The 57,595-nt window shown below is 36.0% G+C and overlaps 5 protein-coding genes across 5 annotated transcripts; all 5 read left to right on the plus strand.

Annotated features, from left to right (window-relative positions):
- The first annotated feature begins 1,875 nt into the window (after positions 1–1,875).
- On the plus strand, positions 1,876–3,359 carry LOC131003945 (putative F-box/LRR-repeat protein At5g02930). Its single transcript, XM_057930514.1, has one exon. It carries the CDS (start codon positions 1,955–1,957, stop codon positions 3,245–3,247), a length of 1,293 nt encoding a protein of 430 aa, XP_057786497.1. The 5' UTR covers positions 1,876–1,954; the 3' UTR covers positions 3,248–3,359.
- A 3,654-nt stretch (positions 3,360–7,013) lies between these two features.
- Positions 7,014–12,025, plus strand: LOC131003946 (chitin elicitor receptor kinase 1-like). The gene is made up of 12 exons (XM_057930515.1): positions 7,014–7,765; positions 8,661–8,694; positions 8,810–8,817; positions 8,931–9,065; positions 9,980–10,179; positions 10,276–10,365; positions 10,482–10,575; positions 10,649–10,800; positions 10,885–10,979; positions 11,198–11,336; positions 11,407–11,505; positions 11,583–12,025. Exons 1-12 carry the CDS (start codon positions 7,147–7,149, stop codon positions 11,745–11,747), a joined length of 1,830 nt encoding a protein of 609 aa, XP_057786498.1. The 5' UTR covers positions 7,014–7,146; the 3' UTR covers positions 11,748–12,025.
- Positions 12,026–12,443: 418 nt separating this feature from the next.
- On the plus strand, positions 12,444–15,670 carry LOC131003947 (ribonuclease 3-like protein 3). Its single transcript, XM_057930516.1, has 5 exons — positions 12,444–12,763; positions 13,065–13,456; positions 14,565–14,711; positions 14,788–15,058; positions 15,136–15,670. The coding sequence occupies exons 1-5, from the start codon at positions 12,709–12,711 to the stop codon at positions 15,282–15,284; spliced, it is 1,014 nt and encodes a 337-aa protein (XP_057786499.1). The 5' UTR covers positions 12,444–12,708; the 3' UTR covers positions 15,285–15,670.
- A 131-nt stretch (positions 15,671–15,801) lies between these two features.
- On the plus strand, positions 15,802–19,442 carry LOC131003949 (ribonuclease 3-like protein 3). The gene is made up of 3 exons (XM_057930517.1): positions 15,802–17,291; positions 17,821–17,967; positions 19,141–19,442. The coding sequence occupies exons 1-3, from the start codon at positions 16,884–16,886 to the stop codon at positions 19,381–19,383; spliced, it is 798 nt and encodes a 265-aa protein (XP_057786500.1). The 5' UTR covers positions 15,802–16,883; the 3' UTR covers positions 19,384–19,442.
- Positions 19,443–21,141: 1,699 nt separating this feature from the next.
- On the plus strand, positions 21,142–24,499 carry LOC131003950 (uncharacterized). The gene is made up of 3 exons (XM_057930518.1): positions 21,142–21,623; positions 22,178–23,476; positions 24,046–24,499. Exons 1-3 carry the CDS (start codon positions 21,441–21,443, stop codon positions 24,271–24,273), a joined length of 1,710 nt encoding a protein of 569 aa, XP_057786501.1. The 5' UTR covers positions 21,142–21,440; the 3' UTR covers positions 24,274–24,499.
- Positions 24,500–57,595: the final 33,096 nt, after the last annotated feature.

The raw sequence follows: 57,595 nt of genomic DNA on the forward strand, positions 1-57,595 counted from the left end.
TAGAATATACATGCAGAATATATATGTGTATTTATCATTTTCCTTTTTCTTTTTAAAATTTACACGAAAAGTTTTTTTTTTTTTAATGTATGCAATTTTAAGTCATGGTTTTCATAAAATATTAGTACATCCAGTCCTTTTTTATTTATTTATAAAGACAGTACGTGGAGTTGTATTAATTTAACTCGAACCTAATGTTTTTATCTAGAATGAAAATATAAATTAGTACTCCCTCCGTCCCACGAATCTTGACACGTTTTCCTTTTTGGGTCGTCCCACGAATCTTGACACATTTCCAAATAAGGAAGTAATTATTACATTATCTTTCCTACTTTATCACTTTTATACTTTATTAACTATACACTTAAAACACTAATCTACAATTCATTAATTCTCGTGTCGAAATCAAACGTGTCAAGATTCGTGGGACGGAGAGAGTATTATTTAAGCTTCTTTATTTTTTGTTATAATTATTTATTTTTGTGTTGGAGCATTTACGAATTAGAACTCGTCTGACGAATTTGGGCTTTATATTGGGCCTATTTCTTTGAAATATTCGAAGATCATTGGGCTTTATTTGTAGACCTTTGAAATGGGTGGTGAATGGTGATATCATTCATGCCCCTCATTTTACCTTTATAGTCACCGTCTAAAATAATAATTAAAAATTTGTCTTATATTTTATCTTATATTTAAATATAAGATTATAAAGAGTAAAATAAGGACTATCAATAGATATGTACTTTTCCACTATATAAAGGGTTGATTTTGTAAGGAAGATAGATTTTCTAACCTGGCTTATCCGATATTATATTATTCCAATTTCCTCCATCAATGCATTATATTTATATTTAGGTCCACAAATAAGATGAATCATGAATATATACATAGAAAAATAGAATAAGCTTTTTATAAAAAAATAATATCGAATTTGTTTGATTACCAATAAAATACCATATATTTTTAGTGAGATCTTACACACGATTTCGTGTGTTTATTTTATGAATCATATGGCTGATATTGTACCTGGAGGACGATTTTTTTCTCAGTGTTCGAATCCTAGAGGGAGCGAAATATTTTAAATTTCGTTATTCATCAGTATATACTGCATTGTTCATCTGTATAAATGTCTTATTTATTGTACCAAGTATCTCACGAAAAATAGGGGGTCGCACTAAAGTGCACCCCTATATATATATAATTAATTTTGACATTTTAAATGTACGTAATTTAATTATTTTAAATATATATTTTGCATATCATACGAAATTTAATAAGATAGAGTGAATTTTGAAAATAGCCGCTCTAGAATAGTAAATTTAAAATTTGCCTACTAAGATAAAAAAAAATAAAAAATTAGCCGCACCTATCATTTTACCCTTGCATACAAAAATTTAAAAATTACCCGCGCATTCACACTCAGTCAAATTTACAACCCCATCATTTATTTTGGTTTTGAATTCAAGCTTTAAAACTCGAATTCACAATTGAATAACTAGTATTAGTTGTGAATTTAATTTTTAAAATTTGAATTCACAACTAAAAATAGTGTTAGTCGTGAATTCAAGTTTTAAATCGTGAAATCACAACTATAAATAGTATTAGTCGTGTATTAACAACTAGAAATATTGTTAATCTTGAATTCGAGTGAATTCACAACTATAAATAGTATTAGTCGTGAATTCAAGTTTTAAATGAATTCACAACTATAAATAGTGTTAGTTGTGAATTCAAGATTTAAAACTCGGAATTCAATAACGATTATACACGGGATTATAGCGAGTAAAATAACCAATAATACATTAATAACTTAAGTCCGATCCGAATTCAAATATCGAAGTCCGATCCGAATTCAATTATTCGATAGATATATATATACGAGGCAGAAACAGAAACAGAAGCCGTCCAAAATTTTGAAACCCTAAAAAACCATTCAAAATTTGGAGTTCTTCCCATGGAGAATGCGCAGAAAAGAATCGCGGCAGATGTCGAATCCGAATTTCCAGAAGAAATCATTCAACACATACAATCTCTTTTAAGCGAAAGAGATGCTGCTCGATCCACTTTCCTATCCAAATCCTGGCACCGCGCGTGGTCCACGCGCCCCCACCTCTGCTTCGATCAATTCGCGTTTCGGCATTCCATGGATGACTTCCCCAGATTCACGAGGAACTTTATGCAGAGGTATGAAGATTTGAACCCAAAGATGAAGAGTTTCAAGCTGTGGATGGTAGTTCACGACGATTCTCTCGCTACCGAATTGATTTTGAAAGCGATCAAATTGGGGGCTATTGATCTCACCGTTGAATTTTCAGTCTGGGATACGAGTAGGTGCTTTGTTATACCAGATGAGGTGCTTGAATCCCAAACCCTAGCTAGATTATCTGTTTCTAGGGCTATGGTTGATTTCAAAAACACGAATAAATCCCCCAATCTTAAATCCCTTAGTCTATCCAATGTGACTGTGAATAGTGATTTAATTAGGGATCTGATTTCGAGATGCCCATCCCTTGAGGAATTAACATTGACAAAACTCACGAGTTCCCATCCCTTTTGTGTTGATGAGATGATCAAACTGCATAAGCTCAAGTATTTGCGATTGGAGGGTTTGGATATTAGAGATAGCTTATCAAAATCCTCTAATTTCAATTTGTGGCATCAATTTCCTTGTCTCAAAGAATTGGCTATTGTGGATTGCAACTCAAAATATGAGTGGGACGATGTGAGAATTTGCAGCCCATCGCTTGAGCGCATAGCCATAGTCCTACCTCAACCTAGTAGCGTGAATGCGGAGTTTGATGTTCCAAATCTTCGATACTTCAAATTTGAGGGTCGTGATGTTCCGCGCCTCGAGTTCAATACAACGGGTGGTAGGGGATGGGAGTCGGATATACACGTACATTGCTCGCCCGACAGGGCCACTGCTTCGTCGTTGAACCAACTTGTGAAAATGTTGAGCCCGTCACGAGTTCATCTCACTGTATTCGTCTGCGAGTTGCCACATGGTGGATGTGGATACATGGGAGATGGTTTAGCTATACCTGTGGTGGAGAGTTTGACGATACGGGGTGTTGCAGCGCCCCGGGCTTTCCTGGATGCATTACTATGGAGCTGTTGCCCCAACTTCATAAACATTCAAAGATGTTATGCAGAGATGGTGGATGTGGAAGTATTCAGACAGTTGAAGATGAAGATGAAGACGAAGACGAGGAATCCTCGAGAGCTTCTTCGCTTCCAACGGAAATAGCTGCACACTAATCACTTCCTGTTTAATGAAGTTAGAATCAACTCTATAGGTTAAAATAAATGATGAAGATCTTGATGAATTAAAACATTGAATAATATCGAGTTTTTCAATAGCTTGCAGGCGAATGGCAACCTTTATCAATGGTGTCTTGCATTTTGTCAATTAATTTAAAACATATAATTAATCTTTTCATTCTTTCTCTAAGAAGACTAAAAGGTTGTTCAATATATACTTTGATGGATAACACTACAAAAAAATGCATGTTTATCGGCCAGAATTATCGGCGGCCCACATACAGCGGAGCGATCCTTTCCGAAATTCAATAAATCTTCTTCCTCCTTGGATGGGAAAGAGTATACCACGAAGTGTTATTGTCTTTTATTGTGTACGTATTATTTAAAATGTCGGCTAAAATACCGGCGGCAATAGCAGCCGATGATTAACGGCGGGACATGACGCCACCGGTAAATTTGATGCGGGCGGCAATTACCGGCGGCCCATGCGGCCGGTAATTTTTAAAGCCCAAAATCGGGCAGAATGCTGTAGCAGCAGCACACACCCACCGCTCTCCACTCTCTATCTGGTCCCCCCCTCTCTCCAGTCCTCTTGCCTCCGCCGTTGCCGCCGTTGTCGCTGGTGTCGCCGTCCGCCTCCGTCCAGGTAAGCCCCCACCTTTTTCTTTTGTGTGTGTGTCTCTCTCTCACCTGGACCGACTCAGGTTGACTATCCCATTTCAAGTCCAACTTGTCTAAACGGTCAGGCTGAATAATTCACACTCAGCCTAAGTCCATCAAGCTAGCTCGCCAATCTGGCACGACCCTAAAAATCCCAATTAGTCAAACAGATTGGTCCGTGTAGCCCGAAAAGCTATAGATCGACTTGAATCCACAACCAAACTGGATACATCCCATGCGGCTCAAGGGTTATTGTCAACCTAGATTGACAAAGTTACAAGACCCAGTCGTCAAACTCTAAAAAATGCCTCACAGCCGTCAAACCCTAAAATACGTCTCCCACCAAGCTGACGGAGTCAGAGGGTAAATCTTTATGATCCCATCCGAATCGCAACAACCTGAGAGATAAGGGTTTTGACAAGGCCAGACCGTAGAAACCCTACCGGCTGGATATCCTCTATATAAACATCCAGACTAGGTCATAAAAGGATACGAAATCCTACTTTCTCTCTACTTCTTGAATTCTCTCTACTCTGCCACCACGTTGATTGCTATTCCAAGTCGGAAATAGCCAACTTGGCCTATCTCCGCCTCTCATCTTCCATTATCACAACCCGCTGTCACCGTTTCCACCCTCTGACGCCTCTGACTGCTTGGAATAACCACGCATTCCTACCTGTCTTTCTGTCTTATTTCATTTTATTTGTCATTCTGCTCTGTTATTCCGTTACTGACTTGAGCGTCGGAGGCTCTACGGTGGACACCCCCTCCCGATGCTCAACCTAGGGCTTTTACGTGTTCTTGTGTTGACAGGTTGCTAGTGCCCAATCGATCCGGACGTGCTGACGTCATCCTTAATCGTAGATTTAGCATCTAGTTAAGAATAATTACTTCACGATAATTGTTACTTTTATTTATGAGAATTTGTATTTTCAGCTATTTGCTCAAATAATTATATTTTTGTAAGTAAAAGTAGTTATTGATGTGAAGAAAGTAATGTTATTTTCACTCGTTAATACTTTTATTCTTAACTATTTGGTTAAATAATTATTGTTGCAATGAAATGTAATGTTTCTAAATTATTACATTTGTTCACGATAATTGTTACTTTTATTCATGAGAATTTATACTTTTAGTTATTTGATCAAATAATTATTATTGTAAAAAAAAATTTTATTGATATGTATAAAAGTAATATTATTTTTACTCGTTAGAACTTGTAATTTTGTATATTTGGTCAAGTAATCATTGTCAAAAGGAAAAGTAATTATTGATATGCTGAAATGTAATATTTCTAAATTATTACATTTGTTCATGGTAATTGTCATTTTTATTCATAAGAACAAATGTATATCTTATGTTTATTAAAAGTAAATATTCTTATAAGGGTTCAAGATTTAGTGTTTAGGGTTTAGGGTTTAGTTTTCAGGGTTTAGAAAATATAATACTTTGTATTGAATGAAGGTAAATACTTATATTAACATAAGTATACATTTGTGCTTACAAACGTATATTTTATTAAAAGTAACTATTGCCTTAATAAAAAGTAATTATGCATATGAAGAAATGTGATATTTCAAAATTATTATTTTTCTTCACGAAAATTGTTATTTTTACTCACAAAAACTTGTAATGTTAATAACTTAGTTATTTAATTAAGTAATTATAATTGTAAGAAAAAATAACCATTGATGTGAATAAAGATAATACTACAAAAAAAGAAATAGATGAAAAAAATAGAAAAAGTGTTGAAAATAAAAAATTAATGAGAAAAATAGAAAAAAATAAATGAGCTAAAAAAAGAAAAAAAAACATAAGGAAAAAAAAGTTGGTAGAAGAGGGATTTGAACCCACTATCTCTCACACCAATGAAGCACTTAAGGTACAAGGAGCTACCATTGCACCCTAGCTATCTTATTGCTTTTAATTGTCAAAAGTATATACTCCCTCCGTTCACGAAATGAGTATCCATTTGTGGACGACATGGGTTTTAAGAAATGTTTTAAGTGTAGTGTGAATAGAATATGAGTCCCATCTTTTTGAATGTATTAATTAAAGAGTTTTGTGGGGTACACTTGCCAAAAAGGGAAATGAGTACTCATTTCGTGGATGGACGAAAAAGGAAATATGAGTACTCATTTCGTGGACGGAGTGATAATATTAGTTATTTAACCTACTGCAACCGCATGGGATGCGACCAATACCAACTCTATTTTTTATTGTATTGCTTGAACAATTGTGGGGCAGATAGATCTAGTAAATTAGAACTACTATGGTTAACATAACTGCTAGTAGAGTCGAGAACTTGGTAGTTAGAATAGTGGAGTTATGCTGCTGAAATTTCGTTTGATTCAAGTAATTTATGATATTTTATTTGTTTTTTTTAATTAGAATTTACAAGAATGAGTGATAATCGTATGTGGATGTACGCGAGATACAATTATCGTAAAAAATAAATTATTCAAAAAAGAGGAGAGATGAGAGAGAATTTTTAAAATTTCAATCTTTAAATAAATATAACTTATAAATTTTAAATCAAATATTTACATAAAATATATAAAACTAAAACTTTTATCGTGATCTTTAATTAGGTTTGCATATTAAATATTTTATAATTAATAGAATTTCACAATTTTAAAAAGAAATAAAACTAAAAAATAAGAAGATAAAGAAAAAAGAATAAAAAGTTACTTCATCCGTCCACCAATTCGTGTCTTATGAGAAGATGACACGACTTTTAAGAAAAAATAATTTATTTGTTAAGGAAATACTACTAGTTACTCAAAATAAATAGGACACGAATTGGTGTACGAACCAAAATAGCAAATTATGACACAAATTAGTGGGCGGAGAGAGTATAATTTACAAATAAATTTTCAATTTTATTATATCTATAAAATTATCATTTAATTTAAAAATTAATTTCAAATTAAATATTACTTAAATTTTTAAATATATTTATTACTGATTACTTTCAACAAAAAGACCAATAATAAAATACAGCGTGAAGCTACGTAAGATCATTAAATGGAACTAAAAGGCTATAAAAAAATGGTAAGATAATATAAATAAATTCTGTATGTAGAATTTAAAAAATGAAGAAAGTTATGTTCTGCAGCCATTGAAGTCAACTCTGACCGCCGTCGACTTGATTCGTTTGATTTTTTCATCATCTGAATTTTCCTCTTTCAAACCTCCAGCTATGCTCGCAACCCATTCGACGAAATGCCGATGAAGCTCCTCGCCGGAATTCTCCTGATCGCGATCCTCTCCGCCGCCGCCGATGCCATCTGCCGCCGCGGCTGCAACACGGCGCTGGCCTCCTACTACCTGTGGCAGGATTCGAACTTGACCTTCGTTTCTGGGGTGACTCAAACCCCAATTTCTTCAATCGTTGCTTACACCCGCACGATCTCCAATCCAGACAGCGTGCAGGCCGGCCAGCGCGTGAACGTGCCCTTCACGTGCGACTGCATCGGCGGCGAGTTCCTCGGCCACGTGTTCAATTTCGCGACCTTCCCCGGCGTCACTTACCTGACGATTGCCCAAACCTACTACGCGAATCTGACGACGGTGGAATCGCTGCAGAGGGATAATACCTACCCGCCGGAGAATATTCCGGACACCGGCGTCACGGTGAATGTGACGGTGAATTGCAGCTGCGGGGATGAGAACGTGTCCAAGGAATACGGATTGTTCCTCACGTGGCCTGTGAGGGAGGAGGACACGTTGGAGTCGGTGGCGGCGGCGAATAATTTGACCGCCGATATAGTTAGTAGGTATAACCCGTCGGCTGATTCCATCTTCACCGCAGGCAGCGGATTGCTGTATATTCCGGGAAAAGGTCGGTAATTTTTTTTTGTTTAATTATTTGATTTTTTTTTCTTCTTGTTATATTGTTGACATATTTTGTTTTGGGTTAATCGTGACAGCAATTTTTAGCATTTTTCGAAAAATTTCAACTTACATTTTCGACTTCAAAAATCCTCTGCTGTAAAACAAAAGTTGGGTTAATTAACTATAAATTAATGAACTTTCATCAAATGTGATGCTGTATAATGTCTACTAACTTCAAAATGTAGTATGATAATTGCTGAAATATTGATTTAATCCGATTTTGTTATTAATCGTGATTTCGGCCAAATTTACTGCACCTGCTAGTCGAATAATTGACGTGGCATAATGGGTAGGGGAATGAAACAATGTCTGTGATAACACATCACAACCACTATTCGAAAATATGCAAAATTAGATTATTCGGCTAGTCATATCAAGTAGTAGTAAATTTGGTCGAAATCTTAGCCAAATCAAATTAAATCAATAGTTCAATGATTATCACGCTACTTTTTAAAGTTTGTATGCAAAAACTTAATAATTTTCAGGCAATTAACCGAAAAAGTCTGATTTATGTCTCGCTTTATTGATTTAGGCGAGTAATGATGATTAACATCACAATATTCTTAGGTGGATTCTAAGGATTTTAAGCTTTTGCCTGCAATTTTAGATTGAATAATGCACATAAGCACATTATTCTATTGTTGGATTTTATAAGGTGGGATATAAATAAAACTTCTTACAAAGTTGACGGTTTTAAAATTAAAACGTAAGTTGGGGATATTGCTTAGAGAGAGCTGAAAGTTGGGAATACAAACTATGATTATTGATTAACACTTTTTTATGAGTTTATGTGAAAATCTATCCATAAATTCACTTTGGTGGTTATCTTGATTTTTATGCAGATCAGAGTGGGAACTTTCCGCCTCTAAATAGCAGGTAGTATTATAGCTTTGATCTGATATTAAATCTGTGTTTCCTCTGGCTGCTTACTGCACATTTTGAGCATATTATGTAAGTCTATACTTACACAATCTTTTCTCCATTTTTGCAGCAAATCTGGTTTGGCCTTCTCCTCTTAATACGGGTTTTGCTATCATGTATTCATCTCTGAAATTGTTGTTGCATTGCTGGGATATCATGTAAGTCTAAAAATGCTTGTTTTACGTATTCAGGACTATCTAGTGGCGCCATTGCTGGGATAGCGATTGCAGTAGTAGTCGGGGCATTGGTAGTTGCAGGTTGTGTGTATGTATGGCTGCGAAGGAAGAAGAACATGGAGAGGATCAAATTACTCTCAGCATCCGAAGGTTAGTTGCATCGAGCTGGTTGTGATAATTTTCCAAATCGTTGAACTGCAACGTGTGTGGTCTAGTCGTGCTTACTTGGGAATGCTTTGCGTTTTAGTTTAGGCTGATGATGATTTTACTTTCTTTGCTGAAAACTCTTTCCTCCGTCCCATTTAACTTGGCCCCCTTTAGTCAAGGGGACATGTTAAATGGGGCGGAGGGAGACTAAAGGGGCCATGTTAAATGGGGCAGAGGGAGTAGTAAACTGATGCAGTTATGAACGAAGAATCTGAACCACGATATATGCCTCTCTTTCATTTATAGCATCTTTTCTTGCTGCATTGCTGGTTTTTGCTATTGTTAGTGAATCACAAATGAAGCTTTTCTATGCTATGTTGTGAGGTTAATGATGGAAATGATTTATTTCTTTGTTGTTACTCTAATATGCGATACTGTAATTGCTTGGTGAGCCGTATATAGTTGCTGGTTGGTTATTTTGACTGTAAACGAGCCGAGCCGAATACTAGCAGGCTCGAGCTTGACTCGAGCTTTTGTCTTGTTGATTGAGCTCGAGCCTGGCTCATGTGATACTCGATTATGTCGAATTCGAGCTTGACTCGTCAGATGTTCGTATAGAATGAAGTTCGAGCTGGAACTCGTTAAAAACTCATGAACGGCTTGAAAAATGTTTAAAAGTGCCCTTGATCTTGATCAATATGTTACACGAGCTCGAGCTCGACTCGCTTAAAGCTCGTGCACTAGGGTTCCTGAACAAATGAATCTGAATATGTTCGCGAGCTCAACGAGCCGAGCGCTGTCATTCTTGAGCTCAGCTCATTTGCTATCGAATCGAGCTCCGAACGAGCCGAGTCTCTAATAGTTTGCAACTAGCTCTATTTATTTACAGCCTTAGTCATTTACTTCTGCTCGATTAGGTACTGAAGCCACTACTTTCAAAGCACAAGATTCTGGTAGCACTCGCGCTGGCGCATCTCCGGCTCTTGGTATTTCTGTTCAGAAATCTGTTGAGTTTTCGTATGAAGAACTTGCTAGCACAACCGATAACTTCAGCCTGGCAAATAAGATTGGTGAAGGTGGATTTGGTGCTGTCTACTACGCTGAGCTTCGAGGCGAGGTGAGTGTATTCTCGATTTCTTTGTTTCCTCTACGCTGCCACCGGAAAGCATGTATAGTCATCAGCTGGTTTTTGCTGTAATATGTTTCTGTGTAGAAAGCCGCGATTAAGAAAATGGATATGCAAGCGACTAACGAGTTTCTCGCTGAGCTGAAGGTTTTGACTAATGTTCATCACCTCAACCTGGTAATTGCATCACATTCTTCATCCTTTTTATGCAAATTGGTTTTGTTAGTAAGTTTCGTAGCTCATAGATATCGGGAAAAGAGTCGATTAAGCCTTCTTACATTCGCTTCCAACAGGTGCGCTTGATAGGATACTGCACCGAGGGCTCTCTGTTCCTTGTATACGAATACATCGAGAATGGAAACTTGAGCCAACATCTCCGAGGATCGGGTATGCTGAGCTCAAACGGGACGAAGATTTTAGCATTTGCAGAGCACGTTTCTTATATCATGTACTTTTGCAGGCAGGGAGCCGCTCCCTTGGTCGACTAGGATACAGATTGCTCTCGATTCAGCTAGAGGTCTCGAATACATCCACGAGCACACGGTTCCTGTCTACATCCATCGTGATATCAAGCCAGCGAATATCTTGATAGACAAGAACTCGCATGCCAAGGTTGGTACTCTGCTCTAGCATACGTCTTTTTAGTCGAAGATCGCAACTCTTTTCCATGAATCAAGGGTGTGATTACTCCTGCAGGTTGCGGATTTCGGGTTGGCGAAACTTACTGAGGTTGGAAGTAACTCGCTACCAACGGGACGGCTTGTGGGTACGTTCGGCTACATGCCTCCCGAGTAAGTTCTCTCGTTCCTTCTTCACGTTTAGCAGACGAGCACGGTCCCGTTTTGGACTATACTTTTCTATCTTATTCAATTGAGCTAAGTTTCTCTAACAATCAAGAAATTTGTCAGAAAAGAATTGATTGATTTTGGTCTCAGTAGTTTGGCTAGTTTGATTGCAATAAATTGCAAGAGCCCTTTGGTTTCTGACTGTATCGGTAACCTGCTCTCAGGTATGCTCAATACGGTGACGTGTCTCCGAAAGTAGACGTGTATGCCTTCGGTGTCGTTATCTACGAGCTGATATCGGCCAAGGAGGCCATCGTTAAGCAAAACGGGAATGCAGCAGACTCGAGGGGCCTCGTTGCGCTGGTAAGTTACTCGACTCTCTTGGTCGTTGTCAGTGCTGAAATGGCGCTATTTACACGTCTCTCTTGTGTAGTTTGAAGACGTTCTTAGCCAGCCCGACCCGACCGAGGACCTGAAGAAGCTGATCGATCCTAGGCTCGGGGATAACTACCCCCTCGACTCCGTCCTCAAAGTCGGTATTTCGTCTCTCTTTTTTTTCGTCGTTGTGGTTCGTGGTTCTGATTTCATGGAGCATTGATGTGATAATAGGTCGCACAACTTGCTAGAGCTTGTACTCATGAAAATCCTCAACTACGGCCGAGCATGCGCTCGATCGTGGTTGCGTTGATGACGCTGTCGTCGTCGACGGATAACTGGGATGTGGGAAATTTCTACGGCAACCAGAACCTCTTGAATCTCATGTCCGGGAGGTAACCGCTTTCGAGCTTAATCGAGCCTAATCCAGCTAGCTGTAGAAGGATCCATCAAGAGTCAAAATTGATGTGTAATGTATCGTATTCGAGCTGGATCCATTAAGATTAATGTATAATGTATTATATATTATATATGTAAGTATTTTTTTATTTTTCTTTAGAATTTTTTGTGGATGTAGTGTGATCAATGGTAGCAGTTGCTTGTATTTAAACATGTGATTTGTTAAGCGAAGCTTTAAATTGCACATAGTTACTGAATAAAACGGTTATTTCTGTTGTTGGACTGTCGCCACTAATATTTTAATGAATTTGATGATTTTTTGCTAATAAAGAAATTTGACTGCGCGACAAGGACTCGAACTCAGGAACCTCAAGTACCATTAGGCCAACACACGAACACGTAATCACCCATAATTTTTAATGGATAGGTATGTAACTTTTAAATGTGAGTGAAAATTTATTACGAGAATACGAGATCAAATACAATTCTAGAATAATGGATTTAATTGGGTTACTACTTACTAGAACTGTGGTTAATCGATTTTAACTTTATTCTTATTTTCAAAAAAAGAAAAAGATTTTAATTTTATTTCTATTTCAGAGAGGATCTCAAAATTGTAAAAATTAATTTGTATGGTAATAGCAAAAAAATGTACTCATACCTATTTATAAAAATAAAAAGTAATTAGCCCTCAAACTCTAACAAAAACGGCGTCGTATACCCACAGAAATCACATACTAGTACACTACACCTGAGCTACCAATTCTACCTCATCGGCGGCATTGCGGCGGCGCTAACGGCCGCAAATTTTTGAATTTCTTCCGGCTGAGATCGGAATTCGTTGAAATTGGGATTCAAAATGATGTGAATTTGTGAATTCCAGCGGGACTGAGATTGGATTTGACCGAAATTGGGATTTAGAATGAGGGAATATCAACGGGAATTGGTCCTTTAGTTTGAAATGGCTTCATTGTGGGGATCTCTGTTTTTTCCTGCCAAGAACCTCCGTAGATACGGTAGGTTCCCTTCGTTTCTCTCTATGTGTGTGTTCTGTGTGTGTTTGGGGATTTTTCCCCCTCTCTTAAGTTTGTGAAAAGTCTTATGATTGAATATTTTGTTGGATGATCATTAGCTGATTTCCTTCCGTTCTGTGATGTATTTTAGTTCGTAAGAAATTTCTGATGCTGATGTTATTTTCTGTATTTTTACTTTTTTAGGTATATTTGTCGATATACATTTGCTACTTCTAATTTGAAGGATCTGATTTCGTTGTTGTTAAAGTATTTAAATGTAGCATGTTTGCTTCTCCTCTGCCAGGAAATATTTTGTGTAATTATCTGAAGAGCATCAAGGCCAGGAAATTAGGGCTTTCACTGATTGAAGCAGAAAATAAGACATTACAGAATCTTAAAGAAGTTGAAAGAATAATAGGCTATAGATTTAACAACCGTAGCTTACTGTGTGAAGCGTTTACACATCCGTCGTGCCAGAGGGGTTGCGTTTCCTACGAACGGCTTGAGTACATTGGTGACTCGGTGCTTAATCTTTTGATAACAAAGGAACAGTTTTCCAAGTACCCGAGCCTTGAACCGGGATTGTTGACACCACTTCGAGCTGCCAATGTTGATAATGAGAAGCTTGCACGGGTGGCTGTCCAGCATAAATTTCACAGATATATCCGATTTGGCGCTCCAATCTACGAGAGAAAGGTATATAGTGTTTTGGTGATTAGTTTCAGATTGTAGTGTTAGTGACTTGTCTGTATTTACTACCTTGATCGTATGCTTTGATTCTGTCTTGTGGACTGAACGTGCTACTTTTACGTTAATGATTAGCCATTTTATTGAAACTATGTAGTCTGACATAATGCTACCAAGACAGGATCAAGTAGTTTTATAGCAGTCCCAATCAATATTTTTCATAGTTGGAGAGATAATGTTCGTTTTGGATTTGGAGATACATTAGTTGGTTTATGTACTAAGGAATGGTTTCGTAGTTGTTATGGTACGTGTGAGGAGAACTGATTCACCATGTTTAGAAAAACATAGTTAGACCCACTGAATCAAAGAGCAACGAGAGGGATAATTTCATTTTCAATCAACATTCTCAGCTCGTTACATTGGCTATCATAGTTTATATATGTGTTGGGAATGATGAGGAAACTGTAAACATGGTGCATACAACATGGTGCATACAATACCACTCATATAGGTAGAATATAATTTTCCAAGCTTGGTCTGCAAAATGGCTGATAGCTCACTGTTTACGTGACATCTTCTTCACACTGCATTTCAGACTCAATACATATTTCTGTCTGCATCCTTTTAGGGCATTGCCATTTTCTAGTCGATGTGGAGGTTAGGAAGCTACACTAAATGTTCTAAGCGCTGATGATGTTATTTAGTGTGCCACATGTGTACGAAATCTTGTCTGCATGTACAAGAACAGAGGGTAGAACCTCAAGGAAAAGTGCCCTAAGACCTTATTTGAATTTCGTAATTTTTTTTCACTTCTAGTGATGATAGGACAGAAGGAAAACCGAATTATAAGAGTATCACGTTTTAAATAGAGATGAAGCATTGTGGAAATTCTCAAAGAATTAATCAGAGTTTAGTATCCTATTGACTAATACAGCCATATGATGGAATCATAGTTCTGTAATTTTGCATTGAGTTTCAAACGCAAACCTGAATTTCAAGTTCGATCCTTTTCTGTTAATTTTTTCTTTTGGCTTCTTTCTTGCCATTTGCCAACCATGTTATTCTAAAATTTGTTTTTCTTAGTTTTTCGAACTTAATTATTTTATATCTTTTGCAGATTCAGGCATTTATCAATGCTCTTCCTACATATCCATTACATTCACATGGATTGATTAATGCCCCAAAAGTGCTTGCTGATGTTGTTGAATCAACTATTGGAGCTGTTTTCGTCGACAGCAATTATTCCATCGATACTACATGGGAGGTGATGTGATTTTAACCAACTCATTTAGCTTCTCGTAGAACTATACCTTACAATGCCGGTTTTTGATTATGTGCAGGTAGCCAGTGATCTAATGGAACCCATAATCACTCCCAAAATGCTCGAGAAAAACCCCGTGAAGAAGCTCGTCGAGATCTGCCAAAAACACAAGCTCAAAGTGAAGATTGTGGATCTATGGTCGCAAGAAGGAACTTACAAAGTTTTTGTCGACGGTAAACTTAGAGGGAAAGGTACGAGCCACGCAAAGAAGACAGTAGCACTGAACAGAGCGGCGAATGCTGCTTATAACGAAGTTTTACTAAATCTGAGCCCCAAAGACTTAAATGAAGGTTGCTAATGACTCTGTTCTTCAACAATGTATATCATTTTCGATATTAAGCTACAGATTCGAATCTTGGATTTCAAGGTCAAAGGTCGTTGAGTTGGTTGTACTTGTATCTGTCCTCACACGGCCCGAGGGGACTTCATCGAGCTGTTTCTGGGAAACGACGTTTCACAAATTATCGGTGCACACTCACTTCCCCTTGGTTATATTATGTTCTGTGTCTTTCTTAGCCCTCGACAGCAGGTTTTGTGTGACCCGAACGAGGTTTTTATTGAGCCCGGTGGTCAAAACAACGTCGTCTCAGCACAAGGAACGAAGAGGGCTGTTTCTTGGCTGACATAAAAGGTTAGCCTCTAGAATTCATGTAAACGAAATATGACTAATGCTCAGTTTTCTTGTTGCACTCTTTGCTTGCAAGAAACATAAATGTGTTTTAGGGTTTTTATGTATTTGTGATTTATTTGATTAGAGATTTCAGCTGATCAGAAATAGCAATTATGAGCAAGTAGTATCTTTTTTTATAGGTTGTCAATTTTGGTAAAATCTTTGCCATCATACCCAAATTGAATCTATGTACTGATTGTAACTTGCAAGTATATTCCTACATGATTATGCCTATATTTTTGTATTTATTGATTTATTCAAATCGCAAATGGAGAGGTGATAGCAACTAGAATGAGTATAATTTTTCCCAATACTAAATATTCCATTTTTTTAGTTAAAATCCATATCAAGGTCAATAAACATTAAGTGCTGTTTCAAAATCTCAAAAAGCCTCTAAATAGTTTTTTTTTTTTTTCGAGAGGTCCCTAAACTAAAGAAAATGTCATAATGCGCTAGTTAAAACAAATAAAGCTAAGGATTTAGTGAAACAGATATAAATAAATGTTTCAGGCCTTATATAAGCAAAAGTTTAGAAACACGTATGATTTTCGCTTAAAACTATTTGAAATAAACTAATTTATCAGTTACCTTACCTGAAGATTATGAGAAGAAATACATACTAAAGAATATACAAATTCACAAAAATATACACAACCTTTTTTCTATATTACTTTTAGGGTTAATTGAATATAAATTACTAAAATTTTAAAATTTGCATTAAAATTATTCAATTTTTCCCCCTCATTTTGCCATCTTATCATTTTTCGGTCAAACTTAGTACTGAAGTGACTACCTAAAATTCTACATGTCCAAATTCGCCGATTATTAAAACGTTCGACCGAAAAATGAGAAATTAATAATTAAATAATTTTAATATAAATTTTAAAATTAGTGTAAAAAATAAGAATTTATTTGAAAGTCAATAATTTGCCCTTATATGTATTAGTCGAATCCTTAAAACTAATTAAAATTATTTATAAACAACTCGGAAGAAAAAGCAAAAAGAAAAGAGTTGCGTTAGGGACCTTAGTTTGGTGAGTACTTGGTAATTTGGTATGCAATTTTTTCCCCTCACTTTATTATTTATTTTTAAAATTAATTAACTAATAAATTACTTTTTAAGTAATTATTTTTTTAATAGAATACGGCATGAATTGGACAAAACCCTATCGCACTCGAAAAGTCAAATGTCTACGCATTGTTTCGTCTAAACACAAGAAAAAAAAAACTATTCATTGAATCTGCCCTTTTCATGCTATTCTTGTCAACACTTAATAATCAAATATATTTTTTTTCCCCCTAAAAAAAAATAATCAAATATTTTTTTTTCTCTCAAATAAAAAATAAAATAAATACTTTTTCTATAATTATATATACACCATAGTTATCATCAACACCTCCACAATTATTTATAACATCTAGAAATTCAAATTCTCATCACCATCATGAGAGAAGAAGAGCGAGAGATGCATCTCGCATTCCAAAGCCTCTTTGTGGGAGACGAGCTCAAGGAAGAGGAGAAAGACGAGGAAGAAAAGAACTCTAAGAGGGTCCAAGATATACGAAGAATCGTCGGGTACGAGTTTAAAGACCCGACGATCTTGCAACAAGCGTTCACGCATTACTCCTTTGAGGAGGGTTGCTCCTCGTTGGAGCGTCTTGCGTATATTGGTGACGCGATTTTGACTTTTGCAGTTACCAAAGATCAGTGTTTGCTCTATCCGGATTTTGATCCGGGTAGATTGACTAGGCTCCGAGCCGCCAACGTGGACACCGAGAAGCTCGCACGCGTCGCCTTGAAATACGAGCTGCACGATTTTCTACGCCATAACATATTTTTGCTTGGAGTCCAAGTAAGTTTTTTTTTTATTTAATTTTTTTTGCGTTTATTTGTTTATCTAGAATTACATAGAAAATTAATTATTTGAATTTGGAAATTATTTGAACAAATCCAGAACTCCCCGAATTAGTTCTGATTTTCTTCCCGATAAACTCAAATTTACCAAATAGAATCCGGAAGTTGTAACTGAAATCCAAGATTATATAAAATTGATTATAATTAGTTACAAAAATAGATTTTGAAATCCTCAAATTAATGAGCTTTTTGACGATATGTGTTATAAATTTGGATTTTGGCCAATGGTTGAATTCTTTGTTAAAATTTCCTCCTTTTTCCGCTCCAATTCAATAAATTACACTTATATATATGTTATATCTAATAGAAAAAAAGGAATTTAAAAAAAATATATAGTAGATTTATGTGAAGCCTATATATTATGAAAAATTAATTAATCATGAACTGTACATGGTTTCATATAATTCTTGGGTTTTTATGTTCTTGCTATTAACTAATAATTTTTTTTATTGTATTTATATAAATAGATTGATGAATTTAGAGACGCAATCGCAAAATACCCTTTGCATTCATCAGGTTTAGTTGATGCCCCAAAAGTGCTGGCTGACATAGTTGAGGCATTGATAGGAGCCATATTTCTTGACTGCAAGTGCTGTTTGGACACAACATGGGAGGTAATTTTTCTTCTACCAAATATTAATATATCGAGTCGAGATTCGAATAACTCGATCTCGTAGTAGAGCTTTGTCGATGTGGGATTCGGAAAATTAGATTATTTATTAGTGAGGAATCTTGTTACGTGGGCCCGTTTTATGAGGTACGGGGCAAAATTCGTTAGACATGTCAAAATTCATATTTAAAAACCTACGAATTTGGTTTTCAATGATTGTAAATTTAACTCCAATACTAAATAGTGACATACTTTGATTATTATTAGCAAATTTTCAATTAATATACATAGAGATATATATTAATTTTACCAAAACCTTTTTTTTTTTTAATAAAAATACTATATGATTTTCAGAAGATAATTTCAATCAGTTAGGACTAGATAATAGTATTATTCTTTCATATCCTAGATGAATAGGTAACCTGTTTTTATTTTTTGGATTTAGATTGATAAAATTCTTATGTTTTAAAATATTTATGTTTTTTGTGTTCTATTTTTCTTATGTTCAACCATTAGTATATATTTTCTTCACTGTACCTACAGAAAAAGTGTCAATTCTTATAAATAAACCTAATAGTTTTTCTTAATAAAATCAACAGTTAAAAATAAAATTAATAGTAATTAAATAAAAGTAGCAGTGTTTTTTTTTTTTTTTTTTTCCTTTTTTCTTTGGTGACAAGGAGTACTAATTTTTCAGGTAGAATGGACGCATTATTATTCTTTCATATCTTAGATTAATAGATAACCTATTATTTTGGATTTAGATTGATAAAATTCTTATTTCTATTATGTCTTTTTTATTTTATTTTACTTATGTTCCACAACATCTTATTATTATTATTATCTGTTTTTTTTTTTTAGACAAGGAGAAACTAGTTTTTTTAGACAAGGAGAAACTAGCAACTACTCCCTCTGTCCACTAATTCATAGTCTAATTTTCTTTTTAGTCCGTCCACCAATTTATGTCCTACCTATTTTTAGTAACTCTTTATACATTTTTTAATGGGTGGGTCCCAATAAACAATACATTTTTTTTCCACTCAACTAACAAATAATACACTTTTTTTTAAAATCCGTGTTTTCTCCCCTAGGTCATAAATTAGTGGACGGAGGGAGTAATAGTTACTACTTAATTATGAAAATATTAATTAATTTACTTGATTGCAATTGGCAATAGGTAGTAAAGAAGCTGTTGGAGCCCATAATCACTCCTGCAACTCTTCCAATTCATCCAGTTACGCAGCTGCAAGAGCTGTGTCAAAGCAGAAGATTGAGTTTGAAGATGAGAGATTCTTGGAAAGAAGATGGAGTTGTCGAGTTTTTGATCGATGAAACATGCATTGGAAGAGCCCAATACAAAGCCAAGAGAGTCATTGCTAAAAATAGAGCAGCCCTCGTTGCCTATAATCACATTCTATGATTATCAATAATTTATTGTGCTTGTATATTTCAAGATTAATCTAAACAAGACCTGATCAACTTACTTTATTTTATTTATATTTTTGATTCGGGGAGGAAGAGCGATGGTGTTGTATTGGAGCTCCCACTATTTAGGTATCTTAGATAGGGCTACAGACAAATCAAGTCGTTCGTAAGTTATTCAGAGGTTCGTCCGAAAAAAGTTTGTTTAATGAAACTCGATAAATAAACAAATCAAGCTTGAGCTAGGTAGTATTTTGACTCGATAGCTCGTGAACGCAGTCGTTAATTAACTGATTTAGCTTGAAAATACAGATTGTTACTGGCTACTAATTAGTAATATTTCATTAAGTTTTTAATTATCTCTATTTTTTTTATAAAAAATAATTTTTGTATTATGTTATGTAATAATTTATTTTCAGAAGAAAACGATTAGTGTTTCGAATATAAATAAAATTTTAAAAATTTGTTTAGGCTCAATTAAACTCGTGAGCCTCAAAGTATTCATTAAATAAAGTTTGAGATTTGATTTGATAATAAATAAACCTTGTTTGAACACAATAGTATTCAGCTCGACTTGATTGGCCTCACATATTTATTTTGATTCTAATACCTTATAATTATTATTAATTTTACAAATTATAATGTATACAAATAAAAGCTCGATTTATTTTTTTAATTAATTGTTTAAAGTTAAAGGTGAAAATGAATAAATCAAGCTTTAATTTTTATGTAATTTATAAAATAATATTCTTAATAACAATATTTGAAATATTAAAAATTAAAATAAATATATGAATTCGAGCAATGTTCACATAAGATATAAGGTTTCTTTCTCTCTATTCAATATTTGTCCGAAATTATTTAATATTAATCCAAGATAAATTTGATCATAGGGGAAACCAAGACTCACAAGTCATAAGTCAATGACTAATATTATGTTGTATTGTCCCGAGATTAAGTATAGAGCGAATTCATCTCACCAAACAACATATCATGAGAAAATTTATATAATCCATCAAACTGAATACCACCATAATATATGTATAGGTACCAGGGTCGGTCCTGATAAAAATGAGGCTTTGGGCGAAATTATAAAAATAGGCCCCTAATATATTATCGTACGGAATACATTGATTAAGAAAAAATGTCCATTACTTATGAAAAAGGATTTCGCCTAATATTTTTACTTGCAAAATCATCTACAACATCGTTCAAATCTATGTTATCTAAAATTTAGTTTTCAACACATAGTATAGTCAAATCATTCAATCTCTCTTGGGACATTGACGATCTCAAATACGTTTTCAACAATTTTAAATTTTGGTGAATATTTTAGGGAGTTTCAAAATGGTTTCCCACCTTCAAAATTTGCAAATTGCAATGTGATTTTTTTTTGCTCGGACAATTAGGACGATAATCAAGAAATAAATTGTTATAAGAGAATAATTATGGTTCCTCATATTTATATAATTATATTCGTTATTCAACGGTAAGAAAAGTAAATTGAAGAGACTATCTTCACCATTCTTAATTTTTGGGAAACTGACCAACGATTTGGAGAAGATCTCACATATATGAGGCATCTCATTGGAATCATTCTCTTTCTTTCTATATAGGGTCAGGTTCCAGTAAAATTGTTATTTTTTCGTAAGAAGTGGAAACAATGAATACATTGGTATATAATATTGAATAAAGAAGTATATATCGTTGAATAATGATATTTAAAAAATTAGTTATTTATGTATATCTATAATGGGTTGGGCTCATTATTGATAGAGTTAATATTGTGGGCCTGATAATCGGCCTAAACCGACATCTTCTTCTGCGAAGAGCCCAGATCCTTCTCGAATTAGAAACTTCATCTAGCAATTGGCAGCTAGAAGAATTCAATCTTCTCTCTACAATTGAAATTTCAGCGATCACCGAATTCTTTTCGTCCAAGAAAACTGGGATTCGGTGATCATATATCATTCAATTCAAGAAATTGTAGTCGAGATTGATCGGTTTTTGCTTTCAAAAAAGAGGGCTTTTTTGTTCATTTTCCTAATTTGTGTGATGGATTTCGAATTGAGGAGAGCAAGAGAGAAGCTGGAGAAGGAGCAGAGGGAGAGGAAACAGAGGGCGAAGCTCAAGCTAGATAGAGAGAGGAAGGTCAAGCAGGAAGCTGCTCGGCAGCGGGAAGCCATAGAAGCGACTCAGCGGCAGCGCCGCCTCGATGCCGCCGAAGCTGAATCCAAGGTTCGATTTTCTTTTCCGCCACTGATCCTTTGCTAGTGCAGTTTTTTTCGGTTGAATTTGATTGCATCTTTGATGTTTCAGTTGGTTGAGTCTGCTATTCTGTGATAGAAATATCTAGGTTAATTAATTGCTGGGAACCTTAATTTTTTTAATTTTTTTTTCTAGTGTAAAATTTAATCTTTTAGGTGTTTAGTTGGTAGAACTATGAAATTATGCTTGATAAATATTTTTAGGTTAATTAATTGCTTTGAATTTTAGTAAAATGTGATCTATTGTGTGTATGTTTAGTGATTGTATAGATTACTTGTTAGAAATTAGGAATTATATCAAGAAACTCAATGGTGCTTTCTAATTCAATTGCTACATGTTTTGATACATTGCATAATACACCGTCCGAACTATCTATAGACTATAGTTTCTGTAAGATTATAGACTCGTTGGAATCGAGTTCTAAGAGTGTTTCTCAATAGCATTTCTGTTATTAGTGAAATCTATTGGCTTACTTTAGGAATAAGGGGATGTTTTTGGTGATTGTGGATTTGTTTATATCTCAGGCTAATCAACTTGCAGAGGAGAACTCGCTTGTTGGTCGAGGAGTAATTTTTTCTCGTATTTTAGAAGCTGTGCCTTATCAGGGTATTGGGGATAAGATCAAACTGCCTCCTTCCTGTTTCACTGAGCTCTCCGATCAGGGAGCTTTTGACAAAGGGCCGCTGCATTTCTCTCTATCGTTGATTCACCAGGAGGCTGCTATGCACGTAGATAGTGGCAATGAAGGAACGTCCAGGATGACACATGCTGGTGTCCTCGAGTTCACTGTCGAGGAAGGTTTTGTAGCACTTCCTCAGCACTGTTGGAGTAATCTATTCCCCGATGAGGCTCCGGGTTCTGCTGCAGTGGAAGTACGTTATGTTTGGCTTCCCAAAGGAACATATGCAAAACTTCAGTCTGTGGAATTTGGCTTTTCCGACATTCCCAATCACAAGGCGGTGCTGGAGACGAGCCTTCGCCAGCATGCAACTCTTTCTCAAGGGGATATACTAATCGTCAATCATGGTGCGCTGACTTATCATTTGCGTGTACTCGAGCTGAAACCTTCATCTAGCATATCTGTTCTAGAAACAGATATTGAGGCCGACATCATAGGTCCGGAGTCTGTAGATAGCTCGAACCAGTATATGCTGAGGCCTCTAACCATTGGAAAACCGGAGCATGGAGTGGTTGAGGAAGGGAAGTACATGTATTATAAGTTCTCTTTGGACGACGATGCTTGGAAAAGAATTTCTTCCAAGGGTGCGAACATTTTGGTTAATCTGGAGACGCAGACACAAGATGGAGATACCGACCTGTATGTTTCGAGGCATCCCCTTTTGTTCCCTACGCAGCACCAACACATGTGGTCGTCCCACGACTTGGGCTCAAAGGCGTTACTACTCGGGGCTGAGGATCAGAACTTGGGACCAGGTACTTATACTGTCGCCGTGTATGGCTACAAAGGGACATCAAAGTACGAGGTCTCGGTAAATGTTCAAGACATTGCTACGCAGAGGCTGGGGCAGCATGCTGTATCTTCAACATCGTCTGCTGAGGGAGACACTGCGGAGTGCAGAAACTGTAAACGTCATATCCCATCAAGAACGATGGCCCTTCATGAAGCCTATTGTAGTAGGCATAATATTGTTTGCCAGCATCCTGGTTGTGGGGTCGTTTTGAGGATCGAGGAGAGTGAAAGGCACGTTCACTGTGAAAAATGCAGTAAAGCTTTCCAAAGGGAAGAGATCGAGAAACACATGAAAGTTTTCCACGAGCCTCTTCATTGCCCTTGTGGGATTGTTCTTGAGAAGGAGCAAATGGTAAGAACTAAGCTCTTTGCACCTTGTTTCTAATTGTCTGCCCGCTGGCTTTATTGTTTCGATTCTTTTCTCTGGTCTCTTGTGACGCGGTGAAATATACTTATTTTCTCAATGTCGTGAGGTAAATCATTCTACTGTTTAGGTTTATGAAAAGTACTACGCAGCTTAGCTTTATGATGGTGGACATCTTTCAGTTGAAGCTGTATAGTTAAGGCCTTTTTGGACAAGTTTTATTTAAACATGACTTGTAAAACGTTTCAATAACGTTATGACCATAACGGCACCACCTTTTGATCTCGCTCCAACATTTCCCGATGGCCGGAAAAATGCCTTGGCATGATTCATGATTTTTTCCCCCAAGAAATCCAAAGTACACAAACTGTTGGATCTTGAAAAAAAGTCATGCCACCACATTTTTCGTGTCATCTGGAAAATTTCTACATTTATTTTGCTACATTTTAGAAGGCAGAGGATGCCTAATCTATATGGATTGTCGAATACGCAATGCAGATGCCGGAGCTTGTTGGCTTTTCTTCTTCGACCTGGACTAATTTGCGTGTACTCTACAGGTGCAGCACCAGTCCTCAAATTGCTCGTTGCGCCTCATAACATGCCGGTTCTGTGGAGATATGGTTCAAGCTGGGAGTTCGGCTGCTGATGCACGTGACCGTATTAGAGGGTTATCGGAACATGAGAGTGTTTGTGGATCAAGAACTGCACCGTGCGATTCATGTGGGCGATCCGTCATGCTCAAGGACATGGATATACACCAAATCGCTGTCCATCAGAAGAACTAGTCGTCGTCGTCTCAAGAGAAGAGACGACGACGACTTGTCCATGAGGCGGTCGCGTCAGGTACTACCACAATTGAGATATATTCAGCCTCTTTATTACGTCGTCGCTTCAGGTACTACCAGAATTGAGATATATTCAGCCTCTTTATTAATGACGTGTGATATTTGTAAATTTATCCAATGAATATTTTTTAGTTCAATGAAATGGTAAATGATACTCATTTAGTCATTTATAACTTTAAGTAAGGATTTTATTATAGGAAAATAATCTGATTTCAAAATTTTAAATACATGTGTTTGGTTGATTCTATTAAAGGGAGGTAAGTTATAAGAATCTCGAAAATAAGGAAAATATACAATTTAAAAGAATTCTTATTCTTCAGCTTCTTCTTCTTCTTCTTCTTCTTCTTCTTCTTCTTCTTCTTTTTTTTTTTTTTACTATTACTATTATTATTATTATTATTATTATTATTATTATTGCCCCTCAAACCGTCAAACGATTATAGGAAATGAAAAATCAGCTACAACATTTTTTAGGGGTTGATGCTTTACACAATATTATATTTTGTATCAAATTTCATTCATTTATTTTATTTTATTACAACGTTGCTCCATTTTCTTGTGAGTTAAATGCTGGCATTTAATGAGTCTTCTATCGCACCGTTGCAATGCAATTGATGTTCGATATCCAAGTAAAGGAAAAGATCTTAGAAAAGTGAGTTTTTATGATTCGATGAAGAATCTAACTTATTTAAATGTTCCTATTATTCTGTAGGTTAATTGAATATAAATTATTGACATTTAATAAACTTTTATTTTGCTCGCTAATTCTACAATTTGTATTAAAATTATATAATTATTCATTTATTCTCATTTTGCATTTAAATGATGTAGTTTTTATCCTATTATTTAATATGATGTTGGTTCTATCTTTTTACGTACGCTGTCGTATTTATGTCGCACGAGTATATTTATGTTATATCGTCACACCGAAAAGTGAACAAGTATCCAAAATAAGAAAAAAATTAGTTAATAATTTTAATTTAGATTTAAAATTAATAAAAATAAAAATTCGTTGAAATTTCAATAATTTATATATAATTAATTTTATTCTACATTTCTTTGAAAAGGGGGCATAACCGATAGGAACTTTAAAATAACTTTCGTATATAACTTCATTTTTGTTTTTTGGGGACCCCCCCCCCCCCTTTAGTTTTCCCTTTTTCAATTGTATTCTTTTCACAACATTTATATTGGTTTTGAGTATAGTTGAAATTTAAGTCACCTTCAATTATAGAAAGTGATTAACCCTTTCATTTAATTCTACAAATAATTCAATGCATTTTGAGAGAAGAAAATCTTAATACATTTAATCTCAACCAAAAATGATGACCATATACAAAAATTGTGTTTTCTTAAATCTTAGCCTCCACTCTATTTTCTACCCCGTGTGCAGACACAATTGGGATGTGTTTAGTACTCAACGTTAGCCTTCGGCTCGCGGCGGCCGGTGGAGCGCCACTTTTTCCGACGCCAATCTCCGGCCCCGCCTCGGCTGATGATGAGACGAAAGCGCTAACGACGATCATTATCGCTATACTCATCACCAGCATCCTCGCCATCACGCGATCGAGAGAAATGCACCAACGATTTCTCTCTTCAAAATTTGCTAAAATTAAATTTTGGTTAAATTTCTGTTTTGGAATTTCCTAAATTTATATAGATTTGTTTTAGTGCAAGTTTGTCCATTGGTATTTGTTTGACTGAAATTACTAGTTTAAGGAAAATCATTCATAACTCCGAAAATTGTTATGTACCACATATATATGTTTAGGAGAATAATGAAATCTTAGTCATGAAAATTGGTTTGATTTTTCATGTTACCTCTATTTATTTATTTCATTTGCATTTCCACATGTGCAATTGTAATACCATCCAATGTAGGTATACAGAAACGATCACATACTCACCGTGGACAAAGCATAATGTGCCCACCACTGATGTGACAATCTTAATTAGAGTAAGATAATTTTAATTAAGAGTAACATATGTTAATTCTCTTTCCAAATTAAAATTACCACATCAGTAGTGGACACATTATACTTGCCCATGATGGGTAGGTGATCGGTTCTGGTACTTCAACATATCACGACATTGAGGACCAATGACGTCATAACAATTTTGATTACAACACTTTCTATAACCACAAAATTAAAAAATCTTATTTATTCAAATTACTAATTTAACATAACATTTCAAACAAAAATAGGCACAACAAGAAAAATACGTGAAAAGTATAACAATATCAAATAAATTATATAATATCTATACTATATTAAAACAGCAGTTTTCAATTAGAAATTGATTTCAAATCAATTTGAAATTGATTTGAATGGCAATTTTGATAATACTTTTAATATGAAGGTTAAAAAAAAATTATTAACACCACTAACTCATTTCACACGTTCACACTAATTCAACAAAATATATTACTCCCTCCGTCCACCAATTAAAGCCCCATTTGAGTGTCGGCGCAGAAACTAAGAAAGCTGAAAAAGGTGGTGTAAAAGTGGTGTAAAAGACTAAAAGGGTAGTGTTAATATATTTTGATTACTTTTTTTATAAGCTATTTCCTTCTTTCTTTTTTTACTCTTTAATTAAATAAACTGAAAACTGGAAAATAAATAAACTTAAAATTCGAAAACAAATAAATAAATAAATTAAAATCTGGAAAATTATTATTTTTAGAAAATAAATAAACTGGAAATAAATAAATAAATAAACTGAAAATTTGAAAATAAATGAATAAACAAACTGAAAATTTAGAAAATAAATAAACTGGAAATAAATAAATAAATAAACTGTAAATTCAGAAAATAAGCAAATAAACTGAAAATTCAGAAATTAAATAAGCTTGAAATAAATAAATAATTAAACTTAAAATTTGAAAATAAATAAACTGGAAATAAATAAATAAATAAACTGAAAATTTGAAAATATATAAAAAATAAATAAACCGGAAATAAATAAATGAATAAATAAATTGGAATTAAAATATTCAGAAGATAAATAAATAAATAAACTGAAAACTGAAAAATAAATAAACTTGAAATAAATAAATAAACTGAAAATTTGAAAATAAATATACTGAAAATTCAGAAAATAAATAAACTGAAAATAAATAAATGAATACATAAACTGGAATTAAAATTTTCAGAAAATAAATAAATAAATAAATAAACTGAAAATTGAAAAATAAATAAACTGAAAATTCGAAAATAAATAAACTAAAAATTCAGAAAATAAATAATCTGGAATTAAAATTTTCAGAAAATAAATAAATAAACTGAAAATTTGGAAATAAATAAAAAATAAATAAACCGGAAATAAATAAATGAATAAATAAACTGGAATGAAAATATTCAGAAGATAAATAAATAAATAAACTGAAAACTGAAAAATAAATAAACTTGAAATAAATAAATAAACTGAAAATTTGGAAATAAATAAAAAATAAATAAACCGGAAATAAATAAATGAATAAATAAACTGGAATTAAAATATTCAGAAGATAAATAAATAAATAAACTGTAAACTGAAAAATAAATAAACTTGAAATAAATAAATAAACTGAAAATTTGAAAATAAATATACTGAAAATTCAGAAAATAAATAAACTGAAAATAATAAATGAATAAATAAACTGGAATTAAAATTTTCAGAAAATAAATAAATAAATAAACTGAAAATTGAAAAATAAATAAACTGAAAATTCGAAAATAAATAAACTAAAAATTCAGAAAATAAATAAACTGGAATTAAAATTTTCAAAAAATAAATAAATAAACTGAAAATTTGAAAATAAATAAAAAATAAATAAACCGGAAATAAATAAATGAATAAATAAACTGGAATTAAAATATTCAGAAGATAAATAAATAAATAAACTGAAAACTGAAAAATAAATAAACTTGAAATAAATAAATAAACTGAAAATTTGAAAATAAATAAACTGAAAATTCAGAAAATAAATAAACTGAAAATAAATAAATGAATAAATAAACTGGAATTAAAATTTTCAGAAAATAAATAAATAAATAAACTTAAAATTGGAAAATAAATTTTTTAGACAAAGGGTAGTAATTTAAAGTAAAGAGAGAGGGTAAAAGGGTACAAAAAGCACAATAGGGCTTGGTGGACAAAAATTTAAGGGCAAATAGGGCTTTAATTGGTGGACGGAGGGAGTAATTACTTAGAAAACACTATTCAAATATATTTATTCAATTTGATTTTCTTTTAAATTCATCAACTTTAATTTATAAAAAAATATTCAATATGAATGTTAAATTAAAGATAATGACGATATCTTTAATTTGATGTAAAAATTATAAAAAATAAATTTAAAACCAATAAGTTATTATAGTTTAAAGTCATCAAATTATTTTTTTCTCTCTCCTCTCTCTTCTATCATCTCCTCTCTCATTTCTCATTTTTTAAAATTCACGGTTCTTTCATTCATTTTTCCATATTTTTTATGTTTTTACTATAGATCAGTATTTTTTATATTTTACTATTTATATTTTTATTATATCAGTTTAATGCAATTACAATGATGAAACTTATATTTGTTCATTTTAGAAATCTTTAGCTTAAAAATATTTTTTTAAAGGTCAACTTTATATTAATATAAATTTGTAGATAAATAACTAATATATAGTATATCTTAAAAATCGAATTTTTAAGCTTCAAAATTACTCATTGGAAAATCAGTAATTAGAGAACCATTATCGATTTTCTTTAAAAATAAAAAATAAAAGTAAATTGAAGAGTTTATTTTTTTAGTAGCACATTTATTTAAATTTACTGAAATTGTATACATTTTATTTTGGAAAATGAACGACACATATCTTATGTTAAACCCTTTATTTTTTCACTTTCCAATTGAAAAAAAATGTATACATTGTAACTTTATTTTAAAATTTGAGCATAAACAAAATAACCTCATAAATATGCATTCGAAAACTATATTAAACTACAGTTATACTATATGTAAATAAATAGTTTTGTACATCTTAGAATATTATATGATCCATAATGATACTCATTATCATCTATACTTGCTTTTGATATTTGATAATTTATTTATTTATAAATTTATACACATTATCAATTAAATCAATTAATTGCTATTTCAATAATTGAAAATTCGAATGTTTTCAGATTGATATTTTTATTGAGATTATATTGTGAATAATTTATTTTTTATTGAGATCATTTATGTTTATATTTACTTATATATATATATATATATATATATATATATATATTATGTTTAACATTTTTATTTATTTATTTAAATTATCGTTCAATTTCGATGATGGTCGTGCATCGCACGAGCGGGCACATACTAGTACATATGTAATTGAAAATTCTAATGTTACAATATTATCAACATTATAATTATTAAAAAGACTAGATGTAATGCAACTCTCAACGACTAATGCTCTTTTACTATAGTTTGTTTAATTTAAGAATGATTACCGGAGGAGAAGTACGACCACCCTCACCACCCCGAGATTTTTTTTTTTGGACATTCTGTATATTTAAGGTATTTTTTTAATTAAAATACGAGCATAATACTAATAATAACGAACAATATTTTCATAGATTATATAGTTTCAATACATCACAAAATTTTTTTTGGACATTCCGTATATTTAAGACATTTTTTATTAAAAGGAAAGCATAATAATAATAATAATAATAACAAACAACATGTTCATAGATTATATATTTTCTATATATTACAAATTAGTTTCAATACATTATAATTTTTTTTAGCATTTCATACATATTAGGCATTTTTTTATTAAAAGACAAGTATAATAGTAATAATAACAAACAATATTTCATAGATTATGTAGTTTTAAATAACAGAATTATCCTTAAATTAAGTATATATGAGAGAATATAATAACCAAATACTCTTTTATAAAACAAAATTATTTTATAATAGGTATAAACATATATTTATATATATTAAAAAAAAAAAAAAACTCAAAATTTGGGAGGGGGCTCTAGCCCCCCTGGCTCCGTCCCTGCTCACCACCACAGCTGCCGATTCGCGAAGTAAAAATGATTACAGGAGAAGTGGATGGATCATCAAACAGAGCCAAAAAAAATCATGATCATGACTGCTGGAGCTCAGGCAAGGCAAGTAATGGCAATCATACTATGAATACTGACGCAGAAATCTCTTTTGGCCCGAAAGATGAAAGACCCTTGATGGAGCCACATAATGATGTGTTACTTTTCATCAAATCGATTGAGGAGTTTGGCTCACAATATTTTTCTAACTCTGATTTAGGAATGAAAAAAAAAAACCAAAAATAAATAAATAAATGCATGAATTGAAACCTAATATACAGGTCCTGAATTTCATATTATCTGTATTTATGGCCTTGAATATTCACATATTTTAGTTTGAGTACCGCTAAATACAAAACTAAATACAGATAATATGTTGGACAACAAATCAAAGAAAAATGCGATTATGAGTCATACGTGAATTTAAAATGTGTAACAAAATTAAAGCAAGGAGACTTACATCCATATCAGGAGCTACATTTATAGATGATGAACTTGTGATTGGAGTCAACTCGTTCATACTCATCAAAAAGTTTATACAATGCGTCATTCACAATTTTTAACTTTGCTTCATAGTTATTGGGGTAAAGCTTTTTGTACACATAGAGCAAGAATACCAACTTCCTCTTTGGATCAAGAGCACATCCAAGTGCTGAATGATATTTTAATGGATTAGATGATGATATATATGATATATTAATTAATTAGTTATTAGTTGGACTATTGGACTAATTAATTGTAGACAAAAGAAAAGGCTTGACCCTATTAATCTAAGGTTAAGAGTCGGTTATTATTCCTATAAGAATAGGAATATATTTCTTTTGTCAGACACGTGAAAACACAATAGAGAAAAACACACAGAGCACTATAGTATTCAATCAGGATTTTCTTGCTTTCCGTGATTGAAACTTGCAAACGTCACGATCGTTCTACCACACAACAAGTAAGTTATTCTAACTGATGTGTGTTTTATCTATACATATGAATACAATTATAAATCTAGATCTTATCATTGATGATGTCAAGGAATTCTAACAGTGGTATCAGAGCCCGGGGCTCGATTTATAATTAATATTATGTTCTAGTTAATTATGGGTTAATTAAAATCTGTTTTTAGAAATCTGTTTTCGAAATTGAAAATATTTGAAATTGGATTATTTCAAATTTGCTGCTAGGTAACGTGTTCTACATATGTTGAAACTTGGTTTTGAATATTGTTATGACTTGGAATTCTGAATTGGGATTTTATTCGTTATATTTTGGCAACGTAAATGATTAAACTAGTTTTGAAATTGTTTTACAAAACTGGTCTTGTTTCGATACCTTCTTTTAACTGCCGGAAAAATTGAACATTGTTGGGGGCGGCGACAGGCGACGACAGGCGGCTCGGGCTCGCCGGTGTGCTGCGCCCGACCGCCTTCCGCTGTCTGCGTCGCGCCTCGGTTCTCTGTCTCTCTGTGACTTGGTCACCGGACCCATAGCGGCTGGAGTTGAAGATGGCCGGCGAAGGCGTGCCTTAGCCGGACGTCGCATTCCTCCTCCGGCGTGGCTCCGAGCGCGGCGACGGGAAAATAGAGAGCAGCGGCGTCTGCTAATGTGTAGCTGCTAACCCTTGGTTTTTGGTTTTGGGCTCAAGGAGCTGCTGGGCTGCTACTGTTCATGGGCTTAATATGTTTGCTGCTGGGCTGCGAATGTTTTAAAAATAACTGGCCCTTTTTGGGCTGAAACTGTTTATATATATAAAAAAAACTTTTATTAATTTAGAATTAATACTTAATATCCCAATTTTAGAATTAATTTATTATTTTGATTAATAAATTTTTGTTATTATTATTATTAATTTTGAATTAATAATAATAGAAATAAATTTATATTAAATTTAGAATTAATATAAATTGATTAATCCGTATTTAATTAGAGAATAAAATATTAATTTGATTAATGATTTTATTCGTAAAGATTTTGTGCCTTTATGTGATAAGTATGCTATTTGATTTTATGCTTATTATTTTACTATAGTAGTGAAAGACCGCTTTTATTCTTGGGTAGGCGGTAGGGGTGTCTATTCGGGGCGGGTCGGGTACCCTACCCGAAAATTGCGGGTACCCGACCCCGACTTTTGGCTGAAACCTGCACCCGATACCCGTCCCGCTGCGACCGTCGGGTACCCTAATACCCGACGCGGGTACCCGACGCGGGTATTAGGGTACCCGCATACCCGCCTCTTTTGCTATATTTTCTTCACTAATCTCTTGCTAAGCACTACCACTAACTCCTACAACATCACAAAACTTATTAAATTATTGAGTATAAATTACACACAAACTGGAACATATATGAAAGTTCTATATCTTGTAATAATGCAAAGGGAAAAGTGAATGCAGCGGTCCAGCGGAGATGGTGAAAAAAGAAATAAAGCAATCACATTAAGAAGTAAGAAATGTGATTGCAACACACTAAACTAATACCTCAAACTCAAAAAATCTGGAAACACATTACACATTTACAAAATTACAAATATCATTTGCAATTTCGCAGGCTATGAAGGCGCCGACTCTTGAAAAAAAAAACTTACCGGCGCAGGTGAGAAGGCGTCGACGGCGGACGGCGGCTCGGCTCGGACGGAGGGTGGGTGGGAGGCAGAGGGGCCGCGGCTGGTTTGAGGGAGGCTGTGAACAGTGCTCAGTGAATTAGATTTTAGGGTACCGTAGAAATTTTAGTTTTTTTACTAAACTAATTATTGATTTACTATTTACTAGTATTATTAAAAATTAATAAAAAAATATAAAATTTATATTATATTAATATTGGATGCGGGTATCCGGGTATACCCGGTACCCGGCGGGTATACCCGATACCCGCGGAATTTGAAAATCTAATACCCGCTCCCGTCCCGATTCCCGTTTATTGCGGGTATCGGGTACCCGATACCCGATCGGGTATCGGGTTCGGGACGGGTAACCCGATACCCGCGTCCCGAATAGACACCCCTAGTAGGCGGCGCCCAATATATGTAGTCCGTTTTGCTATGTATGGGTAGACAGCGCCCAATATGTGTGGTCCGCATTTTATGCGTGGGCAGGCGGCACCCAGTAATTATTTTGCTATTTAGATACATTTGTAATAATGTGCAGGGTCTAAGTGAAATCAAGAAAGTGAGGCCCGGAGAAGTCGATCTACGGGTGGGAAATGGAGCAAGAGTTGCTGCCGAATGCGTGGGGACTTATAGACTAGATCTTCCTTCGGGAAATAGACTAGTTTTAAGTAATTGTTACTTTGTTCCTTCTATTTCTAAGAATATTATTTCCATTCCGATGTTAGACATTGAAGATTTTTCCTTCCATTTTGGAAACAGTAGATGCTCGTTTTCACTTAATGGAATGTTTTATGGAAATCTCAACCAGCGCTCGCTGGAGTACTACTTATTCCCAGCGCTCGCTGGAACCCAGCAGTCGCTGGGTTTCTAGCGCTCGCTGGAACTCAGCGCTCGCTGGGTCTTTTCTAGCGGGCGTTGGTTCTCCGCGGACGCTGGTTTCATGGAATTCAATTCCAAAATTATCCCGTAAAGTCTTCGAAAATCAGTGAAAATCGGGGTGAAATCCACCTACAAATTCTTTGAAAGTCGTCTGGAATCTATGTGAATTCCATGGAATTTAAATTCCATGGACTTTTTAAAGTATGTGGAAATCCATAACGAATACACCCCCTTAGAAAGCTCAAAAATCTCGAAGTATTCTCTGTAAATAAAATTCGAGCTCGGGTCAATAAAGCCCCATCTTCTTTTTTGGTAAATTATATCTTATTAATTGTGCAATAATATTACACGAAATGATCAATTACAAGGAATGAATCAAATAAAAGAGGATCAACCATCATATGGTTAGTGCGCAATTTCAAGAGAAAAATTAATAATGAAGAATCTGAAAAATTCATGAATGGAAAAGGCTCATAAACTTTGTTTTCAGATCCTCAGCTTCCTTCTCCGTTGCCTGCACGGCCACGGAAAACGACATTTCAGATTCACTCAACAGCTTGCGGCTGCGGCATTGCTCTGCGGCTTCGCAGCCCCTCTTGTAGCGATTTACCGGCACGTCGCGCGTATGTCCTAGAATAGTGTCATTGTCGATAGCGCCGTAGCTGATGGTTTTGGCCGACGAAGAAAGAGCAGCGCTGATGACGAGCAGCGCCACCATCATCACCGCGGCAGCTTTAGCCATGCTAGCAAGCTTTTTTATTAAATGAAGGTGGAAATGTAGGATGATTTTTCTCTTGAAATATTGCACGGTTTTCTTGATTTTATTTGCTCTATAGTTTCATGACTTTATATATATATATAGGAGAAAGAATTGCAGTTGAGATGCAAAATTTTGTTGGTTGATGGATTTGTTAGTATTTTGAGGAGGACCACTCATTGCAATTTGTGTTGAATGATCCTAAAATCTCTGAGTACCATGTTAAGAGGGGGTGTCAAATGAGATAGTTTAAATCTTGACCTTTTGGATACTAATCCATATTTAGTGCATGGTTTGATTGAGATACATTTATAAATGTAGTATCTTAAAAGTCTCATGCATCTATTAGGCTATTAATATTAAGTATCTCTACAATCATCTAATTCACACTATATAGAAGTATTATTGCTCTAATTTGTAATATAATCAAGTAAAACCATCCAAGAGTTAAGTAAGGATATATGAGTGTGCTTAGGAATGTAAAATCGGGTTGCGGGTATCGGGTATACCCTCACCTGCCCTGATACCCGCGCGGGTATCGGGTACCCGATACCCGCAAATTTAAAGAGGAGGGTCGGGTGCGGGTATCATATCCTCAAATATCGCGGGTAGAGGGTACCCTCGGGTATACCCACGGGTACCCACATTACCCGCAAATAATATAAAAAAATTAAAATTAAATAATTTTATTTAGGAATTTTAGGAATTAACCCCCCAAAACTCCAAGCCCTAATTTTATTTCGTGACTTTCTACATTATTAATTTCATTTTGAAACTACCTCTAGTACTATTATTTTATTATTGACTTTGTATTTATTAGACTGTTGGATTGATATTTGATTTAGCGTTTGAACTTGAATTTTGATCGTTGTGCTTGTTTGTCAGCTATTTATTTATTATTTATTCGTCACAAGTTTTATGGATAATCGATGAAATAGAAAGGATATTTTCAATTTTTTGTGTGAAATGCGGGACAAAATACCCTCTTGTGGGACAAAATACCCTCCCGCGGGACCAAAAACCCGCAAAATTACAATAAAAAAATTGCGGGACTGTGAGGGTACCCTCATACCCGCCGCAGGTATCGATTGCGGGTATTCGGGTACCTGCAACATGCAGGAGGGTCGGGTGAGGGTGGGGTTTTGGGCGGTTTTTATCCCGCGGGTAGGGTACCCACGGGTACCCAAATTCACAGCCCTAAGTGTGCTGTAGCAACTCAAGTAAAACTCTATTTCAATAAAATTCTCCCACTACTGCAAAAGTATACATACATAACACTCCATACATAACGGTTTTTAGAAAAAACCGTTATGTATGAGCGCACTTTTAGGAATAGATAACGGTTTTGCAAAAATACGTTATCTATGTAGTGTTGTCTATATGCATAGATAACGGTTTGAATTAATTCGTTTTGTTTTTGCGTTATCTATTAGTTGCATATATAAGCCGACAGTTATCTATGAACAACTTTTTATAACAGTTATTCCAAATGTTAAGAAAAACGTTATATATGAGTGTTATTTACAACTATTTTTTAAACCGCTATTTATGAGCGCCTTTGAAAATTGTTATGTATAATTTTTTTTATTAATTTTTGTAAAATAATATTATATTATATTATATTATATTAAAAAATAACAAATGAATTGTTGATCCTAAAACCAACATAGCTTCCGCAAAACCAACATATCTTAGGGAAGTTTGCAAACATATGCCAATTTTTTCAAGCTTATAGAATTAGGCCAATCATTTTAAATTTCAGCGTTCTTGGGCCACATTTGGCCCAATTCAGCGTCTATACTCTGTAGGCCATATTTGGGCAATAAAATAATTGGTTTACTTTTTACAAGTCTGAAAAATTGACCTATTTTTTCAAATCGCTCTAAAATAATGGCCTAAACAATTTTAAGTCTATATTTATATGTTATCCAGTCAACATTTAGCCTCTGCGACAATTACATTCGTCCCTTGAAATGGTTGCCGGAAACTAACTGTCTCAAAAATTGTGACAATTGTGTTGTGGGCAACTTACCGTCTCAAAATTTGTACTAGTTTTATCAATCAATTATTTGTTAATATTATTATAGGAATTGGATCAAATAAAAATCTCTCGAAACGTACGTTGACCTATAAAATAATTGCATTTTACCTATAAAGTATTTGCACTTTCATGGTCTTGTTTGTAATCCCAAAGGGAGCTTATTACCATGAAAATGCAGCTATTTTATACGTTAAGTGCAGTTACTCTATAGGTTAAGTGCAATACTTTTAGTTTTTATGCTAAATGAGTTTGTACTCGAACTCAACCCCATTATTATATATCTATGCATATATTTTTACGGGGTTAATGGTAGGTTTTACCCATTCTCAAAGATAAAAATAAAAAAATACCCACACAAACTAAAATATATAAATAATACTTATTTTTTGAAAAACTTGACATTTATACCCTTAAAAAAAAGAATTCTCAAACATGCCCCCTCCCCCCCAAAATCGCAGCCCTTCCCTCCTCTCTCTCTCTTTCCCCACCGCGCCTTTGCCTCCGGCACCTCCGTTGCGGCCTTCCACCTCTACCTCCCACCGCATCCACCCAGCCGCACCGCCCTCTTCTCTCTCTCTCCCTCTCGATCTCCACCGCTTCCCCCCTCCCACTCCTTCACCAGCTGCACCGTGCCTCCGTTGCGGCCACCCGCCTCAACCCCTCCTCCGCCCAGCCTCTGCCACTGCTTCGCCAAACCGCACCGCCCTCTTCTCTCTCTCTCTCCACCGCCTCCTAGATCTGCCTCCACCCAGCCTCCTCGTCTCCCAAATCTGCCTCCGCCGCGTCTTCTCGCCGCAGGACACCTCTGCATCGTCGTGCCTCGCCGCTGCGCGCCTCTACGTCGCCATGCCTCGCCTCTACTTCGTTGTGCCTCGCCCTGCGTGGCGCGCCTCCTCCTCCTCATCGCACCTCGCTACGTGGTGCTCGACGGTTCAGTGCTCAACTCTCCTCCTCGACGCACCTCGCTATGTAGTGCTCGACAGTTCAGTGCTTGATGCTCAGTTGCTCGACGCTCGACACCTCTGCCTCGTCGGTTCAGCGCTCGATGCTCGACATGCAATCCTCGACACTCGATGCTCGAGGTGTCGAGCAATAATTCAATTTAAACTATTGCTCGACAGTCTATGCTCGACACTTGACACGTGAGTGCTCAACACTTCAGTGTCGAGCAATGCGCGAATGATATATAAGGGTAAAAATATCTTAAATGGGTATAATTTGTTGTTTTGTAAATAGTGGATATTTTTTATGTTTTGTCTTTCAAAGAGGGTATATTTCATTTTGCCCCTTCTTTATGTTTTGTTCTTTTTGTAGGAGCATAAAAATTTTCACTTTTATTTAGGATACTGTGATTTTTACTCATAGAACTGTAGTTTTATTCATTAGAACTGTAACTTAATTTTATTCGGTTTATATCAACAATTACTTTGTCCCCAAGGGAACACTAAGCGGTGCGACCTCCTGTGTGTGAACAGTGAGGTCCCGGGTTCAAACCCCACTGCCCAACTCCCCCAAGTAAAAAAAAATCAACAATTACTTTCATTTATAATAGGGTAAATATCATATTAAACCTTGAACTATACCCGCTTTATCAAAAATATCATGAAACTTTCGAAATGCTCTTTAAACCCTCAAAGTATCAGAGTTTTATCAAATATACCCCGTATTTTTTTCCGGCCACCAGAAATGTGACGTGGCTCGCTAGATGCCACGGTGTAATTTAAAATCTATTTTTTTAAAATGACGTCATTTAATAATTTGCCAAAGTGGAGCCCTAATTCAAAATCTTTCAACTCCCTTTCTCACCTCTTCCACCCAACCGCCCACCTCCCTCAACCAACCTCACCACCTCCGTTCACCACTCCCGTCACGCTCACCGCCGCCAGCCATCCTCGCCGCCGGACGCTGTCAGCCTCTCTGCCGCTGCGCCGCACAGAGCAGCCTTAATCCAGCCAGCGAGCGGCCTCCTTTCCTCTAAACCACCCGTCGCGCCACGCACACCACCGCCGTCCTCCGCCTGCTGTGTCGCGCCGCCTCGCGTCGTCTTCACACCGCCTCCTTCTCCAGAACTCACTGCCGCCGTCCCCTTCTATCCCCACGCCCCCTTCTAGAAGGTAAAATCTTGAAAGGGGTTTTATGATTTGGTTGTTCTCTGAAATCAGTCTCTACACATGACTCGGCTGTATTTCCATTAAGAGGAAGAACGAGTGAATACAAATTGTGGTGGTTTTTTTTTTTGGAATTGTGGAGATGAAGAAGTTGGTTGAGCAGCGGCGACGGTGGTTCCAGGCGTGGCGGCGCGCCGCGGCAGCGATCGAGAGCGAGAGAGATGAGAGATGTGTGTGGGTGTGTTTCAGTGATGGAGAAGAAGAAGGGGCGTCGGCTCAAGCAGAGCGACACCGGCGTGGAGGCGGACGGCGCCGGTTCGCGCCGAGCCTTCGCTGGCCTCAGGCGGCGGCAACAGAACCGAGATATGGGAAGGAGATGAGCTCGGTACTGGGTGTGTGCGTAAGTTTGGTAAAAGAGTGTATTTTAATTTTCAGAATAAAAGAGAATAAAAGAATGACATTGATTAAAAAAATAGAATAAAAAAATGACATGGATTAAAAAAATAGAATTTAAATTACAATATGACATCCGGCGAGCCACGTCATATTTCTGGTGGCCGGAAAAGAGATACGAGATATATTTGATAAAACTCTGATACTTTGAGGGTTTAAAGGGCATTTTGAAAGTTTCAGGGTATTTTTGATAAAGTGGGTATAGTTTAAGGTTTAATATGATATTTACCCTTTATAATAACTAACACTTTTATATAATGGGTCATGATGAATCAGATTTTGGATCGGGTCCGAGTTGGGTTCGAGCCGACCAACCTAACCCGAGCGCACTGTGGTCGCACGCACCAGAGCTTTTGTCATTTATGAATTACGATGCTTATTTATGTTGGATGTTTGATAGTTTCGTGTTTATGTTTAAATTTAGAAAGCTCCAAAATCTCGAAGTATTCTCTGTACATAAAATTCGAGCTCGGCTCAATAAAGCCCCATCTCCTTTTTTGCTAAATTATATCTTATTAATTGTGCAATAATATTACACGAAATGATCAATTACAAGGAATGAATCAAATAAAAGAGAATCAACCATAATATGGTTCGTGCGCAATTTCAAGAGAAAAATTAATAATGAAGAATCTGAAAAATTCATGAATGGAAAAGGCTCATAAACTTTGTTTTCAGATCCTCAGCTTCCTTCTCCGTTGCCTGCACGGCCACGGAAAACGACATCTCAGATTCACTCAAAAGCTTGCGGCTGCGGCATTGCTCTGCGGCTTCGCAGCCCCTCTTGTAGCGATTTACCGGCACGTCGCGCGTATGTCCTAGAATAGTGTCATTGTCGATAGCGCCGTAGCTGATGGTTTTGGCCGACGAAGAAAGAGCAGCGCTGATGACGAGCAGCGCCACCATCATCACCGCGGCAGCTTTCGCCATGCTAGCAAGCTTTTTTATTAAATGAAGGTGGAAATGTAGGATGATTTTTCTCTTGAAATATTGCACGGTTTTCTTGATTTTATTTGCTCTATAGTTTCATGACTTTATATATATATATAGGAGAAAGAACTGCAGTTGAGATGCAAAATTTTGTTGGTTGGATTTGTTAGTATTTTGAGGAGGACCACTCATTGCAATTTGTGTTGATCCTAAAATCTCTGAGTACCATGTAAATTTTTTTTTTTCCTCTACAAAATTAATGGAAAAAATATTAGATTGATGCATATATCAGTTAAAATATTTAATGAGGAGGAATTTGAGATAATTATCTATATAGATAGTGAAAATTAAAATGCCACCAATTTAATTTCAATAAATTGTGATCTCTTTATCCAGCTATTTGTGGCTCCTTTCTTTTTGACACAAAGATTAGAAAAGAATGTATAAATTGGATAAAAGTGACAGGGCACGCATATTTTCAAGAGTTAATTGTTGTCTTTATATATATTCTTGTGAAATTATTTGTTCTAAATTCATTCTTAAAAATTCAAGAGCTTAGAGGCTCGTATGTAGGGGTGTAATCGAGTCGAGCCGAGCCGAACCGAATAGTGTTTTGTTCAAGCTTGGCTCGTTTAGCTAATCGAGCTTTAATCGAGTCGAATACACTGCCGAGCCTAATCGAGCTTTTTAAATTTAAATTTTTATTTAAAATTTTAGTTATTTTCCTAATACATAAGTTAATTTTCAAATATATAAGTTATTTTATTCACAAAAATATAATTTATTTACTATTTTTTTGTAAATAAATGATGTTAATTAGATACTTAATCCAAATATTACTACATATAGTATAAAATATAGTAAGACATTTAATGAATAATCTTATGTTTTTAAGATAAATCACTTCACGAGCTTGTTCACGAGCTAACGAGCCGAGCATCGTCATGCTCAAGCTTGGCTTGTTTAGCTAAACGAGTTGTTTATTAAATTACCGAACAAGCTTTTATCAAGTCGAACATCAAATAGCTCACGAGTAGCTTGGCTCGTTTACAGCCCTACTCGTATGTGAAAAAGCTTCATAATGATTATTGAAATAGCTAGAAATGAAATCCTAATTAGTAACTTAAATCAATACATTTTTTCTATTGTCAATCTAATTCATTCTGAATCCCAAAAAGAATCTCAAATTTCACCAATATTCTAGAAAATAGTCTAATATTATTCTATGAAGAAATCGAAATGTTACATTAATTATACACCTTAATCATCCGTACCAAATGAGATCTTTGACGATGCCTTTCTATTAATTGCAAAAATATTATCACTCCAAAAATAGAGTGATAATATTACCCCTCCTTCAAGTGAAAAGAAGGAATGAAAAATGGTGAATCTCTCTTTTGTAGAAAATGAGGGAAAAGAAAGGAGGCATTTAAAGACATAAATTTTTATTAGGGTAAATATCACTTTTTGACTAAGTGCGTATTGTTCCAGCCAAGTGCCATGTAGTTATTACACGTCAACATTAAAAAAAAGAAAGAAAGAAAGTAAATACACTCAAGAAAAGAAGCGTGTCTGACTTCTCAAAACTTAAGTGACAAATCCCTGAAAATATACACCCCAGCGTTGAACCCTAGCCCCGGCAGTGATTGCGGCAGAGTGTGGATGGAATCACAAGGAATTGAAGGTTGCAATCAAAACCCTAACCACCATGGCCGCCCAAGCTGAGGGCCTTGCGTTCTCGAAAGGCCCACTCCCACCAACACTCAATCTTTGAACTCCCTGCACCAATTCAATCACAAAATCCAATCAAAATTGTATAACTTTGCAGAAAGATTCCAACCCTTGCTCATATTTATGAGACCTATGGTGCTCAAAATTCAATCTAGTTTAAATGAAATATTTGTAGTTCCAGGCACAAAGCACCTAACTAAAATCAATGCATGAGTGCACAATGGCATAATCAATCAATAATTCGACCAAACTATACCTAATAATTTACTGAAAATTAAGATAATACTAAAATGCCAAATATTTAACAGAAAACAGAGATAATAGTACAAGTATTTTACAGAAAACTAATATCATATAGAGGAAAGCAACAGTCTATGTCACCATATAACAGATAACTGGATTTGGAATTTGAAATCCTCATCTTTCTTTATCATGCCCCCTTGTGTGCAGCATTATATATATGTAAAAAAAAAAAAAAAATTATATATGTTTATATTTTGAATTAACCGTTAGAATCGTTAGAATCTTTTTCTTTAGGAAACAGGATTGAACCGTTAGTTTTGAGAAGCCAGTCATGATTCTAATTACATGTATTTATTTTATTTTGAGAAGTCAGGCACGCTTCTTTTCTTACGTGTATTTACTCTCTCTCTTTCTTCCTTTTTTTTTTTTTTTTTTTTTTTGTTTAATGCTGACGTGTAATAGCTATATGGCACAGGCACTTGGCCAGAACACGTCATTTACAGTAGCTGAAAATTTTTTGCGGGCCACAAATAAGAAAAAAAATGAAACGATGTGTATTGTTTTGTATAAATATGCTTAGGGTAGGATAAGTTTGAGAAAATGACCAAACGATGGGCCAAAAAGTGATATTTACCCTTTTTAGTATCCCTTCTTTTCTCATGATAGATTTATCCATCAAAGAGAACACACCCTAAGAAAATATATTTAATGTTATTTGGATAATGTAATTTATATGTAATTGTTTCTATTTCTCCCTCATTTTTTGATCCACATATTAGTTTTACAAACATTAAATAAGGTTATAAGAGCATTGGCAACGCCTACACGATAGCAGCTTACTCGTGTAAGTCTGTTATCGTATAAGCGTTGCGGGCGGAGGTTACACGAGGGCTACACATTCTATCGTGTAGCCCTTTAAACAGTTGAAAATATATAAAAAAAAATTCAAAAATTCAAATTTTGAATGAAATTGGCAGCTTTGACTCCTCGGTTTACGTGCCAAAATTTGACCGTTTGAAATTATTATTATTATTATTATTATTTTAATTTTTTCTTCTCTTTATAAATCCATCTTCCTCCTTCTTCTTCCTCACTTTCACTCCACTACAATTCTCCTTCATCTTTCACTTTCATTCCTTCTTCTTCCTCCTTCAAGCGCTTTTATCTTCTTTCTTCCGACAATGGCGGAATCCGACCACGGTTCTTCGTCTGATTCATCTGACGGTGTAGCTCATGCGATCATGGAGGAGATAGAGTTGCAGAAACAACTGCTTGCTCACATCTATGCCCAGCCGGCGCCGGAGGCGGGACGTGTGAAACGTCCCCGATCTTACGTCCACCGTGATAGAGAGAAAGCCCATCTACGTCTTATGCAAGACTACTTCAACGACAATCCGACGTACGGACCTATATTTTTCTGGCGGCGTTTTCGAATGCAGAAGGAGCTGTTCTTGCGCATCGTGGAGGCTGTTCAAGGTGAAGATACTTTCTTCCAGATGACCACTGATGCAATAGGTTGGGACTCTCTTTCCCCGTTGCAGAAATGCACGTCGGCTATCCGCCAGTTAGCCACCGGCATCAGTGCGGATACTTTTGACGAGTATCTCAGAGTCGCCGACTCCACCGGGCGTGTATGCCTCAAGAAGTTCTGCAAGGCGGTCATCCGGGCTTTTGGAGCCCATTATCTGCGCCGTCCAACGCCGGAGGACATCACACGCCTTACCCAGATGCACGAGGCGCGACACGGATTTCCCGGGATGCTCGGGAGTCTTGATTGTATGCATTGGGGGTGGAAGAATTGCCCAAGGGCGTGGCACGGCGCCTACACACGCGGGGATCAGGGAGAGCCCACCTTGATATTGGAGGCCGTTGCATCCCACGATCTGTGGATTTGACATGCCTTTTTCGGTGTCGCTGGTTCGAACAACGACATCAACGTTCTCAACCAGTCGCCTCTCTTCGCCGACGTGTTGGATGGAACTGCCCCGCCTGTGCTCTTTCAGGCGAACCATCGCTACTACCAGATGGACTACTACTTGTGCGACGGCATATATCCGGAGTGGAGGAGACGCTGCAGATCCGGAGGCGAGCGAACTGGAGTAGCCCTCACCTCACCAGAGGCGGTGGCGGCGAGTTAATACTGCAGTTGGCTGGAGAATTAGAGGAATAAGCGATGGCGACGAGGGCGGCGTGAGGCGGCGACGCGAGTTGTGGAGGCGACGACGCGAGTGATTTTTTCTTCGTGGAGCGTTACTGATCTGGGTGGATTAAGATTCTTTGTTTATGGATTGAGAGATAATAGGGCTGAGAATTGATGGAAATTTGGTGTCCGCATCTCGTAAATGTGGGAGGGGAGGGATAGAGACTTATCAACATTCGAAGATCTGATGATGCATGTTTATCTAAACCTCAATTCAATTTTACTTTCTTCAAGTTAGTTTAATTGCAAGGACTGGAAATTGGGGAAAAGGGCTAGAAATTGGGGAAATTGTGGAAGAAGATGATGTGTGAATTGAGAGTATTTTCTAATTATTTTATAATGGTGGTTAATTAATTAATTAATTAATTGAAATATTTTGGTTAATGTTCTTGAATTCACGATTAGATCTATGAATTCAGAACTTAATGTTTTTGAATTCACAACCAGCGCGATGAATTCACAATTTAATATTCTTGAATTCACAAACAAATCTATGAATTTACAACTAAAACTTGAATTCACAACTAAAATAAATTATATTTTTAGTTGTGAATTCACAAATAGATCTATGAATTCACAATCGGCTCAATGAATTCATAATTTAATGTTCTTGAATTCACAACCAACTCAATGAATTCACAAATTAATATTCTTGAATTCACAACCAAAATAAATTTTAGTTTTAGTCGTGAATTCAAATTTTAAAAACTCAAATTCACAACTAATTGAATTCACAACCAAAATAAATTCTGGTTGTTAATTAAATTTTGATTGTGAATTCGACTGGTTGTGAATTCACAACCGAAAAATTATGATTGTGAATTAAATTTTGGTTGTGAATTCACAACCAAAAGATTTTGGTTGTGAATTAAATTTTGGTTGTGAATTCGATTGGTTGTAAATTCACAATCATAAAATTATGGTTGTGAATTCGACTGGTTGTGAATTGTGTGAATTCACAAAAAAATTTGGTTGTGAATTCACACTGATTGTGAATTGCGGATTTTTTAAAGGGGTGATGTTTAAAGGGTAAATGAAGTGGCCATTTTTTTTTATGATGTGCTTGATCTACATAGGCTCAGTGGTCTTGTGTTACTCTTAGATTTTTGTGCCTATTTCATGATGTAGCTTGACTTCATTAGTATGTTTACTTTTCACAAAAAGTTTGGAACATCCATGTAAATATTGCTATATTTACAAGGTTAGACCTGTTAGGATTTTATTAGTGTTGAAATACGAAAATTATAACTGGCCTTTGTATATGTTTGCATATATTCGTATACCACTCAAACCCTTGGCTTGGTTATAGAGGTTTCCTTTTTCGTGTATTCTTTTTAGTTACACGAATAGACTACTGCCTTCAATAGTTTGGTGCATTCAATAATAAATTCTTCCAAGTTTATATACCTTCAATTTTTACTTTCACACATTCATAAGACGGATGCAACACTAGCATTTCAGCAATTTAATTTAAATATCACAAGTTAACGAATGATTGTGTAGCTGATGTGTGAACTTCACTTTGAAATAGTTGATGTGGACTTAACTTAATTATTTCTCTCATTTTGATTCATACATACCACTGCAAGAATAAAGAAGCTGAAAAAACCTTGATATTTTCAATGTTTATTGGGAAATCTGATCTACTTAAAAAAAATGACAAAAAATGAAACGAACATTGTGTTGGGTATCTTCGTCTAGCCAGGGTTCCACCTCTTGTTTCCCGAACCTCCTGTCTTCCTCACTCGTGCTCAAGCACTTGAATCTTCGTCTTCTTCTTCTCCTATGTAGACCCTTGAATTCGCTGCTCTGGAGACTTGGCTTCGCTGCACTGGAGGACTTCGACTTCTCTGCTTCGGAGCGAATTCTCTGCTCGGGGCGACTTCCCTGCTCGGAGCGAATTCTCTGCTCGGGGCGACTTTTCTGCTCAGAGCGAATTCTCTGCTCGGGGCGACTTCCCTGCTCGGAGCGAATTCTCTGCTCGGGAGTGCCTCGACTCCGCTGCTCAGGGGCGCCTCGACTCCTCTGCTCAGGAGCGCCTCGACTCCGCTGCGCTGGCCTTCGACTCCTCTGCTCAGGAGCACCTCAACTCCTCTGCTAAGGAGCGCCTCGACTCCTCTGCTCATGAGCGCCTCGACTCCGCTGCTCTGCTCCTTTGTCGACTTCGCTGCTCTGCACAAACAGGAAGAAAGCAAGCAAGTAAAAGGAACAACAGGAGACCAAAAAAAAGAGAAGAAAAATAGGGAAGTCCAGAGGAGATTCGAGGTGGGAAAATGTGTCCTTGGACACTTTGGCTCAGATTTTCCCACAGTAGGCTCGGCTCTTCCAGCAGCTCAATGAATCACGGCAAAGGAACAGGAGAAACAGATCAGCACCACAATCCCGATTGCACAGCCACCAGCAGCAGGAATCCGATGGACAGGATTCCGATGGCTTGCACACCCACAAAGTATCACCAAACCAGGAAACCGATGGACAGGAATCCGGTGATACAAGCACTCAATCGAAGCGAAGTTCACTCCCACAGTCACCAATCAGGAAACCACGAACAGGAATCCGGCGACACTTCAAGAAGGAATAACAAAGCCTTCTGAGTCAAACAGTGTGTAAAACTTTCCTTCTTCATTGAAAGACTTGCAGTAGGGATAAAAAGGAGTGGAGGTCATTGGGAAGGGGGGTGGAGCATTGAATTCAGAGGTGGGAATCGAGGAGACGGGCGGCGGAAAAGATGGAGCGACGCATATGGGATAGTGGGCTAGGGTTTTGGAAATGGGCCGGGTAGCATATTTGGGCTAGGGAAGAGTATTGGGCCAGAGGAGTTAATGATTATTGGGCCAACTCTCCACACATTGTGCTTAAAAATTACATCTTATAAGCTCTTAAAAATTACATCTTATAAGCTCTTGAAACTTCTTATAAGCTCCAAGAACTTATAAGCTCTTTAAAATAAGCTTAGCCAAACACCCTCTTAATGGAAGAAGAGAGAGAGAGAGAGAAAAACAAAAACATTTCAAACATAAACCAGAGTATTATATAGATTGAAGAGTCACCAGGGGACTTTGTCAACAACATTTCAACAAAAACACAAACCATCCAGCATTTCATAATAATAAAAAAAAGAACACAAACCATCCAAAATCAAATCTACTTTCACATGTCATAAACCTCCTCATGCATTGTTGCCCTCTCTTCATAGGGAGTCCACGCCCTGAACCCGGCTACGCTGCTGTCATCTTCATGTCTCTTCCGGCAAATTCCGCCGTTTATAATCACACACCTCTTCAGATTAGAAATCTGAGATTTAATTAATTAAATTCCATTTTCCTTAATTACCATTGCAAGGAAAGCTCCAACAGCTGTCTTCTTAATGCGTCGCTGGGCTGCTCCATCACTCTCTTCCTGCGAATTCCGCCGTTTATGTTGATAGCGATCAAGCCTGGCTTCTCTCTCTTCCTGCAAATTCCGCTGCTGTTTATGTTGATAGGACATAAAGACATCGAGGAGGGATGTCTTCGACGTATGCTCCTTGAATGTTTTAAGCATCATCCAACCTTTTATGTCGCTCATCCTTTGTATGTCTTTCCTGTCAGTCACTGGCATGTTGTTCTCCTTAACAATTTGATTCGCCCCAAAAAAATTGAGTTTGACAAATCCTTTACGATGTGCCACTTTACAGGAAAGCTTCCACTCCTTTTATCTCTGTGGAAATCCACTGGGCCAGTCATTTCTGCAACACCACAGTACTTCCCACTCGCATTAACAGTAAAGAAGAGCAAGACGGGGCAGCTTGAGACTTGAGCAACTATTATCTGGGCATTTTCATACGCATCGTTAAGCATCTTGTTTCCAAAGGGAGTGCATGACCACATCTTATACTTAATACTCTTAAGCACATCATCCTCACTATCTGACTTGATTGCGAAATACTTTGCATTTCCATAATACAGACTGAAATCAACTCTGTTATACTCATCTCTAGAGATAATCAAGTTACCTTGTGTTGTACAGGCTTGACCAACCAATTGCTTAATTGATTCTCTTGCCCTAGACTCTCTACTATCGTTGCACAATATATCAGGACCAACTCTCTCATCGTTAGGAGCACTCTCACTGAGGTTCCCATTTGTCACAACCTGTGAGAAAAGAACCACATATTTTAAATACCTTTAAACCAAATTTCCTAGGATCATGAACAAGAATAAATGGAACCAGAAAACAAATTTGAACAAGAATACCTCCTCCTCCTCCTCCTCCTCCTCCTCCTCCTCCAACACTATATCATTAATGACACGGAATCTGCATACACACATGTTTAGTTAGTAAAAGAAACTATATAAGAGAAAGTTCATTTTCATTAGAAAACTAATCTAAAACATTATACAAACATAACACCATCACCTATATATTCAAAATTAATCTTTATGTAGTCCTCCAGTTTGAATTTAAAATGTCAGGATCAGAACATATCCACAAAAAGACATACCCATTAACAGCAAAATCATCGAGAACTGCATCCTTGGCTTCTTCGGCAGGTCCATAAGCAAGAGAAGAGAAGTCATAAGAAAGAGCACAGACATGAGAGTCACAATCATCAAAGAGATCTGCCCCATCGGAAGTGCTATACAAACTGCCCCTGCTTCCGCACTCGTCCTCATAGTCATTGCCACAATTAAGTATAGGGGATCCATAGATCGCCTCTCCAACGGTGCTCTCAACACAACAATTGATTGGCTTTCCATGTGGTAGCACAAGGGTGCTCTCATCATAACATAAAACATTGACTGGAATGTCGTAATTACAAATGCACAGATCCTTGCACTCTTTCTTAGTCCAATCATAAACTACTAGACGATCTAGGTAACTATACCGTGTGCCGACAGGCAGTGCCTTTCCATACCGTGTGCAGTCAGCCCTTACATGAAGAAGCAAGAATGGACTGTATATCGTATCTGCTGAAGTTACAGAACCACCAAGAGAGACATTAAACATTTTATCCCAGATCTGCAACTTTTCCCTCCACACCCAAACCTCAATATATAAACCAGCTTCACTCCCTAAAACAAATGGGGGGACATCAGTATAAGATCGTCTCCTACTGTCAGCAATACCTATCAAATCTTCATCACTAAACTTGACAAGACCACGAAAACCATACCTAAAAGTCTTTCCTGGTAAAGGCAAGTAGGAGAAGCTTTCCTTACTAAAGTCGAACGATACAACTCTGGAGGCAGCCAGAGAAAGCCAATAACACTTACCTCTAGCATGTATAACATCACCAATAAGATCTCTAACATGTGTAGGAGAAGTGCACATAAAAGCAGGACTCGGAATCTCCTTCCAGGAATTATTCCTTATCGAATACAACTCAAAAGTTCGGGCGCAGTAACAAGTATTTGGCGATCTACGATTCCAAATTCTTAGTATTTTGTAATCATCAGATTTAGAATCATAGCCGACGCAAGCACCAGCCAATTTATATTTATATTTTGGCTTTACAGGGGGTTCCTTAGGAGGAAAGATATGAATATGTTTGGTTGTAGGGTTGCAAAGATAGCTACAGCCAGTATGATCGACGAAAAGCAAAAAACCCCGGCAACTGTTGGAACTAGTTATGTTCGCTGGATTCAAAAAAGGGAGGTCGAAACTTTCTTCAGAGATTTCAGATAAATCTCGCGGAGAAAGAGGAGTTAAATAACACATACCGGATTTTCCTTGTCCTTTGTAACGTTGCACAATAAGCCGTTTCTCGTCGGAATTATTCATAGTCGAAAATTGATAAAGGTAGAAGAAGAAGAAGAAGAAGAAGAAAAAAGGGAATGATTTGAAAGAGGCAATCATCAATCACCATATATATATAGCGAAGGGATTTATAGCTAGAGAATCCCATATTAGTAAATATAGAATTAATCTCTAGTGTTAGATCTAATAAAACCGACGGCTATTTAGTGAAAATGGACGGTTATGATAGATTCTTAGATTATAGGTTTATTTAGTGAATAAATATTTAAAAATTGATTTTAATTAGTAGAGGATAAATGGGTATTTAGAATTGATATTTTTCAATACTATATAACATAATATTTTATGTTAAAAATTTGTGATAATTCGTTACGTATTATGTTCATAAATAATATTATTGATATTTTATTTAGAATTATAAAAATATTTAACATAAAATATTGCGAACAAGCGTAAAAAAATTACGAATATCTAAATAAAATATTCGAATTTTTCTTGCTTACGTAAAATATTTAATATAAAACATTTTGAACAAACGTAAATAAATTACAAACATCTGCATAAAATATTCAAAAAAAATTCTTGCTGATATAAAACAATGCTTTACTAATTGAAAATTTGTGATTATTCGTTACATATTATATTCCTGAATAATATTATTGATAACTGTTTAATAATTGTAAAAATATTTAATATAAAACTTTTCGAATAAGCTTATCAAAATTACGAACATGTAAATAGAATATTCGAATTTTTAACTGACATAAAATATTAACATAAAACATTTTGAATAAGCGTACGAAATAAAATAAAAACCAATTCAAACAGTAAATAACCAAACAATTTCATATTAAAAATCAAAACATATATTAAAATGAAACAAGAACATGCAATACAAAAATACATACAGAAAACATAATAATAAAATTACTACTGCTAACCGTCACATAGATGATTGATTAATGCCTAATTGTTCGTATTTTAGGGGTTTGAATGTGCTATTTTGAGTTAAATATTCTGGAAATTTGTGCGTTGATGAGTTTGTTTAATGCTTTGAAGGAGATATTGATTAAATAGGAGGAAGAACTCTTGGTTGGAGATTTTGGATCAGAATAATGCTTTTTAGAGCTCGCGGAGCATACTCTGGATGATTAAACTTTCCAGAGCTGAATTTCATACGCCAGAGTAGAGTTCCATAGCCAGAGCTGACTGAATCTGGACAGAGCTGACCAATCTCGACAGAGCGGACTTTTACCAGACCAGACTTCCATTGCCAGAGCTGGTATTCATTTGCGCAGAGCTAAAACTCGCCAGAGCAGAGTAGATTTCCAGAGCAGACTACATCTCCAGAGCATAATGTACTTCCAGAGCTGACTTTACTCGCCAGAGTCAACGCTATTCCAGAGCTGGCAATTCTCGCCAGAGTTACTAAGACTTGCCGAACAAGTTATCTTCGCTGCAATCTCCTGTGCGCGCACGATTCTATTTTAGGAGGAGATTTGCTGGACTGTCATATTTCCTTTAGGGTTGTTCGGTAGTCTATAAATAGGGCCTTAATGTTCAATGTAATAATCATTCTTTTGCCCTAGGAAATCTTAAGCTTCCGTCAAGGCAACCAAATACTTTAGGGTTTTCATGTTTTCTAGTTTTCATTGTTCTTCAAGTTTTCTTCGATCTTTTGTCTAGTTAGATTTAAAGTTTCGTTTACTTTAGTTTTCTGTTTCGAAGTTGTAATCAAGTGACAGTGATTTCAACCTCGAGAAGTTTATGGTATTTCGTTTTTACTTTAATTCCTTTGCCTCGTTATGTTTATGTTTTGCTTTCAATTATGCAATTTCATTTTATGTCAAATTAGAATAGAAGCTTTTATTTACACGTATTTAAATTATTAGAGTAGTAGCGTTTAATTCCTAGTTCCTTTACTTTAATCGTTTAATTCTTGCCTAGGGTTTAATGGTTTCGTTATGCAAGAGTTTTTATGTTTTGTTCTTTTCCACCTAGTTAATTCTAAGTTTAGTTTTAGATTAAGTTTTTAATTACAAGCCTAGGTTTAATAATCAAAGTTTATTGCTTTCGTTGTGACATAATTAGAAGCCCTTTAAGATCTTCCTTGAGAGATGACTTTGGGTCAACTTACTATTGCTAGAGAGTCCTTGTCCTATTGCAAGTCAATCTAGAGGTGTTTAGGTTGAGTCAATGATACACCAAAATACCAAAAAAAAAAAACATGAATTAATATTAATCTGAGAATGAATGATTGAAAAATTGCCTTAACTTCTTGATGTTCTTGTTAAAGAGTAATTTGTAAAGCCTTTTCTCTAAGTCTGTTAGAGTTCTTCAAGAGTCAAGTCTTTATTTGCATTAATAAGGCTCTTAAGTATTTATGCCTTTTCGTATGTATCCATCTACTATAAGTATCCTCTATGTAGTTTGGATCTTTATCTACTTCTATCAATAAAACCATAAAGCAAGAGTTGTAGCTTTGCATTCTCTCATATAAATCTATTTCGTAAAATATTCTCCAACAAATTTGGTATCCAGAGCTCAGGCTCGTCGTCGTTATGACAACCCCTCCAAATTCCATTTTCTCATATACAGCTAGCCAAGTTTCAATTTTCGATGGTGAGCACTACGATTACTGGAGTGCTCAAATGGAAACTATCTTCCTCTCACAAGATCTCTGGGAAGTAGTCGAAGTCGGCTACGAGGTTTCTCCAAATCAAGCAGGAGATAAAGCGAACAGAGACAACGTGAAGAAGAACGCAACTGCGTTAAGGATTATTCAACAAGGTCTCAGCAAAGCCATCTACCCTCGATTTTTTGGCAAAAAAAGGGCGAAAGAAGCATGGGAAACTCTAAAAACTGAGTTTCAAGGATCGGATAAAGCAATCTCTGTTCGGCTACATTCCTTATGGAGTCAATTTGACAGTCTGTCAATGAAAGAAAGCGAGCCCATAAAGAATTTATTCTCCAACGTTGCTGAAATCGTCAATCAAATTAAGAGTTGTGGAGATGACGTACCTGAAAAGAAAGTCGTTGAAAAGATTTTGGGGAGTCTTCCCCCAAAATTCGAGCATATTGTTGCTGTCATCATTGAGACTAAAGATCTCAATAAGCTCACTCAATACGAACTTATGGGATCTTTAGAAGCTCACGAGCAGAGAGTAAGCAAATACAACAATCAACCTTTGGAGCAAGCATTTCAAGCCAAAGGAAATACTTCAAAAAAGTCCCCTTAACAAGGGTGAGGAAATTCATCTCGCGGAAACTTCTCGAACCAAGGGCGCGGAAGAAATTCTCCACGAGGAGGCAAAGGAAGAGGGAGGACAGATTCTTCCTCACAACAAAAATCTGGTAACGCTGATCTCGAATGTCTTGTTTGTGGTAAAAATAATCACGAGTCTAAAGATTGTTGGTGGAAATGAACTAGATGTAAAATTCCTAATCATTCTAATGATGATTGCTGGTTTAAGAAAAAGGAAGAACATGGTGACAAAAAGAAAGGTGTAAATTTTATGGCGGAGGAAGAAGAAAATAAATTGTTTTCTTCTTTCATGGATGCTGGAAAAACTAACCACACTTGGTTTTTGGAAAGCGGTTGTAGCAATCATTTGACAGGAAATCAGAAAGAGTTTCATCAACTCGAGGCCTTCACGTCTCACGTCGAACTCGGTGACGGGAAACATGTCAAAATTGAAGGAAAAGGAACTGTTACTGTGCACACCAACAAAGGTAACAAATTCATCCATGATGTCCATTACTCTCCTGATATCTCTCAAAATCTTTTGAGTGTTGGACAAATGATGAAAAATGGATATAAGTTGGTCTTTGATGAGGGACAATGTGAGATTCTTGATAAAAAGACTAGAGATATCTCAACTGTCAAGATGACCTCAAACAACCTGTTTCCACTCAACTTGACATCCACCAATGTTGCTTGGAAGAGTGGTACTCCGGACGATACTCGTCTTTGGCATTTGAGGTTTGGCCATCTACACCTCAAAGGTCTGCAACTTTTGAAGCAAAAAGACATGGTTGTTGGGCTGCCAGAAATCAAACTTAAAGAAGAGGTATGCGAAGGATGTGTATATGGAAAGATTCATCGTCTTCCTTTTCCAAAGACATCCTAGAGGGCCAATGCACCACTCGAGTTAGTGCATTCAGACATTTGTGGTCCTACAAAAACACCTTCGTTGGGCAATAAGAGGTACTTTCTACTTTTTGTTGATGATTATACGAGGATGACTTGGGTTTACATTATTGAGCAGAAATCAGAAGCTTTCATGAAATTTCTGCACTTCAAAGCTCTTGTGGAAAAACAAAGTGGCTATGCACTTAAGTGCCTTAGAACCGATCGAGGTGGAGAATACATCTACAAACCATTTGTGGAGTATTGCAAGGATGAAGGAATTAAGAGGCAGCTTACAGTTCGTCATACACCACAACAAAACGGTGTTGCCGAGAGAAAGAATCGAACTATCGAGGAAATGACCAGAAGCATGTTGAATGGCAAAGAACTTCCAAACAAGTTTTGGGCGGCAGCTGTAAGTACTGCTGTTCATATTCTTAATCTTTCTCCAACAAAGGCAGTCCGAAATAAAACACCTTTTGAAGCATGGCATGGAAGAAAACCTGTTCAAAATTCTGATCCACCAGAGAACGATTCAGAGTCGGACTCGGAGAATGGTCGTCCAAGAAAAGAACGCTCACTGCAAGAGATTTATGCCTCGTGTAATGTCTCATTCTTTGCAGGAGGATATGAAGAAGCTGTAAAAGAACACGTATGGAGAGAAGCAATGGATGATGAAATGAGATGCATCGTCAAAAATGCAACTTGGACAGAATTAATGGATCTTCCAGAAGGAAAAGAAGCCATCGGATTGAAGTGGATCTATAAGATCAAGTATAACGAAGATGGAAGTGTGCAAAAACACAAGGCACGGCTGGTCGCTAAGGGCTATTCACAGCAGCCCGGGGTCGATTTTACTGAAACTTTTGCACCAGTCGCGCGGATGGAAACAATCCGAACTTTTCTTGCTATTGCAGCTCAAATGGAGCTACAAGTGTTTCAACTTGATTTTAAATCTGCATTCCTAAATGGCGAGCTGGAAGATGAGGTGTATGTCAAACAACCTCAAGGATACGAAGTAGCACGGAAAGAAGAAAAGGTTTACAAATTGAAGAAAGCTTTATACGGCTTAAAGCAAGCCCCACGAGCTTGGAACAGCAACATCGATGCCTATTTCTTAAGCAATGGATTTGTGAAAAGTCCATCAGAATCATCTCTCTATGTGAAGAAAACCGAAACTGATTTTTTGATGGTTTGTCTTTACGTTGATGATTTGATTTATGCAGGAACAAATGGCACTATGGTGAGATTGTTCAAGGAGACAATTGTTGTGGAATTGCTTGGAAGACAATCAACGCAACAAGAACATAAAAGAAAAGAACACGAAAGCGATTTACGTGGTTCGGATTTTTCAATCCTACATCCACGGAGAAGAAACGATCCACTCTATTTCACTATGAACACTCAAGAACTTTACAATTACAATTGAGAACTCTCAACACTAGAAGAAGTGTATAGCCTACAAATCTATCAAGATTGCTATGTATCCTCACTCTCAACTAGTTTACAGTAATGGAAATTCTTAAGCTTTAACTCAACAACTAACCTAGGTATTTAAAGAAAAGAAATAACAGCTAAGACGGTTGAGCTGTGCGCTGGCTTCTAAGTCAGAGGGGAGAAAAGTCAAAGCCAGCGAAATCAATGCCAGAGAAAACAACGCCAGAGGAATCAAGTCCAGAGGACTCAAGTGCGCCAGAGGAATTAAGTGCGCCAGAGCGGAAGCCGTTTCTCTGGCGAGAGCTGCGAATTCGGCCAGAGTGTTTTAACCTAAAACTGAACTCCCTTAACTCTTACACATTTGCTAACTGACCCCTCAGCTATAGACTAATTGTATGCAGATACTTTACTCATAATTCTCCACCTTATCTAATACAATTAGAATACGCTGAGTTACCTGCATGTACCTCTTAGCCATATACCTTCTTTCACTGCTTCTGTGACAGCCATGAATTCGGCTTCTGTAGTGGAAAGAGCTACTACATATTGTAAAGTAGATTTCCAGCTCACTGCTGTTCCATAAAGTGTAAATACATATCCAGATTGGGACTTCCTTGTATCTATACTTCCTGCATAATCAGAATCAGTAAAGCCAACTAGAGCTTGATTTAAATCAGTAGCTCCATCTTGAAATACAATTCCTTTATTCATAGTAGCTTTAAGGTATCTTAAAACTCCTTTTAATGCAAGCCAATGTGGTTTTCCTGGATTTGCCATAAATCTACTTACAAGACTAACAGCATAAGCCAAATCAGGCCGAGTACAAAGCATAGAATACATGATGCTTCCTACCACATTTGCATAAGGAATAACACTCATGTCTTTAAGCTCTTCACTAGTAACAGGACATTGACTACTAGACAGCTTAACATGTTGAGCTATAGGAACCTGAGCAACTTTTGCTTCATTCATATTGAATTTTAACAATACTTTCTTCAAGTAATCAAATTGAACAAGCATAAGTTTCATATTTTTCCTATCTCTCTTGATATCCATACCAAGAATTCTTCTAGCAGCCCCTAGATCTTTCATATCAAATTCAGCACTCAATGATTGCTTTAATTTATCAATTTCAGTACTAGAACTACTAGCAATAAGCATATCATCAACATACAAGAGTAAGTAAACAACCACAGACTTAACAACTTCTTTCAAGTATACACATCTATCATGCAATGTTCTCTTGAAACCTATACTTATCATGAATTCATCAAACCTTTTATTCCACTGTCTTGGACTTTGCTTCAGTCCATACAAAGACTTTTTTCAAGAGACATACCTGACCTTCACAGCCAGCTACTTCAAATCCCTCTGGTTGATTCATGTATATAGTTTCCTCTAACTCACCATTTAGAAAAGCTGTTTTAACATCCATCTGTTGCAATTCTAAATCTAGGTGTGCAGTTAGAGCAAGTATAAGTCTAATAGAACAATGTTTAACAACAGGAGAAAAGATTTCATTAAAATCTATACCTTCTTGCTGAGAGAAACCTCTAGCAACTAACCTGACTTTATACCTGATTACCTCAATGCCTTTGTGAACCTCCACCTTTTTCTTGTATAACCATCTACATGTTACACATTTCTGGTTCTTAGGTCTGTCAACCAGGATCCAAGTCTTATTTTTCAGCAATGATTCTATTTCTTCTTCCATAGCTTTGATCCAGTGTTTGCTTTCTGGACTCTGAACAGCTTCTTTATAATTCCTTGGTTCTTTATAGCTTATTTCTTCAGCTATTGTGAATGCAAAGCTCACTTGGTCTGCCTCAGAATATCTGGCTGGAGGCTTGATTACTCTTCTAACTCTATCTCGAGCTAAATGGTACTCACTAAGGTCATCAGATTCTGCCACATGTTGATCACCATCTTCCTGCT

Source organism: Salvia miltiorrhiza, unplaced genomic scaffold (genome assembly GCF_028751815.1).
Source record: "Salvia miltiorrhiza cultivar Shanhuang (shh) unplaced genomic scaffold, IMPLAD_Smil_shh original_scaffold_302, whole genome shotgun sequence".
Taxonomy (NCBI): Eukaryota; Viridiplantae; Streptophyta; class Magnoliopsida; order Lamiales; family Lamiaceae; genus Salvia; species Salvia miltiorrhiza.

Excerpts from the sequence above, each read along its gene's own strand:
- LOC131003945 (XM_057930514.1), top strand. The coding sequence starts at position 1,955 with ATGGAGAATGCGCAGAAAAGAATCGCGGCAGATGTCGAATCCGAATTT.
- LOC131003946 (XM_057930515.1), top strand. The coding sequence starts at position 7,147 with ATGCCGATGAAGCTCCTCGCCGGAATTCTCCTGATCGCGATCCTCTCC. Across the intron at positions 9,066-9,979 it reads ATTACTCTCAGCATCCGAAG|GTACTGAAGCCACTACTTTC; the intron begins GTTAGTTGCATC and ends CTGCTCGATTAG. Across the intron at positions 10,366-10,481 it reads ATGTTCATCACCTCAACCTG|GTGCGCTTGATAGGATACTG; the intron begins GTAATTGCATCA and ends CGCTTCCAACAG.
- LOC131003947 (XM_057930516.1), top strand. The coding sequence starts at position 12,709 with ATGGCTTCATTGTGGGGATCTCTGTTTTTTCCTGCCAAGAACCTCCGT. Across the intron at positions 12,764-13,064 it reads CAAGAACCTCCGTAGATACG|GAAATATTTTGTGTAATTAT; the intron begins GTAGGTTCCCTT and ends CTCCTCTGCCAG. Across the intron at positions 13,457-14,564 it reads CTCCAATCTACGAGAGAAAG|ATTCAGGCATTTATCAATGC; the intron begins GTATATAGTGTT and ends TATCTTTTGCAG.
- LOC131003949 (XM_057930517.1), top strand. The coding sequence starts at position 16,884 with ATGAGAGAAGAAGAGCGAGAGATGCATCTCGCATTCCAAAGCCTCTTT. Across the intron at positions 17,292-17,820 it reads TATTTTTGCTTGGAGTCCAA|ATTGATGAATTTAGAGACGC; the intron begins GTAAGTTTTTTT and ends TTATATAAATAG. Across the intron at positions 17,968-19,140 it reads GTTTGGACACAACATGGGAG|GTAGTAAAGAAGCTGTTGGA; the intron begins GTAATTTTTCTT and ends AATTGGCAATAG.
- LOC131003950 (XM_057930518.1), top strand. The coding sequence starts at position 21,441 with ATGGATTTCGAATTGAGGAGAGCAAGAGAGAAGCTGGAGAAGGAGCAG. Across the intron at positions 21,624-22,177 it reads CCGCCGAAGCTGAATCCAAG|GCTAATCAACTTGCAGAGGA; the intron begins GTTCGATTTTCT and ends TTTATATCTCAG. Across the intron at positions 23,477-24,045 it reads TTCTTGAGAAGGAGCAAATG|GTGCAGCACCAGTCCTCAAA; the intron begins GTAAGAACTAAG and ends TGTACTCTACAG.